The sequence below is a fragment of the Arachis duranensis genome, chromosome 7 (assembly GCF_000817695.3).
Source record: "Arachis duranensis cultivar V14167 chromosome 7, aradu.V14167.gnm2.J7QH, whole genome shotgun sequence".
NCBI classification, from domain to species: Eukaryota; Viridiplantae; Streptophyta; class Magnoliopsida; order Fabales; family Fabaceae; genus Arachis; species Arachis duranensis.
In genome coordinates, this window is record NC_029778.3 from 71,285,182 (window position 1) to 71,348,976 (window position 63,795).

The 63,795-nt window shown below is 31.9% G+C and overlaps 4 protein-coding genes and 1 long non-coding RNA gene across 8 annotated transcripts; 2 read left to right on the plus strand and 3 right to left on the minus strand.

Moving 5' to 3' along the window:
* Nucleotides 1-21,345: 21,345 nt before the first annotated feature.
* Nucleotides 21,346-23,947, minus strand: LOC107459419 (uncharacterized). The gene is made up of 10 exons (XM_052251628.1): nt 23,771-23,947; nt 23,559-23,675; nt 23,396-23,462; nt 23,167-23,266; nt 22,975-23,048; nt 22,592-22,659; nt 22,341-22,501; nt 22,131-22,245; nt 21,621-21,716; nt 21,346-21,513 (listed from the first exon to the last, which is right to left on the minus strand). The coding sequence occupies exons 1-10, from the start codon at nt 23,945-23,947 to the stop codon at nt 21,346-21,348; spliced, it is 1,143 nt and encodes a 380-aa protein (XP_052107588.1).
* Nucleotides 23,948-33,538: 9,591 nt separating this feature from the next.
* Nucleotides 33,539-36,142, plus strand: LOC107459671 (uncharacterized). 2 transcript variants are annotated; one of them, XR_008001544.1, is made up of 4 exons: nt 33,539-33,687; nt 33,803-33,857; nt 33,935-34,092; nt 36,032-36,142. It is a non-coding gene; the product is annotated as an uncharacterized LOC107459671 (long non-coding RNA). The 2 variants fall into 2 exon arrangements; XR_001586337.3 differs by having other exon boundaries at nt 33,935-36,142.
* Nucleotides 36,143-37,512: 1,370 nt separating this feature from the next.
* On the minus strand, nt 37,513-40,533 carry LOC107459942 (uncharacterized). 2 transcript variants are annotated; one of them, XR_008001475.1, is made up of 7 exons: nt 40,279-40,533; nt 40,038-40,192; nt 39,119-39,239; nt 38,787-38,906; nt 38,264-38,298; nt 38,073-38,143; nt 37,959-37,979 (listed from the first exon to the last, which is right to left on the minus strand). XR_008001475.1 is itself a non-coding variant. In XM_021128328.2 (6 exons), exons 1-6 carry the CDS (start codon nt 40,474-40,476, stop codon nt 37,733-37,735), a joined length of 912 nt encoding a protein of 303 aa, XP_020983987.1. In that variant the 5' UTR covers nt 40,477-40,533; the 3' UTR covers nt 37,513-37,732. The 2 variants fall into 2 exon arrangements, 1 of the variants encoding a protein (XP_020983987.1); XM_021128328.2 differs by lacking the exon at nt 38,264-38,298 and having other exon boundaries at nt 37,513-37,979.
* Nucleotides 40,534-48,943: 8,410 nt separating this feature from the next.
* Nucleotides 48,944-50,697, plus strand: LOC107459596 (nicotianamine synthase-like). The gene is made up of 2 exons (XM_016077829.3): nt 48,944-49,425; nt 50,093-50,697. The coding sequence occupies exons 1-2, from the start codon at nt 49,027-49,029 to the stop codon at nt 50,546-50,548; spliced, it is 855 nt and encodes a 284-aa protein (XP_015933315.1). The 5' UTR covers nt 48,944-49,026; the 3' UTR covers nt 50,549-50,697.
* A 2,575-nt stretch (nt 50,698-53,272) lies between these two features.
* Nucleotides 53,273-60,594, minus strand: LOC107459697 (ubiquitin carboxyl-terminal hydrolase 25; the record flags this gene model as incomplete). Of its 2 annotated transcripts, XM_052252309.1 has the most annotated exon segments (10): nt 53,273-53,733; nt 53,933-54,067; nt 54,714-54,842; nt 55,577-55,760; nt 55,908-56,352; nt 56,459-56,545; nt 59,358-59,450; nt 59,597-59,672; nt 59,767-60,256; nt 60,356-60,594. In XM_052252309.1, coding segments are annotated over 9 exon segments (1,785 nt in total). In that variant the 3' UTR covers nt 53,273-53,733; nt 53,933-53,961.
* Nucleotides 60,595-63,795: the final 3,201 nt, after the last annotated feature.

A 63,795-nucleotide genomic window follows, 5' to 3' on the forward strand; every position in this document is an offset into this window, starting at 1 on the left:
ACATTACTCAAAGAATCTGAAGCTGAATTTTGTTCATCATATATTCTCTCTTTTCTCTTGAAAAATGAGTGAATTGTTTTCATCTTTGACATTTTTAACTTAACTTGAACTATCTAACAAAAAAAAAACAAAAATAATTGCATATATATTATTTTCTTAAAAAAAATATTAAACCTATTGAGTAATAACAAATAATTTTAGAAACACAAATATATAATAACCAAAAATAAAGTTATTGATTTACCTGATTATTTTTTGTTCCAAGTCTCACAAAAAAATAATTCTATTGAGTTTTGTCCTCACTTCAATCTTTGAACACTGTCCATTATAAAAAAAAATAAATTAATTATTTTAAATAAATAATGTAAATAATACTTGACATTGTCATTAACTTAAAAAAAATTGAAATATACCTCTTTGAATCTTTGTTGTGCATTCAATGGTTAATATTTTGTTGTTCACTTCTCTTCAATGGTTTTTCTTCATATGTCTTGTTTTGGTATGGAAAGAAAATTAAAATGAGAAGAGTAGAAGACCAAAAGTTTGGGAATCACTAAAAGAGAGAGAAAAGTGACGCTATGCCTATGATAGTTTGAAATAAATATTTGAAAAATGTACTAGGGTTACTTTAATTAATAGTATGGGCTTGGGCTAGTATAATAGAACCATTTTTATTAATTATTAGAATGAGCTATTTGTTAACAAGAACAACAATAATTCAAATATCCAATACATAGTGCAGTTTTTAGTTATTTTAATTTATAAAATTTTGTAACTTATATTTTTTTTAATATTATATATAAAAAAATTTAATATTATTAATTATTACTATTTACTATTTTTTTTAAAAAAATTTGGGGGGGACCATGGCCACCTTAGGTCCCCCCGTGGATCTGCCACTGGCAGAGATGTCATGTTTTCATGGTTCTTTTTTCTTCCAAAATATAGTATATTGTTATCATCTAATAATATTATATCATTGTTATATCATTTTATAACAGATTGTATTTTTACGACAAATGTAAGAATCTGATTTTTTCTAATATATTTTTTTTGGATTTTTTGCTATTAAAATTTACAAAATTTGAGAATTATAGTTTATCTCGATCTGTTTAACTTTAAAATAATATTTTAGATAGAAATACTACACATCTAAGTATTTTTTTTTATCTAAGTTCATTTAAATAGGTCCAACACCAACAAAAATTACTATCATTGCTTCTTCTTCTCCTTCTTCTCAGGCTTGTTTCTTCATCTTTTTCTTCTTCTTCTTCTCAGCATGGAGCTTCTTCTTCTTCTTCGCCTTTCTCCTCCTCCTCCTTCTTTTTTACGTTCCTTTTTCTTCACATGTTTTCTCTTTATCGTCATTCTTTTGTTGTTGTTATTGCTGTATTTTTTTTTCTTTTTTTCCTTCTCTCTCTGGTGAAGAAGCAGTAGAAGGTGAGGAGGAAGAGTTTTGAATTGTGCAGAACAGAAATGAAACGAAATTATATTCAGAAATAAACTGAAATTATATTTAAAATGAACCAAAAATTAAATTCAGAATGTAAACTCGTTTGAAAACAAGCATAGACTAAATGCACCTTATTTAAATTCAGAATAAATCAAAATTACTTAATGATTGCGACACACAAACTCAATTCGAAAACAAACACACAAATAAAATTGAATCATGAACAAAAACACATCTAAATCCATCAAGTGATTTTGTAGTATTATGTGTTTCTTTTTCTTTATTTGATTAGATGAACAAGACAAGAAAAGAAGAACATGATGAGAAGATTTGAGAAATTTTTTCTTCTTACATCTTCTTTTTTGTTTGATTTTTTCTCTTTTTTTGGTTTTATTCTTCTCAAAATAGTAAAACAAGAAGAATCATAACAAAATAATTCACTAAGAAATGAACCGAAATTATATTCAGAAATGAGTTGAAATTAAATTTAGAATGAACTGAAATTACTTAACAATTTCAGTTCATTCTAAATATAATTTCAATTCATTTCTAAATATAATTTCGGTTCATTTCTGTTCTGCAGAATTCAGAACTCTTCCTCCTCACCTTCTACTGCTTCTTCACCAAGGAGAGAAGGAAGAAAAGAAAAAAATACAGCAGCAACAACAACAAAAGAATGACGATAAAGAGAAAACACGTGAAGAAGAAGGCGAAGAAGAAGAAAAAGGCACTCCGTGTGCATACGTGAATTTGAAATAAGAAGAAACGCATGCCTCTATATTACTTGGATAAACTCGGATGCTAAAATTTCTTGAATGTGGAGAATAATTCTATTTTAGAGATATTTTAAAGTTGAGATAATATAAGATACCCCATTATTCATACCAATATGATTATCTGCTTCATCTGATACAGTAAAAATAAGTGATAAAAAAATTATCACTTTTAATAATTATTCTTTAAGAATTCATCGTAACAATATTTTTTCACTCGTATATTCATCCTCTTTTCTACATTAATTATCCACCACATGTTAATTCATTATATGATGAATTAATTTGGAGGTAATAAGAATGATTAAGTCATCAAAGTGACATCAAACAACATCCAATTTCACCAAAATTTCATACAAATTCGATCACATGTCTCTAATTTATCCATCACATGTTGAAATATTATTCTTGGCCAGCAAGTAAGAAAAAGGAACTTTTCTCTCCCTTTCTTCTTTCTAACCACATCTAACTTAACTTCACCACATGGTTAATTCATCAAAGTTGGATAATATTATAAGAAAGAAATGGTAAAAAAAATAATTTGCCTTTCATTTTTATCTCTTCAAAAAAACCCACGTTACTTTCTCTCCCTCTCTTACAAATTTTTTTTCTTCATAAGTAACACATTAATTGCTATATTAGTATCATAAGAAAGAAAAGCTCTAACATTAAAAAGAAAAGAGAGAAAGAAAGAGAGAGAATTGAAGAGTTTATTTATGCTGATTTTTAAAACTATAGGAGGCATATCAAGTAATAACACGGAAGTGGTTTATCGTTTTTATGAGGATTAATGAATTAAGCAATCAATGGTCAATTGATTATTCTAGTCAAATAAGTACAAGCTTAGGGTTCAATAGCAAATAGCATAAAAACAGAGAATTAAACAAGAGTAAACTAAAATCGGTTTAGAAAGTAATATGACTAAAAATATTTTTTTACTTTTCACCTTGATCAAGCAATGATGTATCTATGGAAAATCATAAGTAATTAAACTCCAATTCCTTGATAATTTAATTTCTCTAATCTTATTCAATTATCAATTCCTTGATTAATTAATGTGAAGTTTAAAGAACTAAAATATTGTTAAGATGATGACTAAATATTATTCGATTAAAAACCAATTGTTTGTGTGATTTATTTTGTTTAGTGGGTAAAAAATAATCACACCAGTCCCAAGAAGCATGAACATAAGCCCAAGAATGGTTCAGCTTAAACAAAGTCATAACATCTCTCTTAATCCAAAGTTTGAGTGGCTGAACTATAAGAAAGAAGGAAAGGAAGCAAACTAGCCCATATCCAAACACAAGTCCAAACGGTGGTCCACATCCAAATCCATTCATTCACTTAGATGGTAACTAAGTGATTCAAGTTCCATTTCATTTGAACAAATCACTTCACACCACCGAAACTAAATTCGCCATTCTCTCTTTTCTTTCTCTTCCAACCCCACGTGGTTTCTCAGAAGAAAAGAAAGAAAAAGAAAAAGCTCTATGTTAGGGTAAAATCAAGAAATCAAAAGTGGGTTACCAATTTAATCAAAGAAAAAGAAAGTCAAAGAGACTATGGCTAAAAACAAACATTACTTCCGAAGCATCATCAGAGATGTATTTCCGGATTTGTGCTTCATTGAAGCTCAACGAAGAAATCATCTCTTTGCATGTATAGAAGTAGAAAGTTAAAAATGTTGAAGATGCAGAAGCTCTGCTGTGAGTTAATGTTCAAAAATTTGACTTGATGCCAAAGCAAGAATGCATGGTCCAGATTGAAGAAGCAAGATGAAAAAGGTTTAAAGAGAAGACAGAAGGTATGGTTGCATGTATGAATTAGTCACTGCCTCTACCCTTTCTCTCCTCTGTCATGCCACTGCTACTTTTGATTTTTTGGGAGAAAAAAGACCAACAACTACTGAAGCAAGTTTCAAGTCCTGGAAGCTTCACTCCTCTGTTAAAGAGGTGAATGACCAAAGATTGGAGCAAGGAGTGAGAGCACAATGTTTAGATTTCCATAGCTCACTAAGTTGTTCATTCTTCTCCTTCATGGTTCTTGTTAAATATTCTATTATTTCAATCTAGTCTTTCTGTGTTTCAATGGTAAAAAGTTAAAATGGTGAGATTTATAAGTAAAAGTCATTGACTAAAAAAAGACAGAGAGTTAGACTTGGAGAAAAGAGTCATAAGTTTATTCCAAAATTTCTTTGTATGTTTTTCTATTTTGTTGTCATGATCCTGAGGGGATTCCCTTGAAAGTTGAGTTATCACTTTGCTGTTGAAACCTAGGGAGAATTAGTGAATGTATCTTTGTTGAAAGTTGGGGATTCCCTTGAAAGTTGGGTTAGGAACCAGATTTATCCCAAATAGGATGATTAATTAGAATCCTAAGGAGAATTAGTGAATATATCTTTGTTGAAAGATAATAAAATTCAGTCATTGTTGTGATGAAGACTGGATGTAAGTTATATTGCACTGAGTAGCTGAACCAGGATGCATTTGTGTGTCATTTCTCTTTTTCTTCTCTGTTTCTAGTTCTACACTATATGAGACAAAACTAAAGTATCTCCTGATTTTACTATCCAGCATTACTTCACTGTAATACACCTTGCTCGTAAAACTATTTTGGTTTCTACCGTGTCAAAAGGCAAAACCAAAGTTTCTTCTGTTTTCTACTCAAAGTGTCTCAATAGAATTCTAGTTTGAAAGCAAAATAAAAGGAGGCCAAGTTTCAACCCTCCCTTCTCTTAACCACTGATATCCATCAATTGGTATCAGAGCTTGGTCTCAAAGAGATCAAGCTTCACAACTTGGAAGAAAGATTCTGATGGCAAACAACATGGAATCCAACTCAGTGGCATATACACTGACTGAAGAGTAATAAACCAATAAACCTCCATTCTTCAACGGAAAAAACTACAACTATTAGAAAGAAATAATGAAGATCTTTGTGCAGTCGGTGTATTACAACCTCTGGAAGATAATCATGAATGGTCCTCAAATCCCTACTAGAACTTGCACTGATGGTGGTGTTACTCCCAAATCCAAATCAGTGTGAAATGAAGATGACAAGAAAAATGTGGAACTTAATGCCAAGGCAGTCAACATGCTAAATTGCGCAATCAGCTTTGAGGAATACTGGAAGGTTACAAGATGCAAAACAGCAAAGAAAATCTGAGATAAGCTCCAAATTACTCATGAGGGCACCATACAAATAAAAGAAACAAGGATTGACATGTTGAGCAAAGAATATTAGATGTTTCCTATCAAGGAATGAGAATCGATTAATGACATGTTTGAGAGGTTCTCTATCATCATTAATAGCCTAGATGCTATGGGGGTTATTCATTCCGAGCAATTGTTGGTGAGAAAAGTCTTGAGAAGCCTGACTAAAGAGTGGAAAACTAAGGCTACTATTATCCCTTAAAGTAGTAACCTGAGTCAAATGACCTATGATGAGATGAGAAGAAAGATACTAGCATATGAAACCTTTAAAGGAATGGCTCTTCAATCTTGTACTGAATCATTAGATGATGAATCCAGTCACGGTTTGTCAGATGACGAGATTATGTTTTTTGCTAGAAAACTTAGAAGGATGATGCGACTAAAAGGAAGAAGCAAAAGAGGCAGCTCAAAGGATATAAAGAAGCACATCAGTAACGTCATTTGCCACAACTGCAGAAAAGTTGGACATTACAAATATGACTGTCCCAAGCTGAAGAGAGAAGACAAGTCTCAGTAGGACATGAAGAAGGGGCTTATGGCTTCATGCGAAGATTTCAAGAATGACAGTGAAGAAGATGAAGAGTCTAACAACAATTCTCAAGCATGCTTAATGGCCGACCACAGTCACAATAATGAGGTAATCTTTCTTGAACCCTCTAATGAAGAACTCCATCTTATGATTGATGATCTTATTGAGAAAATAATAAATTTTCTAAATTAATGTCATGAACTTGAATATGAAAATGATATCTTAAAGGACGAAAACGATTTTCTCAAAGAAAAAAAAGAGAAGCCGAAACCACTATTGATCTTGTTGAAGAAAACAAGCGGCTTAAATTTTAAATCAAAAGTCTTGATGGAAAGCATTCTGTTGTTGCCTATTTGAATTGCATTGAAGAGAATGAAAGAGTGCATAAAGTGATTAAGAGTCTAAATCTTGACTTAACAAAATTTGATCAAACTTCTGAAAATTTAGACAAATTGTTGGCTAGTCAAAGACCTCTTTTTGAAAAGGTTGGGTTGGGATATGATGAAAAATCTAAATCTATTTTTGAAAAATCATGCTTTGAAAATAAATCCTCAACCTCCAAAGACAAAAGATTTCAGAATCCAAATCATTTTAAAAATTCAGCCAGCAATAAATTCTGTCATACATGCAATCGGGTTGGTCATTTGCCTATTCAATGTTTCATTTTTGAAAGAAAAATTGGAGATAAAATTTACAGAATAATTAGCAATTACAATACTCTTGAGCAACCAAGAATGTTTAACATTAAAGGATCTAAAATGATTTGGATACCTCAAGTCACTTAAAGTATTGTGAAATTTTGCCTAGCATTTAAGAAGAAGAATGACATGTGGTACTTGGATAGTGGATGCTCTAGGCACATGACCAAAAAGTCCACATTCTTCATCAAGCTTGACAAATATAATGGAGGCTTTGTGACTTTTGTGACAATGGAAAAGGAAAGATTGTGGCTGTAGGTAAGGTTGGTAAGAGTTTCTTCACATTCATAAATGATGTATTCTTAGTTGATGGATTGAAACATAATCTTCTAAATATTAGCCAATTATGTGATTTAGGCTATTTAGTCATTTTCAAAAGGTTGAAATGCTTAGTTATGTGAGAAAATTCTGGTGAAACTGTTTGTATCTAAAAGATGCAATAATGTGTATGAACTTACCTTGGAAGAACTAAAAGAACAAAATGTAGCTTGTTTTACTTTCATTGAATTTGAAAAGTAGTTGTGGCATAAGAAATTGGAACATGCTAGCATGTTTTTAATATCTAAGCTTGTGAAAAAGAATTTGGTTAGAGGTCTTCCAAACATAAAATTTGACAAAGATATCACTTGTGATGCTTGTCAATTGGGTAAATAAATTAAAAATTCTTTTAAATCTAAGGATGACATCTCTACCAAAAGATCATTAGAAATGCTACATATTGATCTTTTTTATCCCACTATGACTCAAAGCCTAGGAGGCAAACATTATGTTTTGGTAGTAATTGATGATTATACTAGATATGAATGGATTCTTTTCTTAACTCATAAGAATGATGCTTTCTTTGCTTTTCAACCCTTTTCAAAAAGATTCAAAATGAAAAATATTTGAAAATAGTTTCCATAAGAAGCGATCATGGAAAAGAGTTTGAAAACCAAGATTTTGAATCATTTTGTGATGATTCTAGAATTACTCATAATTTTTCATTTCTTAGAACACCTCAACAAAATTGGGTTATTGAAAGGAGAAATAGAAGCATTCAAGAAATGACTAGGACAATGCTTTGTGAAAATGATATTCCAAAATTTTTGTGAGTTGAAGTAGTGAACACTGCATGTTATATTTTGAACCGCACCATCATTCGAAAAGTTTGGAAGAAAACCCCATATGAGCTTTGGAAAGGAACACCACCAAACCTTAAGTATTTTTATGTTTTTGATGCAAATGCTTTGTTTTAAATACTAAAGACAATCTTGAAAAGTTTGATCCAAAATCTTATGAAGGTGTTTTTGTTGTTTATTCAACCACTAGTAAAGCATATAAAATTTACCTCAACAAACACAGAATAATTGAGGAGTCCATACATGTCACTTTTTGTGATTCTAACACCATTTCAAGTTTTATTGAAGAAAATGATGTAGGGATTGAAACTGAATTAAGCTCTAAAAAAACTAAAGTGAAGAAAATCAAAACCCTCTTTGGAAAATGCTATTCTTGGTTCTGCAGAACAAAATGCAGGAGACAATTCTGTTTTGTCTCCTACTGAAGCAGAGAATTCTGGAAATCAGAACAATTCTTAACTCAATCATACTCAACTTGAGATCAATTCACCAAAACCTAGATAATAGAAGTTCTTGAAGAACTATCCATGTAGTTCATTATTGGAAATCTATCTTATGGAGTTACCACTAGATCCTCAAGTAGAAGAAGGGTTGAACTCAATAATCTTACTTTTATATCTCAAGTGGAACCAAGTAATGTGAAGGAAGTACTTGATGATCCTTCTTGGATCTAGGCAACGAAGGATGAATTGGTTCAATTTGAAAAGAATGAGGTTTGGTCTTTGGTTCCTAATCCAAATGGTAAGAAGGTAACATGTACTAAATAGATCTTTAGAAATAAATTGGGTGAGGATGGTAGTGTTATTAGAAATTAAGCTAGATTAGTAGCTCAAGAGTATGATCAAGAGGTGGGCATTGACTTTGATTAGTCATTTGCTCCAGTTGCAAGAATGGAAGCAATAAGATTATTGCTTGCATATGCAGCCCACAAAGGGTTTAAGATTTTTAAAATAGATGTAAGTGTGTCTTTTTGAATGATTTTATTGATAGAGAAGTATATGTAGCTCAACTCCCTCGTTTTGAAATTAAATATTTCCCAAACCATGTCTTTAAACTCTCTAAAGCCCTTTACGGTTTGAGACAAGCTCCAAAAGCTTGGTATGAAAGACTTAGTTCTTGTCTATTGAAAAATGGCTTTCAAAGGGATACTACGAACACAATTCTTTTTATTAAAGAACCTAATGATCATTTCATACTTGTTAAAGTTTATGTGGATGATACTGTGTTTGGATCGACTAATGAAGCTTTGTGTGATGAATTTGGAAAATTAATGACTAGCGAGTTTGATACAAGTATGATGGGAGAATTCACCTTCTTCCTAGGACTCCAAATCAAACAAACTCCAAGTGAAATTTTTGTGCACCAAGGTAAATATGCCAAGGAGTTAGTGATGGTAGGATTTATGTTGGCTTAGAATTTCACAAATTAATTCCGTTACTAGTATAGTCCAAACCGACAAATAACTCTCACAATCAAAGTTTAATTTTCTTTGTCACAATGCAAACCAATAAAAACTGAGAGTATTTAAACCTCGGGTTGTCTCTCAAAGGAATTGCAGTGAGGTATGCGTGTTATCAGTTATGAGATTCACATGGTGGTTTCCGGATAAGAAAACAATAATCTAAATGACAATAAAATAAAGATAACAACTAAAGATAACAAATACTAAAGAGACATTCATGACAAAGATTGAGAATCAAGGTCTTCTATCCTAGTCATTAATTATAACACAATAATTACCAAGAGTTAATCCTATTACGTTATCCCCATATTGAGAGAAAGTCAAATAGGCCTAGTTAATCACAATCCATAAGTAGCACCAATGGAAACAAGATTAACTAACAACTCTAGATCACCAATATAAGTTGGGTATTAGTGACTCAAGATTACCAAGCTTCTCTTTCCAAGCCAAGAATGCTCAAAATCTGCTCTAAAACTAACTCAATCATTTTATCAAACACTTAGAGTGCATAAATATAAAGTATCATAATTTGCAAGAATTAGTAAAATCTATAGCTACCAAATACAAAAAAATTAATAACAAAAACTCAATTAAGCATAAAAAACACAAAACATCAAATTGTATTAAAGAAAATTGAAATTAACAAGAGGGTTCATAAAATAAAAATGGCAAAAATGAGAAATTAACAAGAGAAACTAAGAGAATTAAGACAATAGAGCATAGAAATATAAATGAAACTGCATTAAAATAAGAATTAAAGAGTAAAATTAAAAAGAAATTAAACTAACAACCCTAAATTCTAGAGGGAAGAGGGAGCTTCTCTATCTAGAAAATAACCTAAAACATAAAACTAAACTATCCTAATTGCTCCTCCCTTGTTCCATCCTGAGTTTGGCTTGAAATAGTTTCAAAAATGAGTTGGATAGAACCCAAAATGCTTTAGAAATCGCTGCTCACGTGTTTCTTTAATGAACCACGTTTTTGGTATCTCACGTACGCGAGTATTTGGCTGCGTACGCGAGTAGCTTACTTCAATGTCCATCATAGACAATTGCATATCGTTTTGAAACCCCATATGTTAGCTTTCTAATGGCAATAGAACCGCCTCATTCGAAACTCTGTAACTCAAGTTATGATCATTTTAGTACGAAGAGTTCAGGGCTGACAGCTCTACACATCCCTCATTTCTTCATGGATTCTTCACTTTTACATGCTATCCTCTTCACTTTCTATACCATTCTCACCCTATATAGCTTGAAACACGTAAACATACATATCACGACACCAATGGAAGGAAACAGTGAAATAAATCAATCAATTTAAAGCCTTAAATAGCATATTTTTATCTTTCAAGCACAAATAAGAGGACATCATGAAAACATGCAAAATTCAGTGAATAAATATGAGATAAGTTGATAAAACTACTCAAATCAACACAAGATAAACCACAAAATTAGGATTTATCAGTTAGTTAAAAAATTGAATTTAGAAAATTCCAAACCAATGAGTACACCTATGCATCCAAATTCCAAACTTGAAAAGGATGAAATTGGAAAAGATATGGATGAAACAAAGTATAGAGGTATGATAGGATCACTAATATATCTAACATCCTCTAGACCAAATATTGTTCATAGTGTGGGTATGTGTTCTAGATTTCAGTCTCATCCAAAAGAATTTCATCTTTCTACTGTGAAAAGGATCATTAGATATATTCATGGCACCGCTAATTTTGGCCTTTGGAACCCCAAATCTGATGAGTTTTATGTAGATTATTGTGATGTAGATTTCGCCAGAGACCGTGTTGATAGAAGAAGCACTTCAAGGATTTGTTGCTTTCTTGAACAGTTATTGAATGTGTGGGCAAGCGAGAAGCAAGCTACTGTTGCTCTATCCACTGCAGAGGCTGAATATATAACAGCTTCCTCTTATTGTTCTCAATTAATTTGGCTCAAAACACAACTTAGAAATTACAAATTATAAGTCAAAAGTATCCTTTTATTTTGTGATAACTTGAGCGTAATTAATATTTCTAAAAAACTTGTTTTACACTCAAGAACTAAGCACATTGAAGTGAGATTTTACTCCATTAGAGAACATGTGAAAAAGGGTACAATTGACATACAATTTGTGAAATCTGAGGATCAACTTGTTGATATTTTTACAAAACCTATATGTGAAGATAGATTTTGTAAATTGAGAACTACTCTAGGGATTGTTGGTGCTGGGTATCCTCTGTTTTGATTGAAATTAATTCACTCCGAAAGGGGGTTTAAATCTGTTGAATGCTTGTGTGAGCATCGAAAGGAGAATTATGAGCATTAGAATTGAGGCTCTATCCTTCATAATTCTCTTGACCAACACTATTCGAGAGGAATTAAAGTCTTGAGAATTAGTGTGGTTTATGGATGAGAGACATATACTTAACATCTTCTCATGACAATTGGATCAAGAAATTAGCAAGATTGATTGTGATTAGAGAGATTGGATTGCCAAGAAATTGGGATCCAATCAATTTCAATCTGCCATAGATCTACTCATGTGATTGAGAAAGGAGTTGAGACCCATTTAATTCATTGTGGATTATGATATCTCGAATCTCTAATGAACTTTTCTTCTGTTAATTGTCCTTGAGTTCACTTTGAGTATTTTAGTTTACTGCTTCTTTAATTTTCCTGCACCCAAAGCCCTTTACATTTGATACAATTTACTTTTCATGCAATTTAAGTTTCTTGTCATTTAAGTTTTCGTCAATTTATTTTCAGCAATTTACAATCTCTGCAATTTACATTTTGTTAATCAAATTTCACTTAATTCATCAATATTCGCTTGACTAGATTAATCACCTCACTAAGGTTGCTTGATCCATCAATTCTCGTGGGATTAATCTCACTCCTGTGAATTTTACTACTTGATGCAACCCGGTATACTTGTCGGTTAGTTTGTGCGGAATCGATTTTCCCTCATCAATTGTGTTGTCAAATTGCTTCTGCATTTGGGAAGATAATTAATAACATATGTGAAAAAGTTTAATTAACATATATAGTTTTATATTTAGATTCAAAATCAAATATCTAGTTTTATTGAAACCATTTGTGTTACACAAGAAAAATCGGTTGTGTTACAATTTAATTAGTTAAATCAATAATAGAGAGTAGTCATGCAATATATCTATGTATGTATTTATTTTTATTATATAAAAGTCGATACAAAATTAATATCAGATGAGTTTATGTCAAATAGTTATTTTTTATCGTACCATGTAAAATATTCTAAATAGAAAGTGGTGCACAAAATTGCAATCACACTTGCAATTCCGCACAACTAACCAGTAAGTGCATTGGGTCGTCCAAGTAATACCTTACGTGAGTAAGGGTCGATCCCACGGGGATTGTCGGCTTGAAGCAAGCTATGGTTACCTTGTAACTCTTAGTCAGGAGATTAATAATAAAAGGGGTTTTTGTTTGCAATATAATAGAAGAGCATGAAATAAAAGGTACTTGTGGTTCAACAATGGAGAATAGGTTGGAGTTTTGGAGATGCTCTGTCATCTGAATCTCTGCTTTCCTACTATCTTCTTCTTCACGCACGCAAGGCTCCTTCCATGGCAAGCTGTGTGTAGGGTGTCACCGTTGTCAATGACTACTTCCCATCCTCTCAGTGAAAATGGTCCATGTGCACTGTCACCGCACGGCTAATCATCTGTCGGTTCTTGATCATGTTGGAATAGAACCCAGTGATCCTTTTGCGTCTGTCACTACGCCCAACACTCGTGAGTTTGAAGCTCGTCACAATCATCCCTTCTCAGATCCTATTCGGAATACCACAGACAAGGTTTAGACTTTCCAGATCTCAGGAATGGCCACCAATAATCCTAGCTTATACCACGAAGACTCTGGATGCACGAATTCGAACACTCTGTTGTCAGGAGAGGTACTCAAATTTGTGAACCAGGAACCCAAGAGATACACATTCAATATGAGATAGAACGGAGGTGGTTGTCAGGCACGTGTTCATAAGTTGAGAATGGTGATGAGTGTCACGGATCATCACATTCATCATGTTTAAGTGCGAATGAATATCTTAGAATAGAAACAAGCGTGATTGAATAGAAAACAGTGGTAATTGCATTAATCCATCGAGACACAGCAGAGCTCCTCATACCCAACAATGGAATTTAGAGACTCATGCCGTAGAGATACAATGTAAAACGTGAAAATATCATGAGGTACAAAATAAATCTCTAAAAGTAGTTTTTATACTCAACTAGTAACCTAGATTTATAGAAAATGAGTAAACTAAGATAGGTAGTGCAGAAATCCACTTCTGGAGCCCACTTGGTGTGTGCTTGGGCTGAGCATTGGAGCTTTCACGTGCATAGGCTATTCCTGGAGTTAAACGCCAGCTTTTATGCCAGTTTGGGCGTTTAACTCTAACTTTTATGCCAGTTCTGGCGTTTTGACGCCAGAAAAGGGCAGAGAGCTGGCATTTTGACGCCATTTTACGTCATCAAAACTCGAGCAAAGTATAAACTATTATATATTGCTGGAAAGCCCTGGATGTCTACTTTCCAACGCAATTGAGAGCACGCAATTTGGAGTTCTATAGCTCCAGAAAATTCACTTCGAGTGCAGGGATGTCAGAATCCAACACCATCTGCAGTCCTTTATCAGCATCTGAATCAGATTTTTGCTCAGATCCCTCAATTTCAGCCAGAAAATACCTAAAATCACAGAAAAACACATAAACTCATAGTAAAGTCTATAAATGTAAATTTTACTTAAAAACTACTAAAAATATACTAAAACCTAACTAAATCATACTAAAAACTATATAAAAATAATGCCAAAAAACGTATAAATTATCCGCTCATCAGAATGCAAGTACTAAAAAACCTCTCTTGTCATTAAATTGTGTCATCTATTTTAAATTAATGAAATTTACTCAAAAAAGGTTTTTTATATTATAAATTTTTATTTTTTATGACAACAAATATATCTATCAATATCCTTAAATAATTGAATTCTAAATTTGTCATAACTATTTCTTTTTTAAAATTTAAAAATATAATAAATACATTGTATGGATAAAAAAATTAGTACTTTTTTACCATATGAAAAAGAGTATTATGTTTAGTAGATATTAGTATATAAAAAGGAGTACTATATTAAAATATATTAGTGTTAAACATACTAAGATAATTTGATTTACGGTATACAAAAATTAAAACTTTAAAGATATTTAATATTTAGAATTATTTACTCCTAATAATTATTGCAACTTATTCAAATCTTAATACTTAATTGACAATTATCATTTTATTTCAGTATTATCAACTTTTTTTATGTCAATTATTAAAATTATTTTAAATTTATATATTTCTAAATTTTTAGTATAAACTATAATTACAAATTTTTATCTAAATATACGCTTCTTTATGTAATAAGAACAGTGAAAAAACTTTTTTTTTTAAATAGAATTTGAATCTTTATTCATTGATTTTTTATAAGAGGTTATAATTTATATTATTTAATTCAAAAAATATTAAAAGTACTTGTCATATAAATTAGTTGGTAAAATCAATTCATTTGATTGATAAAAGTCTAAAATTTTTATATTATTACTCATTATGATTGAATAAAAAAATAATAATAATACATGAGGTGACATGTATTTTTTTAAGCGGTGTATTTTTGTTGATATAGAGTTTTATTATTGTTAATTTTAATTAATAATTCGAAGACTCAGATTCAAGAATAATAAAATTTGTAGAGAAATCTAACATTTAGATTTAATATACATATATATAATACTAAAATTTAAATACGTTGTTTTGTTTCAAAATCTAGCAACACACATACATGTGATATTTCAATGCTGAAATCGAAGTGGTTACATATCTAGCAAGCATCTCAATCCTAATGTCTCCAACTTCTTCCAAGCCACAAAAGAGCATTATCCTAGATACAATGGTTCTTCTACCATAAAACAAAGTCAAAGTCACTAAATCTTAAGATTGACTTGAAACATAAGATATTTAGATTAATTCTCTACAGTTTAGCTACCTGCATATTATAAGATCTCACGTTCTATATTACACAGGAAATAGAGTTTCATAGTTTGCAAATATAGATCTTATCTTCATGATATCTTCATATTCTACCCATTGTAATGTGATTGTATCAGTGTTTGCTAGATTATATCGCTTGATATAAAATTGAGTAAACTATATGTTATCAACATCTAGTAACTCTATTCGTCTTTCCATAACTTTAATCAGATGGTGATCAATAATGATACTCGACAAATAGCACGGTCCCGTCCCATTGATTGTGAACAATTTACTCCAGTTGAGATTTCCATTTAAATCATCAAGCTACCAAACAGTAGAGTTATTATGTATTCTAATCGTGATTGTTTGCGGTAGTACACAGACGACCATCTTGGATTAAGAGTGTTTAGCAGTGGGAGACAGGCTCTAGCGGCAAAGAAATTTTTTTAAACATGAAAGTTAAGAGTGAAAAGGATACAATATATAGATCATCCTCGTTATCTTCATCAAGATGCCAGGTTACCCAATAGACAACACCGTTGACTGAAGCACAACTGGGATGCAATCTATGCACATAAGCTGGACATAGAATTTATATATCCCAATATCAAGCTCGTGTACAATGTTAGTGTGCATACAAGGTTATCTTCCTCTTCAATGAAGATATGGATGATACCATACTTAAAACAGTCAGGATAGTAAACAAAAGAGTATATACATAAGCATAGTAAGCATAATGATGCTTCATTAGGTCTTTTATCATTCTAGATTTTTTGCTAACAGAATTCTAAATTAGCAAATAACTAACCTGACCCATTGAAGAATAACGAATGCAAAAAGTTTCATTTTTCACACCAACTATGTGAAACTACCCCTCATATGTGAGAGTGAAAAGCAAGTGATGTCCAGAGATCTCACATGTAATGGCATTCATTTTAAGAGCCCAATCAACTGAGATTGTAGCAAAAGTTGACCGTGAAAAGTGAACATAAATTGAGCAACCATTATTTTTTCACCTCTCTGAAAGTTCGGTCAGGAAATTGTATGAGTTCAGCTTGTCCCTCTAGCGGCAACATGTTTGGCGTGCACTTAAAAAGGTGAAAGGCTGAGAAACCTTGAAGATAGCTAGGATAATTTCTGTCAGGTAATTCTAGAAGCTTTAGTGTTGTTGGCAGAACATCACTCATGGTGCTAATTAGGGGAGCGAAGTTGATGCAAAGTTTGAACACATAAATGGAAAGAAAAAAATAAGAGGAAATTGACATCATACCTATTATTAGAATGCCATCTTTTAAATTTTTGCTATATAATGAAGGAAGGTATGAAAAAAATAATTTCAGAGAGTGAGATATGAAAAACTTATTTTTAATATAATAATGAATATCATCAATAACAAATCTTTCTTTTATTTTTTGAGTAATATTTAATTGTATATCTTCAATGAAAGAGAAAGCCATCAAATTCCAAATCTATCAGGAAGTGTTAATGCAACTTGTTGATTGTAGCGTAAATAAATTATACTAAGTAATGAGATTTGGATTAATGATTGTAGATCCTCTATCTTAGTACTTTCTATAGCAAGTCAAGTATTTGATTTGTCTATTTATTAGTATGCATTCACTTGACTGATTGATTGATTCAGCAACAAAGTATATAAAAATATTCAATAGAGGATAGACTAAGATAAGTAAGTAATTAGATAAAGGAAAAAAAGAACTACAATTAGTTTCAGAGGAAGAATCTAGTTGCATATTACAAATTAATAGTGATGATGACCTACATAAAAAAATCAAAATAGGATAGAGTAACATAAATAAGTAGTTGGATGGAGGAAAAAAAAATTTCATACAATTAACTTGTTTAATAAAAGGTGAAACATCTGTTATAAGCAAGAAAATAATTCAAAATGTTAGTTTCTCAATCAAGATTGAGCTTATTGAGCATTTTTTTTACATTAGCAATTCGACATATCTAAACTTTCAATGAAGACCACAAAAAAGTACTGAAATCTCTTTTATCTCACATTAACCACTGTTAACTTTTATTTTAATTATTTTATGTGGTAAATTTGTTAATTTTTATAATGGAAGAATATCAGTGTATTACACATTTAAAATTAGGTAACAGTGAACTTTTTTTATACAAAATAAAAGAAGTCCAAGTTGAAAAATAATTCATATGCAATAAACTTGAATATTTTTTGTTTCAAGATCCTAATTAAACTGTTTGTAAGAAACAGTATTTCATTTACAATATGGATATGTAGCCAGTGATAACTCTGATGTGATATTTTTATTATTATATATTATATTATATTACATATATTATTATATATGGCAATCTTTATTAAAATATGAAATTTAAAAGTATGATTGTGCTGTGAAATTGTTTCTGCATTTGGAGAGATAATAAATAGCAGATGTGAAAAAGTTTAGTTAACATCTGTAGTTTCATATTTAGTTTTAAAATCAAATATTTAGTTTTATTGAAATCAGTTATGTTACACAATAAAAACCAGTTGTGTTACAATTTAATTAGTTAAATCAATAATAGAGAGTAGTTTTATTAAATATATGCTTCTTTATGTAATAAGAACTACGAAACTACATTTTATTTTTTTTAGGATAGGATTTGAATCTTTATTCATTGATTTTTTTTCTAAGACCTTATAATTTATTTTATTTAATTTAAAATATGTTAAGAGTACTTGTCGTACAGTGTAGTTAGTAAAATCAATTCATTTGAATAATAAGAGTCTGAAATTTTTATATTATTATTCATTATGATTGAATAAAAAAAAACTACATGGGATTACATGTATCTAAATTTAATTATGAAAGCAATTCTAATATTAATGTATAGGATTAAAAGATAACAGTGCACATAAATGTGCACCATTTGCCTTGGGAACCAACAAAATTAAAAACACAAAAGTGAAAAAGGAAAAACAAAAAGCAAATCTACATTACATTGCTCACATAAGAAACAAGAGAAAAAAACTACAACATTAGATAACGTTAACTGGAAGAACTGCATCATGATTTATATGAACAGATTTAATTACTACATCAATTGGAAAATCTACGACATTAATAATCCTGCGTTCATGAGTTTTTGGATTTACAGCTCCCATTTCAATATATGTTGTCCTAACATGATTTGGCTCCATAAGTGGTGGAGTTATCTCTTTTAGTACGATAAGTTCTTTGCCAGCAAAAAAATGAGGCCATACTGAAAATTCATGTCCATAACCTGACATTACTTAGTTCCACAACTATGTTCCATGTGAATTCTTAATCATCCATATGTTCCACTTATATGAACCCATTTCAGTATGCATGCCTACGTAGCAAGTTGATCATTTATCAGTAACAACTTTTGACGGATAGATTTGGCTTGTGCGGGTATGACAATATATTCAAATTCTCTGGTTAGAATGGAATAAGTTACAATACACAGGGGCTTAGTTTCTGCATGATTATTCCAGCTCAATAAATAGATAGAGCCATCCGATGCAACATATGGGATCAATTCCCTGCACATATGGGGGGCAACACAAATTGGTATCCCACCGGCCACTTGCTGAGGAATACGAAGTCAACCTACAACGTGCATTTAAGAGTTTATTCTTGTATATGTTTATCCAAACATAATTTACAGAATGTCGGACATAAACAAATGCATAGGTAAAACTACATAAATTACAACGATGTTGGATAACGTCAGGGATGCTACATACATGTCCAGAGTTTGGATTTTAAACAAAAAGATTAGTTGGACTATCCTTCGTTGAATAATGAATTGCCATATTCCCATTCTCACAGTCAATTATTTTAAATTGGCCTTGGTTGTTTCTTACAAATGGAACATTAATAGCTTCTATGATTTCAGTTTGTACATTTATTTTGAAAAGCCAAGTTGCACCTAATCTTCGCCCTCTAGAAGAGACTAAAACATAAATGGAACCACACCTTCTTTTGGCATGTTCCAAATGTGCTAGGATAAAATTTGTGGTAAACAAGTTGTTCTTTCAAAAGGTAGAAAGGTTACTGCCACGACCAATGCTTCTAGAATCGGCTCTGGCAAAAATTTTGAAAATAACATCATTTAGCAAAAGTGATAAGCTTTGTGTTTGTAGAGAAGTAGTAGACATTTTTAACTTTTATACCAAATTTAAGAGGCTGAAAGAGAAGAATTAGTTAAATAACCTTTTATAACGGCTGAAGACACTTCGTTTGATACATGTAATAAATAAATATAAGTACTTTTATTAAGCAAATTCACATTTTAATATAATTACCAATTATTTATTTGGCTGTACAGAGTTTTAGTAGCCTATTGATTAGTTTCTGAACACTAGACCAAAAGTTCCTTCCTTTATGTAAAGCTTCACCTTATTAGATGACAACGATGATAAAGATGAAAAATAGTGATGTAATACGGCAACTATTAAAAGCTAGTTCAGTTCACAAATTTTAAACAGAAACAAGATTGTAGTTGGTGCAGTAAACCAAATTAGAAAGCACAGTTGTCATGGAGAAAGCTCATTGGTTATATAATAAGTGGAAGGTTCTTTATTTAGTTTAGTTAGTCACAAATTACTTTTTGATAGTAAGTTAATAGCCTAGTAAGGTGTGCTTAATTGACAACAACCATTAGAAATTTTTTGATGTAGCTAATAATCCATGACAAAACTGGTCATTATAATTAAGGGAGTTAATAAATTATCGATTATAAAGCCAAGGTCAAATAGTGATTTTTCTAGGAAACCTATATTTGGAAACATCAACTTAATTATTACAGTTTACTTTATAGACTATCTCTTTATAACTTCAGTGTGATTGTAAACTGTCAAATCTCATTTACTTTATCCAATTAAATATAATTGAAGATAGGAAGATCATATTGGTAGTTGAATAATTCATGAGTAAATATGTTAGGAGTAAAAGAAGTTGAACAAAAAAGTAGTAAGTTGATCTTGTATTTTTTATACAATATAATTTATTGTAAAACTATCTATATCTATGCCTGATAATTCAAGTTATTTTGAAATTTGGTTCCTCGAAAAGCAAAATAAAACAAAAAAAAACTATACACGTACTGTAAGTTACACTTTTAATTATCTAACCATGCCAACCAATTTGTACAAAATATAATGCAAACTTTATTCACATAGCTTAATATTATATATTAATTATTTTTAAATTGGTAGAGCATTGAGATAGAAATTGTACACTAAAATGGCATGGCTTCATCGAAAGAATACACAAAGAGTGCACAAACCAACCCAAAGAGCAAAAATATTCATAAAGGTACATACAAATTTAACCAAATAAGTAACCAACATGATACAATAACATTAAAAGAATGAACAAAATAAATAATTAGTAACTTGATTTACCCAGCAAGTGGCTCTTGTTCACAACAACCATTGCCTCAATTTTCTCATATGAGATAAACTAAAAAGCATTAAACAGAAAACTGTCACTGGGAAGCAAACTGATAGAGGTCTTGGTATAAAAGCTCAGTTTATACTTGTGGCTAGTTGTTCGCACAGATTGTCATACCGCTTGAAAAATAAAATTTCTTATAATAATAAAGTTCATGCTCACGAATCAAGATCCTAAAAATTTTAGACTTCAAATTGTACAATGAAATGACACGACTTCATTATTAACCCAGATTCTTGTTATTTATGAGTTGTTATCGCCCAATATCAGCTTAAATGAAATAAATCAGCTTAAATAATCAAAATCTAAGGAATAAGTATTTATATGTTTCCAAAGGTAAGTTACAAAAAATGTGATCAACCTAAGGACTAACCATTCTCTAATAAACTATCTATTTATAAACTTTGTTTACAGAAGATGCATCAAACTATAATTGACATACATATATAGAGTTCTACAATAAACTTTCAAATAGGTTCTCATGCAGAAAACAACTAAAGATGACATTAAAGCAAAAAGTACATAAAAAAGAGCATTTTCAACTAAGCTAGAAATTCCTTCTTCGGATTTCCCATTAACCGAAGCCTATGTTTACTAACTACTCAAGCTTCTTTTTCCCAGCACAACCTTTCGATGGCTTGGTTGTAGAGCCCTGAACATCTGAACTATACACCCCACCAATAGTGGCACCTGTATTTGAATCAGCTAGAACACCCTTGTCAGGAGTCTCAAGACCGCACTCAAAAATACTCTCCGAACCTAAATACTGCGTGCGTAGCAACACATCTCAAAAAAAACAGATCTTAAGAGAAAGAGATTGATAAAATTTGCACACAGCAGGTACTCTATACATGTTTCATATGATATACAAACCTTGGATAAAGATACAACTGTAGTAGAATGTACATCAAACTCAGCTTCCTTAGTAAAGAATGCAGGCAATATACTGAAAACACTTTGGTCAACTCCCTAAGAGGTAGTTATTGAGAAAAACAGTGTGATCACTACAATAACAAAGCAAATACTGAACAACATAAATTAAAAGAGATAAAATGCACCACCATATCTATAGAGCAAGATAGGGACTCGTAAAGGGCTATGAGTGTGTCATCATCGCTGATTTCAACTACATTATACACTTGATCGATTGAGGCGAGATTTTTTTAGTAATGGACAATTTAAACAGAAATTTCTTGTTTACAATGTTATCCAAAACTTTGGGATAGCATGCCACATTTTCTCCTCAATAAATATTAGGAAAAAAGAATCAGTTCATTATTCATTGCTCTCTAATGATTCAGTACATAAATCATTTTCCACACAAATATTAAACAACTTACACTGAGGTACTAAATCATTTTCTACACAAATATTAAAAATTACATTGAGATCTTTGACTTTGCTTGCAAACTTTCCAACAACCAGTTTGGCCTCTTGGTTCCAAATGATTAGGCCAATACAGACAGTACCATCATCAGCAATAACATGAATACCATACCTGTTAAAAATGTATTATGGAATACATTAAAAAAGTGAGTAATACCCCAAAACAACTTAAATGTATTAAGCCCTTTTAAGTTGGAAGGTCTCTACCTCAGAAGAGCATTGAAACCAACCTTACCACAATGCCCACACAGATAATAACCTTTATTCTCCTTCACCTTTCTGGGACAACTCTTGCATGAATCATAATACCAATCATTGCCACCAACTTCAATAGAAACCACAGTGGCTAGTATCCAACATGAAGTTTCCTGCACAAAAAAAAAAACACAATAACGCTAGTAGTAGACCCACATGAACAAAGTACGCCATGGTTGAAAAACAACAATAGAGAAGCTTACATTAGTTTTGTCAAAAACTTCCTCAACAGTAGTGATTTGTAAGGAACCGCCATGCAATTCATCACTAACTGAATTTACGGGATGGCTTTGTATATAATTAATACACTGAGCCTTTAGATCACATCTCTTTATTAACCTAAAGGACATTAGATAAAATAGACAAACAATCTTACAAAGACATTATAGTGAAATTAATGAAATAAGGGAGCTAGAAAAGTGAGGACAGACTACAGATCTTCAACACACCTATTCTTTGAATGCAAGAACATTGGGGATCTTAGGGTTAAAAAACAGAAAAGAGGCATAAAGGCTATTTTGATCATTGACCTCATTGAGATAGAAATTAGGCTTAAAGATTTGTGCCACCAAGATAATAGGCTTACCATCATCTTTATCAAATAAGTCAAGGGCTTTGTCAACCAAGTCACCAACGAGGGTGCATTTTATGATGTTTTCCCTAATTTTTTAAGTGGAATAAAATATATGAACAAATAATGTAAATAAAGCCCACCCAAACAATAAATCAATAGTAAATCACAACCAAAAAAAGAATTGAAAATAAACAGGAAATGGACTCTAGATCTTCCAAGTGTAGTTTAATGCATTTACTCTCCTCTCCTAATTTTGTAACCAATGGTGTAACGTCCTCTCTTCCTACAACATGACCCATACAGTCTACAAAAGAGTACACAAAGCAACCCAAAAAGCAAAGAGATTCATAAAGATACATGCAAATTTAACCAAATAAGTAACCAACATGATACACTAACGTTAAAAGAATGAACAAAATAAATAATCAGTAACCTGATTTACCCAGCAAATGGTTCTTGTTCACACCAACCATTGCCTCAATCTTCTCATAGGAGATAAACTGAAAAGAATTAAACAGGAAACTATCGCTAGGAAGTAAACTAACAGAGGTCTTGGTATAAAAGCTCAATTTATACTTGTGGCTAGTTGTTCGCACAGATTGTCCGATTGCTTGAACAATAAAATTTTTCATTGCATAAAGTTCATGCTCACGAATCAAGGTCCTAAATACCACCATATTTGACTTCGGGATGGAATAGTGTATACGATCACCCTACGCCAAAAAAAAAAGCAAATAGAATAAACCATAATGGATAAAAAAAATCCAAAGTGAATCTAATTAGAAAAGTTTAAGGTTTAGTAACTGACTATTTCATCTTGAAGCACCAACTCCATGCTGTAAATCTCTCTTGGGTTCCACTTGATAGGAAACCCGTACAGGCGCATAATCTCGACTTTCAGAGTCCAAGCCAGCTTCATTGGGTTGATATCTGCAATAGCATCCACTTTTTTATTCAAAGCACCAACAGGATTCATGAGAACCATAGCAAAACACAGCAAGGCACAGCTCTATCAAGTACACAAAAGATGTTTTTTTATAAAAGCTATGGAATTTGAATCGGACATATATTCACAAATCCAATTTGAATAGAATAAATAGGCGATACAAAGAACACTGTTCGGAATCCAAACCCTAAACACCACTCTCTGAAAAAGCAAGAAAAGAGCGCCAAATTTGAAAGTTAAAACCAATTTAAAAGATTTAATCATATTATACCTTGGATTTTCATCTCTGGATCAGTGGCTCACCGTCATCTGCCAATCAGAAGGTAGCATTTCTCTTATCACTCAATCAAGAAGTCACATTATGCTAATGCACCTCGTCTCGGGATTGCCGTAGCCTAACACCATAGAGAAAAGTCGCATTATGCTAATGCACCTCGTCGACATCTTGTCTCCCCATTTTTCCCAATTCCAGCGCCTGGTGTAGTGTTTCAACTAAAGGTTAAAAAGAAATAACGTAAATCGATAAATCTTTTTCTTCCCCAATTTAGTTTTAGAATTTTAGAAATAGATGTCATAGAGAAGTTAAAAATAGGTGTCGACGGGCTGGGTAGTAGTCCACTGTTGGGGACTTCCCAACTTTATAATAATAAAAGATAGATTTTGAGTTAAACCAACATACCATGATACATGCTTATATATTTTAATTTAGTCAATTTGATTTGTCATTCCAACCTCTCCACTCTATTTTTCTTCAAAGAATCTAACGAGAATGCAGCATATGGTGTCTAAAAGAAGTGTCCATGATAGATGAAAAAGAGGAATGAAAGGCAGCGTTTCTACCAATTTGATAGTGTTGCTTATATTGCTGGATGTATAAATGAATAGGTTAGTGTTTAAAATTCTTATTGATTTTCAATCAGAATAAAAGTTCATTCTTAATGTATTAATTTTAGAATGATTGTGATAGTATTGATGTAGTTATAGGTAAGGATAGATAGAGTAGGATTTTTGGTATATGTTAGACAAAGCTATTGAGAAGGCTAGATAAGGCTATGACTTGCTATTGGTCAGGACAGATTTCTTATAGATAAGGTTGAATTTGTCTTATATTAGTTTAGAGTTGTTAGAGATGTTTTATACTTTGAATTAGAATTCATAACTAAATTAGTATTTGTCACCAATTAAATTAGTTTTTAAATTTAATGGTTGAATTAAATTAGTTAAATTATTTTTTATGATGCGAATGAATTGTAATTGGAGTAGTTATGTATAGCATACTGATTGTGGAAATATTGTAGTGTGATGTAGTTTACTTATTGTATTAAGACCATCAGAATGCAGTAGGATATGCTTCTTCACAAATGCATCATTCTCTATTTGAAGGCTACTGGACTGTACCACCTAGCTAGGGTCAACAACAATTGGTTTAAGCTCAATGTGTCCCTGATTAGTGTATTCATTAAGCAGTAGCGTCCTAAGACCCATATCTTCCATATATCGTTCGGTAAGTGCAGTATTACACTGCAAGATGTGGCATACCAACTTGGCTTTTTGATTGATGGTGAATATGTTAGTTGGTGCCTCACAGATTTTCAACAACACATTCATGGTGGGAGACCAGGATGGGTTTAGTTCCAAGAGCTTTTTGGTGAACTTCTTCTTGTAGAGTACATCGACAAGTTTGCTATTGCTTATATATGATTTCAAGAGAGGTTTATGGTGCTCTTCCGGATGTGAGTGAAGATACTATTAAGGTGTATGCTCGAGTATACATCATGATGTTATTTTACTCTCAACTGTTCAAGGATAAGTATGGCGCACGAGTGCACATTAGGTGATTGCCTTATATAGCAAGGCTCAAAGAGTTTAGAAGATACATCATGATGTTGTTCAGCTATTTTGGGACAAGTCTAGAGCACGAGTACACATTAGATGGTTGCCTTATGACCCAAGTGAGAAATTGTCTGTCGTCGTCATCTCAACCACCGTGTTCTCATAATTAGACTTGTCATATAAAGTCACAGTGAAGCACCTATAAGCCTTTTTGTTTGCCTCTATTGCTTTGATCAGATGTTGACAAAACTGGTGACCCATCCCAACTGTGACTTAACATTTCTTCCCTAGCGCACAAATATTTCAGCATCTCTTGACCAACGAGGTGATTCAAAGCTTCTTTGTGCCTTTCAAAATCGAGTAAAGACACTTTGAGATGTTTGTGGTCATGTGTCCAAATCTCCTTCCACTATTATGATGTTGGGTCCACTTCTTATATTCCATTCTGTTGGCTTAATTGCACATCACCGAGTTCTAAATTTGAAAAATATCAAACTGATAGTCACTCTATCTCAGTCTTTGCATATGCAGCATAAACTATGAATCTCATGGCATCTTTGATTTGAAACTTAAAGCAAAGTTTACTACAAAAGGTATGATATACACTAGGTAGGAGCCAACCATCATCAGGAGCCTTTAAAGTAACTTTGATCACATTGTGTCTATCAGATATCACAAGTATTTCCTGTTGTGGTGTCACGTGCTACCACAGACTAGACATGAAAAAGGACCAAGATTCTACATTTTCTCCCTCAACAAGTACAAAAGCAATTGGGATGATGTTAGAGTTCCCATCTTGTGCAATCGCCATCAGCAATGTCCCGTTGTACTTATACCTTCTAACCTAAGTACATTTCCTCTGCAAAGTACCATTCTTCTGCTAGTGGATAATCTGAATCAACCAATTGCAATTTTTCCAAACTCTTTACATTTTTCTATGGTACTTAATGTAATATGACTCTAACACACGATACTCAACCATATGAAGAATGTTATAATTTTTTACACTTAGCACAGGTTCCTCTTTGCTAGAGAATAATTAATCAAGTTAAAACTCATTTGGATTTGACAACATCTTGCGAATCCACATATCCTAAACAAAACTCCATTTCCAGATATTCTTGATACGTCATTGCCTCCAAGTTTAACGTTGAAAAGTGAGGTGGGTATTACTGTGTTCTGAAACTTGACGATTTACTATAAATTCATACTAAATCAGTTTACGTTAAATTAATTTCTATAAGAAAAATTATGAAATAAAAGTCAAAATAGGACAATTGGATAATATTGAATGTGAAATAATTTAATATGGTGATTTACCCTATAATTTATCAATATGCTCACCAATATTTTTTAAAGAGAGAAAGATAGAGAATTAACTTTTATTTAGTCAATATTACTCAATTTTTTAATTCTAAAATTCTCTTTGTTTTTATAATTTAAGGTATAAAATTAGTTTATAATTTAGGATTTAAAATTTAAAATAAATAAAATAATTTTAAAAATATTAACTGATGTTGACGGAAAAAAGTTAGTTTCTTAACATTATTCTTTTTAAAAAAAATTGGTCAAAAATACATATTTTTTGTAGATTTTAAAAGATGAAGTTTGAATTTTTTGTGTAATTATTCATATGCAAATTTTAGAAAGCATTATATTGATGTGAAGACAAAGAAAAAATTAACTAAAGCCAAATCTTTCAAAATTTTCGCATAAAAATATGGTCCAAAAACCATCACAAAAACTTCTAGGTCCAATTGCTAAATTTATTATGATAAATAAATAATAATATTTTAACTTCTGTTTGGTGACTTATCATTTGAACATAATTAATTCATATTTATTGTACTGTATATATTTACAAAATATTTGCTTAATATATCCGCGCAACGTGTGAATTTTTTTCTAGTTTTTAATAATTTGAAACACAAATATTGGGTAATGCTACTGCGATGAAAGCATATTTTTTCGGCATGTGAAAAACTAATGTATTTTTGTTACATGGGTGATGCGTATGAGTACTGTGGCCACACGCGCAGACAATTTCTGTCATAAGTCAGAGGCTACATGTACGATATCGGAGAGTGATTGAGTAAAATAGATTAATGTTGCCATAATGTTTATGATTATGTTTATTGAACTTTTGATGGGCTAGCCAAATTATTTTTATGTGTGGGCTAAATTTGAATGTTAATTTATGGATAAAAACTTATTCGACTTATATTGTCATGACAATACAAAAACTGATTGTTTAAAAGATAACTATTTGTAACATATGAATAATGTGTAATGATACAAAGAGTTTTTATATTACAAACAAATAGCATAGGATTAATTTGTTATTGAATAATTTATTATTTATAAAGCAACGATATATTTTTTTTCAAAGAAAGTCATGATAAAGAATTTAAATAGGTATTTAAAATAAATTTTTAAATGTATTTTATTTTAGTCAGAATTTTGAGTTTGGATTTAGCCTAAATATTTTGTTGGTCCATGAAATAATTAAAAGTAGGTTTGGTCTAATAAAAAATAATAATAACAATAACAGATAAAATCGAAGGTTTAAGAGATTTTCCATACATATAAGTCTTTTTGGCATACAAGTCTATACAAATTAATTTAAATCCAACAAAAACAACCCTCAATTTAGATAGCGTGTAACACGCGCTTCCTCAACTTTGAATACCGCAAAATGAGAAACGGTTCTTCTTCAATGTTTGTATTCTACGTTCTTCCTACTCCTCCTTCTCCTTCTTCTTTGTATTTTTCCTTCTTTTTCTTCGCATTCCTTCTTCTTCTTCTTCATGTTTCATCCTCATCGTGTTCTTTTTATTTTTATTACTATTGCAGCATATTTTTCCTCCTCCTCTTTCTATTGATTTTGCAATATTATGTATTTTTTTCTTCTTTGTTTGATTTTTTCTCCCAAAAAGAATTATAAGAAAACGAAATAGGAATATGAGAAAGAAGAAGCAGTAGAAGATGAGGAGGAGGAAGAGAAAGAGTTTTGAATTATACAGAACTTATCAGAATAAAAATACACCCAAAATTCTTAAAATACACCCAAATATCTTCGTGTTACACCTAAATATCTTCGTGTTTCACCCAAATTTGCTGCAAATATAGAAAAATATTTCCTCTAATGTTGCATTTTTTTCTTCTTCTTCTTTTTTTTATTTCTTTCTTTCTTTTAGTTAAATGAACGTAAGTTCATGCTCTTCCAAATAATTTTGCAGCATTATGTGTTTCTTCTTCTTCTTTATTTGATTTTTTTGTTTTTATTCTTGTTAAAAGAGTAAAACAAAAAAAAAACTTGAGAAGGGAAAAAAAGATGAATAAAAAAAAAGAAGAAGAAGACGGTGATGATGATGAAAAAAAGAAGAAGCAGCAAAAGATAATGAAGAGGAAGAGGAAGAGTTTTGAATTATGCAGAACTTATCAAAATAAAAATACACCCAAAATTCTTAAAATACACCCAAATATCTTCGTGTTACATCCAAATTTGCTACAAACACAGAAAATATTTCCTCTAATACTACATTTTTTCATCTGAATTGAACCACACCTCAGCCACTTGATTGGATTCAAAATAATAATCAATTTCGTTCTAGTTCAATTGACAATCTGAATGTGAATTATTCATTATCTTCAACAACAAGATAACTGATGATGGAGGAAAAAGAGAAAAAGAAAGGAGAAGAAGAAATTCTGACAATCAGATTTTCTATCGGTAAAGAATTTTACAAATATAATCGCGTTGTAAGTATAGCTTCTAAATCAACAGAGAATCCTTTCGTACAAAAGTTTTGGTTGTCACAAGTAACAAACCTAGTAAAATTTATAAACCGAAGTATTTAAATCTCGGGTCGTCTTCTCAAGGAATTGCAGGGAGGTGTGTTTTATTATTGGTCATGTAAAAAGATATATTTTTGGATTTTTGAAAGAAGAAACAAGTAATGTAAAATAACAAGTCATTAAAATAATAACTAATAAAGCTCTTGGCAAGGTATGAGAATTGGAAGTCCTATCCTAGTTATCCTTATCAGGTGTGATGAGAAGTGGACTCTGTTCCCACTTTGGTTAGCCCTTACTAAATAAAGGGAAGTCAAGCGGACAAATTAATTTGATCCTCAAGTCCTAGTCAACTCCTATGGAAAGACTAGAGTTATTAGAGTACAAATTAATCAGCAAAGAATTCTAATTTCAATCAACAGCTGAGTTTGATAACTCAAGTGTTACTAATTACTCAACCAAAACCAAAAGGAAAGAAAATATACTCGAATGAAAATAATTTGGATAAAGCGAAAGTATCAATAACATAAATTAAAGAAAGCAATCATAAGTCTGAAATACCTCAAACTACGTTTAAACATAAATTCAAATCTAACATGGAAAGGTTCATAAGATAAATTGAAAAGATAAATATCAATTAAAGTAATAAAATAAAAGTAAAAAATAAATTAAAGGAACATTGAACCTGTGATGAAGAAGAAATTATCCTAAATTCTAAAACTAAGAGAAATCCTAATTCCTAAAACGTAAGAGAGAGGAGAGAACCTCTCTCTAAAAACTACATCTAAATTATAAAAAGTGAAGTATGAGTCATCCCCCTTCATTCCTCTACTTTGCAGCCTTTAATCTGTGTTTTCTGGGCTTGAAACTGAGCCGGAAATAGCCCAGAAATCACTGAGGGCGAAATCTGCCACGCTGATTTTTGTCACTGTGACGCGTCCACGTAGAGCACGCGTTCGCGTCGCCTAGCTGTATGGCCACTATAGGAAATTATATATCAAATCGAAGCCCCGGACGTTAGCTTTCCAATGCAACTAGAACCGCCTCATTTGAACCTCTGTAGCTCAAGTTATGACCGTTTGAGTACGAAGAGGTCAGGCTGGACAGCTTAGCAATTTCTTCAATTTCTTGTATTCCTTCCTCTTTTGCATGCTTCCTTTCGATCCTCTGAGTCATTCCTGCCCTGTAATCTCTTAAAACACTTAACACACATATCAAGACATTGAATGGTGATAAAGGAGAATTAATTTTGGGTAATTTAAAGGCTTGGGAAGCAAGTTTTCAATTATAGAACTAAACTAGGAAGAAATTATAAAATCATGCAAATCATATGAATAAATGGGCAAGAATTTGATAAAAACCACTCAATTAAACACAATATAAACCATAAAATAGTGGTTTATCAAATTCTAATGAAAAAAGAAGGAAGAAAAAGAGGAGGAGGAAGAGGTGGTGTTGATAACAACGATAACGAAGAACGTGCAGTAACAAGAAGAAGAAGAAGAAGAATATGCAGTAACGGTACGAAGTGCGTGAATATAAATGACTTGTAAAGACTTGTATGGAAAAAACGCGTGTATGTGAAGAATAATTGTTTTAATAATTGCCCAATTTTTTCTCTTCCCCAAATTTTCGTCTAATTTAAATTTAAATTTAAATCTCACTTTTTTTCGTATATCTTTTTCTTTGGGTTTTGAATTTACGTGTAAATATATTGAACCTTTTGAAAATATAATTTTAATTTTGATACATTGATAATGTAAATATTTTACACTATAGTATAATTATGTTTATTTTTTGGATGACTATTCACATAATCAATATAAAATATAGTTATTTTTACTAATATGATCTTACGTAATTAAATGAATGTATAAAATTATTTTACACTGATAGTGTATCAAATTATAAAAATATTCGTAAAAAAATTTTGATTAATTAAATATCATATTTTAAAACTTATTTCTCCATGATTTATGAATTAAACATTGTAAAAATTCCTTTACCTAGTCACTAAAATTAATTTTATATACCTGTTTAAATTCCTTATAATGATGACTTACTTTAAAAATATATTTTTTGGTACCGTAAATAATAAATAAAAAATAATAAAATAAAATAAAATACATTTAAAAATTTATTTTAAATACCTATTTAAATTCCTTATCATGACTTTCTTTGAAAAAAATATATATCCTTGCTTTATAAATAATAAATTATTCGACAACAAATTAATCTTACGTTTCTTTGTTTATAATATTAAAACTTATATCATTATACATTATTCATATGTTATAAATACAAGTTTGTTTTTCAAGGAATCAATTTTTGTATTGTCATGAAATGTCAATTAAATAAGTTTTCTTTCTATAAACTCACATTGAAAATGTAGTCCACACTTACAAAATAATTTGGCTAGCTAATTGAAAAGCCCAATAAACATAATCACAAGCATTAAGACGATATTGATATTTTCTATCTAATCACTTTTCTACACCCAACATATAGTTTCTGATTGTGTGACAGAATTACAGAAATTATCTACGCGTGTGGCCACATTCATTACCCATCTAACGACACCACATCAATTCCTCACATGCTAAAAAAAATTGCTTTCATCACCGTAGCATTACCCTTGATTGTTTGCACTATATTTGTTTCTTCCTAGACTTTGTTGGTTTGGCATATCTTATCAGTTATCTCTAATTTATGATGTTGGATTTGCTGGAAGAAATTGCACGCGACCTTTTGCAGAGTACATATTTCTTTTTGTAATTATTTTTCTCAAGTTGGGACAAAAAACATTACATGAATACTTCCAGTTCAGCCAAAGAAAATAAAGCTCCCTATCAATTAGACTCCACAAACACAAATTCTACCTCATTTATTTCTAAAATGAAATCTATTATTCTAATAACCTAGTGGATTCGAAGAGACCTTAAGATGCTCGCAAGCATAATTCAGACCATGGTGTATCCATTACCAAGTTGCTATTCCTGGTGTTGAGGATCATATGGCCTCTTAAACAAACTGCAACAGTTCGATCCACAAAAATAGACACACACACTGATCACTGATCCTTAATTCCTCATTAAAATTTGCAAACAAGGTAAAAATATGGAAACAGTATTAACTCAGCTATTTAGATTCAAGATGCACATTCAACGGGTAATAACAGAAATTTAGCAGCTAATTGGTTTGGCCGTTTCTATTTTCATTGATTGAAAATGAAAATAAAATATAAAAATATATTTGGTTAAGTATTTTAATATTATTTTAAGTGAAAATATAAAAAAAAAGTTCAAAATTAAAAATGATATTTTTGTTTTTATCTTTCTCAGTTAAAAATTATAAAAATATTTTTAATAAAAACGCAGTGTTTTCAATTGAGGTTTCAGAATTTACCGTGTTCGATCCTTTACCTCTTCCTTTGTATCTCACCCGTGAGAACACAACTCTCACTCACTTATCATGAAAAACAAAAAGCCTCCAACTCTTTTTTTTTTTTCATTCTCTTCCCTTGTTTCTTCCGGTAGTTCTTCTAACTTTGGTAACTCTCTTGCATTTTCTTCTATTAACTTTTTCATTCTCTCTTTTCCATTTAAAAATGAAAGATCTCTTTTAATTTTTTTTGTTGTTGTTTGGTTAAAAATTTCTTCTATTTTTCTAAATTAGATTTTAGTATGGTATCAAATTTGAGTTCTAAAACAAGTGCATCCATTTCCTCTTTCAATTTCTACTCGCATTGCTACTTCTGTAAACCCCACTAAAATCAGTAAATGATTAGTTAATAAATTGAATTTTAATTAGAAAAATTAAAAATACAAAACTAATATCAAAATATGATAGAACTCTTCGAAACGAGAATTTTAACACCAATTTCAAAAAATTTGGCCCAAAATTAGACCAAAAGAATCGAACCGATTGAACCGAACCCAACCGTCGCAGCATATAAATGAGCTAGAGCTCATTTTCTTTCTTAGAATACAACAGAAGCAGCGTAGACACAGAGAGAAGAAGAGAAGGGTACGAAACCCTTGTTTCAATTTCCGATCGCCGTAACTTCTCCGTTCGAGCTCCAATCGCCGCATCGTTCGTGGCCAGATGTCCAACGCATCAAGCTCTACATTTCTGTCGGATCAATTTCATTGGTAAGCTCCATTTTTATTTTAGAATCTCCACCCCCTTTCTTATGGTGAAATTGAATCCTTTCTTAAGGTGAAATTGAACCCTTGTGATGAAATCTTGTCCAATTTGGTGTTCTAGGTTCGATTTAGCTTGTGGAGCTTATTGGGTTTGAGTTGCTACGCGTATGAGTGTGGTAAGAATCACTTAAATTCTAATCCAATTTTGATTTTATTAGGTAAAATCTGAATTTGGAATATATATGTGTATTAGGTGTGAATTAAGTTTATATACATGCATTGGAATTGAGAAGTGAGCATTTGGAGGCTTCGTGGTGATTGAAGCTAAGCTTGTCTCTGGTTACTCTAAACTTGAGCGGCTGTGTTGTAGCTTGTGAGGCTGCTTTGGATTAAATAAAGTGATCGGTCAAGGTATGGTTTAGGTTTTGCGCGTTTAACATATAATGTTTTGTAAAAACTTAGGCTAGAGAACCATAGGATAAATTGAAAAGGGTTTTATGCATTAAATGGTTAGTTTTGTGATGTTGATGGTAAATTGATGATTAGGCTTGTGTAGAAATTAATGGTCATGAGATGAATGGAATTAATCAGAATGTGTTATTGGAATTAATAATGGTGAATTGACGATGTTGTTGGTATATGTCAATGAGATTTTGTGGTTATGACTTGTTGATTGGTTAATGATGATTTATGGGTTGTTATTAATGAATTTGAAGAAGTAAATTAATGAAATTTTAAAGTTGTAGCTTGTAGTTGGAATGGAGAATGTTAGAATTAATGTGTGAATTTTATGGAATGGTGTGTATTAATGTGCTAGTGGTTGGTGTTAGTGAAAAGGAACTTGATATGTGGAAAATTTGCAGGTTTTGTGGGTAAGGAATGAGAATTTGGTAAAAATTGGGATTCGGAATATTTTGGTAAAAAGTGAATTTTTGTGAGCTTTGGTAGTCCATAATTTTCTCTACAATTTTTTGATAAGGATGACGTTTGTTTCAAATTAAAGAAGGTTTTAAAAGCTTGAGATTGATATAAAGTTTGCGGAAAACCGAATTTTGTAGAGAAAGTTATGGACGCCGAAAATTCGGTGCGTAAAACTGAATTTTAAAATGTTGCAGCAGAACCAGATTTTCTGACGTGTGTCCACGCACACAGCTATGCGCACGCACCCAACAGAAGCAAAAAATTTATCTGTGCGTACGCACGGCTTTGTGCGCACGCACACCTGGTGTTTTTCATAAAGTGTGCGTACGCACGCCCTTGTGCACACGCACACACCAGGATAGGCCTTCTGTTGGTGGCGCTAGCACGGGTGAGGCGCATGCACACCGAGTGATGTGTGCGTACGCACGCATTTGTGCGCATGCACACGTTCTACTTTCCTTCTGAGTTGTGTGCACGCACACCTGTGTGCATACGCACACACTCTATTTTTCGCACCTCTATTTTTCTGTTCCAAATATGATTTCTAACTTCCAAACCCTTATTTTTGCCTTGTTAACCCTAGATTTTACTAGTAAGCTAAGTAATTAACGGAAGGTAGGAATTTGAGGTAACTTGGGAATGAAGTAAGAGGTAAAATGATGAGTTATATGAAGGAGACGAGAATGTTAAATGAAGTATAATGTCATGGCTTTGATGAATGATTAAATAATGATTATAAATATGAAATGGCTTATGAGTGATATGTGAGATACGAGTTCCAGGTTGAATCTCTATAATTTATTGACCCTACGTCGTAAGGGTGACCGGGCACATATAAATTTCCGGTTATGGATAGCCCCCATTGAGTGATTTATGAATAAATGTTTGAATGATGAATGAATATGAAATCTATGCATAGACTTATGGGGATGCGCGACAGGGGACAGTCTAAGGTTTTCGGACTTGTCGGGTTGGCTGGATAATCGACAGATGAGCCTCATCAGTCATAGGACAGGCATACATCATATACATTTGTTTGTTTTGTTTTCTATGCATTATTTGGGATTGCCTAACTGAATATATATATCCTACTACCTGATATACTTGCTACTTGTACTATTTGTTTCTTACTTGTGCGTGAACTTGTTTCGCTGCTTGTCTCTGCTGAATAATTATGGATGACGCAAGAAGGGAGGAAGGGTGAACTGGTCAGGCGTTAGATGTTAGATTTTAAAGCAAATAAGTATAGGGTACTTAGATTACCTACCCCTTTTTATGGCTTCTACTTAGAGTTTAAGTTTTATAACTGTATGTTGGAGTTCTAGAATTGCCTCTGGCATTCCCAGGACCTTATTATTATTATACGCGTGGCACCTTTACCATGCTGAGAACCTCCGGTTCTCACCCCATACTGTGTTGTTGTTTTCAGATGCAGGTCGAGAGGCTCCTCGCTAGGCGTCTAAATTTCTAAAGCGGAGTAGTTCCTAGGATATTTTGGTTTATTAGCTTATGTATATTTGTACTTAATTACTTAGCTTTCTCTCCAGATACTTATATATATATATATATATATATTCTCCAGTCAGCATTGGCTTCGCAGGCTGAGTCAGGAGGTAGTTCCATTGTATTCTTGGCTCTCTTTTACTCTTTTGCTTATTCACAACTCTAGCCCTTATGTTTCTTAGCACGCAAGTAATTCCGTTTTCTGAGTGTTGCGCTTTCTATTTTGCGCTTTTGTTTTACCCATTTTTCAAGACTTTTAGTATACTATAACCTTTGTTATATATTATTATATCTATTTTATTTTAGAGATCGTAGCGTCTCGCCACCTCTATTTTACATCCTAGGTATAAAATTTTGAATAGTAGGGTGTTACAAATTCGTCCTTATCCATCTTCTCTTTCAATCTCTACTCAGCATTGCCAATTCGCCCTCTACTAATTGTCTATTCTACTACTGTCTATTCGCCATTAGCTTTCTTCCATTCTCTTTCACTAGCTTTTCATTCATTCAAAAGTAAAAGAGCTTTTTTAAATTTTATTTTGCTGTGCTTAAAAATTTTTATTATTATTTTTGTAAATTAGATTTAAATATTAAATAGTATGAAATTTGAGTTTAATTTTGTTTTGTTATATTCAACTATTTTTTGTTATATTCAGCTATTTTTTTAATATCAAGATCCTTCGATGTATTTTTCAATTTGATGAAAATATGATCATTTTTCTATTTGTGTATTTTTTACTTTTTTTTTCCTAGTGCATTTTTTTGTCTTTTTTCTTTAATTCAAAGTCTCTACCAATGATAAAAGAAACAAATATCTAAAAGAGTTAATTCAATAATAATTGACAAAATGCATAAAGATTCATTATTATTTGTATTCAATATAAAGACTCATTTATATTCTTATTCAATATAATTCCCTCTTATTTAAATTTCAACATTATTCTCATCTTTAAAGCCAAATTCAACTATACTCTCAATTTATATAATTTATTTGTTTGTACTTGAATTTTGTATTTATCTTTTAATATTAATACAATTTTTTATATTTAAAAATATTAATTTTAAATATTTCTCATTTTAAAATATCCCCTTTACATTATATTTTTTAAACATCGTGACCGTCTCTTTAACAAAATAAGAAAAAATATTTTTTATGAAAATAATTTATTTAAAATAACTAAAATTATAATTGAATAAAAATATAATTTTAAATTCTAAAATATTAAAAATACATTTTGAAAATAGACTAACCAAACATATTTTCATTATTTTCAACATTTGGAAATGAATTCTCTTTTTATAAACCAATCGCATTTTCTAAAACGTGAAAAGATGAAAATGAAAATCATTTTCAAAAAATGAAAATCATTTTCAGAAAATGAAAACCAAAAACAAAAATAAAAAATATTTTCATAAACCAATCATTCCCTTAGTTTCACTGTCTCAAAATCTAGTTCTACACACCAACATGGCTACAAACTAATCATCTAGAGTATGTACAACAAAATCATTAAAATCATCCTGCTTAACAATCATTTCACTTTTCAGATTTAATTTTGAAAAGTTATGGAACATTTTTTTCTTCCTTTTTTAGATTATCAGGAACATTTTCTTGGTAAATAGTCAATTAATCATTAGTTGAGTCGTCACTTTCCTCTGGTTTGACGAAAAATTCAATATGAGCTACTCGACTTGGTTGCTGATAGCCTATAGAATCAACATAGGAATGTGAGGCTAATGGTTTGGCAATTGAAACCAAATGCTGAACTTTCAACATTCCACCCCTCCCTATGCTTAACTTGCTTCCTCTATTTTCTTTAATCACACTGCTAGGCATATTAGAAGTTGTTGCTTTCAAGAACTTATATTTATACCTGGTAAATTTATGCAAAGAAAAGACAAATGAATTTACAGAAATGGTATTTGTCATGTAAGAAATATCAGAAAAGGGAAAAAAAAGTTATTACTTCACTGAAACTCGATGATCACACTGAAATGCCACTAATAGATCAGAATTTGCATAATACAGGAAGTCTATCTGGAGAGGGAAAAAAACAAAAAGATGAAATATGATGAATATGATAGTACTGGATCAAAATTAAGGAAAGCAAACAAAATCCAAGAATTGAGAAAATGTATGCTAGACTAGGATATTATCTTGTTCATTGTTTCCTCCCCTTTGATCCAAATAACCTAAAGGAAGCAGACAGAGTTTTCGTGATGGACAGTTGTTCATTCAAATCATCAAATGCTTATCACTAGACAAAAAAACTATAGCTAAGATGCAATTTTATTTCTTTTAAGTATATGAGAACCACGTCTTGTTAATTATAGGCATTATGGAGTAGAACATGAAGCCTCAGTTACTATTGGCTAACACTACAAAATGTATAACCTCTCTGTTTTAGTACCAAATTGATCTATTAGAGTCTGTTTGGAGCTGAAAATATAAAGAAATGAATTCATTTCTAATTCAAATCTCATATTAACCCTAAATCCTAAACCTGTAAAACTAAATTCGTCTATTGAACTATCAATTTATCAAATGTGACTAACCAAACTCTTATTGCATTGTCACTCTTAATGATGGGCATTAAGGCATGTTACTATCAAAATATAATTAGTCTAAACTGCAACTAGCATGTAACCATTTATGAATTCAAACTTGAAGCAAAATGGACCTGCAAGTCTCCATGTCCTTCGGCTCTTAATGTAACAGAAGGAGGATCTGGCTCTAAAATAACATGGATGCTTGACCCGGGCCATTCAAGATCTTCAATAGCTTCCTTTAGAGCTGCAGACTAGGCATAGATCAATTACCATTAACATACAAACAGAAATGTTTGCCGTCTTGTTCTATAGTAATTACAAGCAAATGTTTCATCCATGGATTACAGATTAAAAAATGGTAGAAAAATCAACCTACTCATTGTACCAAAAGGTTCATTGATATCTCGAATTTGTTTGATTGATGGGATTAGTTAGATACCAAGTCATTGAAGGGATAGTTTACCTTAACGGTAAAGGTTAAGGGATTTGTCCCAGCTGGTTCAAAATTGTAGTCCCATGCAATTGTTTCGGGAATTCTTGTTCTGATCTCTGCACAAATGCTTGCATCCATCGAATCTACAGATCTAAAGCAAGACAGAAAAGACACTTTTACAAGGTTGTTGGTGGAGACTAAACATCGTAACTCCAAAGAGAATTAATTGATTTAATTCATTATATATATTATGCATTTCAACCATCTTTGTGGCTACTCAGCAGAATAACAGATTAAACAAGAAGTTCTTGACAAACAATTTGTTTAAAAAAAGGAAACAAAGTTTGACAGAAAGAAGTTCTACTGAATTGCCGTCCGTAATTAATTTTGGTTCTATCAATCACCTTTGTTTCCAGCAATACAAGATACTTAGTTTCAGAACTTGTGGGTTTCGAGTTAAAATTGTGGGGAGCTAGCTCGTGGAATATAATTGCAACTTGCAAGCCGTGAGTGTATGTATGTCATATATTGTTTTTCCCCTGTAGAAGATGGTTTTCACCTGGAAGGGAATGTTTTCTTTTTTTTTATTATTTTCTACAATCCAATTACTTTGCAAGACAGACTGAATTTGTACTAACCACTAGCTATTAACAGTAAATGGATCTCGGAATGAGCATCGAGTTATCTATTAAGATCCATTCTAATCAAATGAGTGCCAACTGCCAACAAGTATCTATAGAGTATCAACAGGTTTTAAATTGTTGTCGCAATTGTGTTGTGATGCTAGAATATGGGGGGAAAATCAATTACAGTTGCGGCACTTATGAATCCTTAAATACAAACTCCAATCCTTTAATTTTTTTTCCGAATTTCTGTAGCATAGTAAAGTAGCTAAGGCATTTAAGATGAAAAATAAAAAAAGCAAATGCAAAGAGGAAGAGGTACACACTTGAGGAGAAGCTGCATATCAGGACCTGGATATTGAATCTGAATGGGGGTGGAGTGAGCAGGAACCGAGAAAGCATTCAAGCATTCCACAAAAATCCCCAAACTAAGTCCAAAACGAGGTCGTACTTGAGCGTTATAATCATAGCGAACGAACAGCTGAATAATGAAACAAGTAAATTAAAGCGGGAAAATTCAATTTAAGCCCTAAAGTAGAAGGCGTAAATTGGATGAAATAAAGGTACCTCGCGTTTGAGATAAAGCTTGGCTTGGAGGCAACCGCTTTCTTGAACGACGAGGACAATGCCGTGTTCGGATAACTCCAAGACGGCGTCCTGGTGGCGCTTCCATCGAACGGCGGAGAGGGCGTCAACAAGGCCTTGAACGTGTTCAAGCTGGCACACAAGCTCTGGCCTCTCCTCCTCTGTACCCGACGCGCTCATTCTCACCTCTCGCTTTGATTTTCCAGTTCACATAGTAAAACGCTTCAGTGTTCACTGGGTTTTGGAAAAGTCTAGGGTCAGCAGTTTTATTGAATTTTGGCCAGCATGTAACCAGTAGAGAAGGTGAGCCATTGGATGAAATCTCATACCAATCTCACACCATCAAATCATCATTGATGGTTAGTTGATGGCTAACAATCACAAAAATTGCTGGCCCCCTAGTATTGTTCCTGGGTTTTTCCGTTTTATCCAAATTGATCCAAATACTCCCAAAGAATCGGATAAAGGGTGAGATTTTGGGTTTGCTTGGGAGTCATCTTTTTTATTTTTAAATGATATTTTTTTAAAAAAAATGTATAAAAGTAAAAGTAATTTTATGATTGAATATTATGTAAAAAAAAAATTTTATTTATGAATTATATTTGAATAAAATAAGATAAAAGTATTTTTTATTCATTTATTATGTAAAAAATATTCTATTTTTAAAGAAAAAAGATTTTTTTTAAAATAGATGTAAATTATAGTTTTTTTTAAAGAAATATTTTTTTATTTTTTTAGTACTTTTAATTTTACTATTAGAAATTTGTTAAATACATCAAAAATTAAAAAAAAATTAATTGAAAAAAAATTTCTTTTTGTTGATTTAATAGCGCCCAAACAAGCACTTTGGTATCAAAAAGGCTTTAATACTAATTTAAAGGTGGCAATATGTACTTATATTCGGTCAGATAGAGTTGCCAACTCAATTCACAACGGATAGGATAAAATGCGGATAGGATTTTTGCGTGAGTTGGGTAGAGTGAGGGTTAAGGCTCAACTTTACTTGATCAATCCGCACCCTATATATGTATATGTTATATAATATATACTTATATAAAAATATGTTTCAAATAGATGTTGAATCAAAGATTTTTTACTAAATACAAAAAATCCTTAGCCATTAAAAAAAATTATTAATCGATAATTTAATTTTTTTTTTTACATACAAATTAGTTTTATTTTAAAATATCATTAAGTTATATAATAATGTTACGTTTTTTGGTAACTAGCGAATAGAATTAAGAATAGGTAGAATTAGGATTGGGGTATTCTCAACCCGCAAGTAAAGTAAGGTTAAGTTTATATACAACTCTCAACCCGCAGATAGAATTACAGTTTGATCCAAACCCTACCCTACTCATTGCCTCTCCTAAATACTATTTTTAAAATTTGAATTAAGATAATAAAATTCATAGATAAATAAACTTTTATTTTTTCTATAAGCTAAATGTATAATTTGAAAAAAAAAAAGTGATTTTCGGTATTTCTCAATATATAAGGTGATTTGGAAATTCAAAAAGCATTGGAGGCAATTTACATTTTTTTTATAATTAATTAATGACTAAAAATAATAAATTATGATAATCTTCTAATATTTTTTTTTAAATATCAACTTATTAAAAAATTTATTTTTAAAATAAAAAATTTAAAAATGAAATACACTAGAAACGAATTGCTAATTTTAGGAAAAAATTCGGTCAGACAAATTCTTAACACACCAATTTATTCATCACTCTTTTAACAATTTATTCGTCAATAAGTTGTATTACATCATTCTCAATTTACTACATTAAATTGTATTACATCATTCTACGTATTTATATGTTAATACAAATGATTTTCGATCAATAACAAATAGGTGTCGAGATGGGATCTTGGACCACATAATTGTTAAGGGTATAAAAAGAATTGACCGGAGGCAAGTTTTCGAAAACTAGATCGGTCAATAAATCGATAAAATTATTGGTTTATTAATTTATTGGTTTGATCAAAATTCAATTGAAAATTTAATTGGTTTAATTAAATATTAAATAAAATTATTAAAAAAATTTAAATATATAAATTTAATAATTTTAACTTAATAAAATTTAAAATTTCATAATTTTACATAATAAATTATTTATAACTTAATATTAGAAGTTTACAAATAATTTTAAATATTAAAGTTCATAACTAAAAACAATCAAAATGCACATAATGACAAATACATAATGTTCTAATATCAAAAGAAACATAAAAAATAAGTTTTCAACTAATCAAAGGTACAAGTCATCAAAAATCATAATCGTCATTAAGTGTTCTAATATCTCCATCATAAACAGGTAATTCAAAGCCACCATCTTCAGAAATACTACCAAAAAAAGCTGTATTTAAGGAATCAATCATAACATCAGGTATATCCACGTCAACTTTCATATCTCCTCCAGCTAATAAAATAATAAAAAACCAAGAAGAAACCAAAATTAACACTTAACAACATATATCATTAGTGAATGAAACAAATTTTGCTATTTCACTCACCTTTAGGATACGAGGGCATAGCATTATCAGTATATAAAAAACTTTCAATGCCTTCATTGTCTCCATTAGTAAACTCAGGATTATCTTTATCCGTCATTACCCAAAAATCTACTGTGTCAATACTTTGAATGTCAATTGGATCATAATTCTTCTTCTTCCGATACAACATAGATTGAATGCGTAGATTATAAATCACATAACCAATGTCACTTAGCTTTTAATGCTCTAATAGGTTCCTCCTCTTTGAATGGATTTGTTTAAAAAGGCTCCAGTTCCTCTCACATCAAGCTGAAGAAGATGTTTGATAAAGAAGACGAATTGCCATTTTTTACAAATTAGGAGCACTCCCACCGTATAACCTCCAGCATTAACCTACATCGATATAAAAGTCAAATATCGTTTATCACTCAAAGCACTTTTCCTCATAAAACTTTCTTTTTGACCTCGATATAATTGTATCTCTTGTATTGCGACAACTGATTCATTGCAAAATGTGTTAATATCAAGTGGATCAAGTAAAGACCTCAAACTATTTGCCTTTTCAACAAAACCCTCACTATCGAAGAAAGATGGATTCAAAAAGTAAGCTGTTGCATGGAGATTATGCTTCAAATGCTTATTCCACCGCATTTTCAAGATACTTGTATAAGGCGTGTATGCAATTTTTCTATTTCTAAACATTGTCCTAATAGCATTTCATACAAGTATTTCAGGGAGGGTTTCTTATCAGCATTAACAATCCTCAACAACTTAACAAGAGGACCAATAATTTTCACAATAATAACTCGATCTTGCCAAAATTTACTATCTAAGATAATTGAGCTAACTATCTTCCAATTGGCACTCTTGGCTAATTTATGAGAAGTGAAATATTTGTCCACCATCAATACTTGCAAATCTTCCTTATGATCATATCTACTTTTTAAAGTAATGAAAACAGTGGCAAAACGTGTAACTTTTGGTCGAGCAATTTCTTTCCAACTTTGTCTTTTTTTAAGCCAAGACAAGAAAATCATATGATTGTAAATAAACACAGTCACTTTTGAAGCATGAGAGACAAGATCATCTATGTGAGAAATACTTGCTATGTCTTTCAAAATAAGATTGATGCAATAAGTGGCACAAAGAGACCAAAAAATGTTTGGATACTTTTCATGAATAAGTTTTTCAGTAGATATATAATTCGCAGCATTATGAGTAACCACATGCATAATGTTACTAGACCTAACCCACTCAATAACCTCAGCAAACAATTTAAACAATGTATCGACAGTTTTTATCATATCAGAAACATCAACAGACTTAACAAATGACATACGAGCAGGACAATAAACCAAAAAATTAATTAACGTACATTGCCTTTGATCAGTCCAACCATTTGTCATCAATGTACAATCAGATGGCCAACAAATGAATTCTCATTTCATCATGTGACGGTCCATTGAAATCATGTCCAATTGCAACAATACCGTCCAAGGTAGGTTGAAAGTAAAGTGATTGAATTACATTTAATGGATTACGTGCATCAACAATCCATTTTGCAAGCCCCAACTTAGCCTTGTGCACAATTTGTTTACTGGTTAAGACACTTTTTAAAGTCGATTGAGACCCTAGCATAGTCCTTTCCTTAAGAAGAACTAGTTTGGATTCTTGGACAACATTGTCTTTTGACTGTTGATTACTTTGTGATTATTCCATCTTTAACATACAGCAAAATAGAAAACATGAACAAAAGTAACTCAGCAAAAAATATTTAACAGAATCATTTAGTAACTCACAACTCAGACATTCAGTAAACCACTAAACCCGGTATTATTAACAAAACTACAAAAGTATTATCAAAATCTGAAAATCAGAAACTCAATATTATTAACAACAGTACAAATTAGAAAATAAGAAAAAATAATTTCAAGCAACAGTGCTTACCCGCAGCAAGGAAAGAAGAGGAGTGACGGCAACGATAGAGGATTTGGAACTATCAGCAAAGACAGAGAGAAAAATCTCGAATAGAGGAGACAATGACGGCGAAAGAGCTTCCACACGATGGCAAAGAGATTCATATGATAGCGACACAGCTTCTTAGGGCAGCGATAGAGCTTCCACATGCGAGAGGCGACACAGCTTCCTACGATGGTGACAGAGCTTCCACATGTGACGGATGTCCCCAATGGAAAAGAGTTCGGCGATGACAACGAAAACGGACGGTCGTTGCGGGGCTAGGGTTCTTTCAATTTTGAATTTTGAATTTTTAGAGAGAAAGAGAGGAGTGGGACTAGGGCTACATTTGAGGATAACCGCTTTTTTTAAGGGTGAAACGGCGCCATTCTAGGGGGTATACCATACCGAAAACCCTCAAAAAAATTTACAAGATTCGACGGTTCACTAGTTAACCGTCGGTTCAACCAATTCTTTGATCGGTTTTTTGCTAAGCGATTTATGAAGTCAACCAAACCAGTCAGGTGACCGATTTTTTATTAATCTGGTTGAACCAGTTGATTCAGTTTGATTTTCAAAACTATTCCTAAGATAGAGCAGTTGCAATTTTGGTTTATTAGCTAGTGTGTATAACTAAATCTATTAAGCTTACTTTTCTGTTTTGCATAAATTTTAGTTAATTAGCTAGTTAGTTTAACTTGGATATAAATAGCTTTCTAATATCTGATGTATATTCAATTTTTGAATCAATGCAAGGTTCAAAATTCTTTTTAATTCTCTTTGTTCTCATTCTTATACATAATATGGTATTTAGAGCCTTTCATAGCTAAATAGCATTTTTCATCTGTTCTTCGATCTTCAACCTTCGTTTATTTTTCTTCCTTTTCTGCTTCTGTATTTTTCCAATCATTCTTGTTTTTCTTCATTAATCATGTCATTGCTCTTATCTGGGGCACCCTCAACCACTTGACCAGCGCATGTCTCTTTGGCCAAAAAGCTTGATGAAGACAATTTCAAAATGTGAAAGCACTTTACATGGCTCACTCTTCAAAGTTTGGGCATGGAAAATCATTTAGATGGTTGCAATGCTCCAATTTGATTTAAACATACTCTCAACAACAAAATTAACATATGACTTAGCCACAAAAACTGACACTACAGTGATCATAACACCTTAAGAACTCAAAGAAACTGAAGCATTCAAGGAATGGCGCTAAAATGATCTAGTCTTAACTACATGGTTGGTTGCATCAATTTCAACTCCATTAAAAAATAAGGTGATACACTGCTCAAAATTCTGCGATGCATAAAATATCATTGACAATTACTTCTTAGTAACTTCAAAAACTAGAGTTTAAAGCTTGAAATCTCAATTGAAGTCAGTCAAGAAAATTGGTTCAATTAAAGATTACCTTGCCAAAATTAGAAAATTGGTTGAAATCCTTCTTGCCATTAGTTGTCAAATGTAACACCTTATCACTCTAAGCCTTATCTCTAGTTGTAAAGAAAAGGACGATAATGCGTCACGACAGTTCTAAAGCTCCATACAATAGTATATAATCAAGAAATATTAATACTAGAAGCCCGATGAAAGAAAAGAAGACAAAAGATGTATAAAATAGAGATACAAAATGCGAAGTGTTCACACACGATAACTAAAGCATGTTGGCACGAAAAGAACAAAACATAATATATAAAACCTTGTAAACAGCTCCAGGATACATAAGGTAGTAGATAGAGTAAGCAAGTTATATATATACAATATCCAAGAAGGGAACTAGCCACAACCCGTGGAGTTTAGGCTGACTAGTTTAATAAAAAATACAAAAGAATTTTAAGTTAAAACAACCACCTCCTATATCTCTCAAAGTTTTCCAAAGTAGGGGCCTTTAAGGCAATGTAATCTATGGCACTAGAATTAACAATCCAAGTGTTTAAAAATGAATTTCAATTTAAAAAATTATTAACAATAGAAAAAGTATTGAAAGAACAAAGATAATGAGTTGTTGGACTTGGCAAAAGTCTAAGTTAATTTGAAGGATAGATTTCTTTATTGAAAGAGTGGTTGTTTCTGACTTTGCAATCTAGAGAATGAACTTCAGCCATAGAAGTGCCATGAGAGAAGAGTGTTGGACTGACGAGAGGCCCAAAAGAGGCTTCTGATGAAATTGTTAGTGTACCCTTTTTCTTTTACTAAAAATAGAATAGGAAGGCAAGGGGACAGCGGCGGCATTAATGGAAGAATGATTATTCATTGTGGGAGGGGCTTAAAGAGATTTTAGGATATGAATTGGTTAGTTTATCCATGGATGTCAGTAAAGGTCAAAGTTGAGCTCTAATACCATAATAAACTTAAAGAGTATACAAAGAGTACATAAAGAGAAAGAAAGTTGTGTTATGTATTTTAAGGAGAGACTTCTTTATTTTATGGGTTAAGGTGAAAGAGTAGTTTAATAATAATAAATTTAAAAATGTTATATGTACACCAAAAATTAATTATTAAATCAATCGTCATGTATTTATATCTAAATATATGTATTGTGTAACTCCTTTTTAACCTGTATTTGGAGTAAATTTTCGAACTAATAAATAAATAGAGTATATTTTGTTCACCCCTACCGAAGACGGTTTCAACCTTCAAACTTTAGTGAGCTTCAATGATCATTGTTTCTTTGACATTTTTAATTTATTTATTTGGATTATTTCCTTGACTCAATGCATGGTTTATTTGTTTAACGATTTGAGGATCTTGTAATATTGACTTGCATTAGCAAGGTTCATGCCGGTGTGAGACTTGAGGCCCAAAATCTTTCTCACTTCTCATGTTAGTGTGAACATGTTTCATACACAGTATATGCTTCAACCTTCCCCGGTTCTTCATGCACATATAGCGTATGAAAAGAATCAAAGTCTAATTTCAGATGCAACCCATGATTTATTTCCATCAGTTAAATACTAATAGGACTTGCAAGTTCCACACGCTTGATGGCCCACAAAACAAAACATGACAATTATATTTGTAACATTTTTCACTGTACACTATACATATGCATATTTTATACCGTTAAGGTACTTAAAAAAAATTATTAGCGCAAACTCTTGCCTAGCTATATCATGCAAGTGCAAGCATAAGACAAAATAAGTAATAAGATCATGGGCAGATAATCTTAAAGGCATGAAGCACGACCTTTTAGTTGACCGAGAAGATTTTGGAATAATTTTAAAGTTATTAAATATATTTTTTTTATAAAGTAAATTTTATTTTCGATCTTTAACTATTTGTTAGAAGAACAAAATGCTCTTTGATAATTTTAAATTTTCTAATCGATTTTTAATTATTCGAATAATTGATTTAAGCAACCCCCAATTATTAATTTAAATTGTCTTGACATATCAATAGATCGTTATTTATAATTAAGAATTGTTTAGATCAATTACTTAAGTGATTGACTGATTAAAAGTTTTTGAATTGTGAATAGACACTTTGTCTTTCGAACAAATAATTAAAAATAAATATGCTTTTTATTAATAATATAAAAATATTTTTTTATTGATGTCAAACTCAATCTAACAGCTAATCATGAGTTTAGAATTAGAAAGCAAACCAAAATCTAAAAATAATAAAGTAAAAGTGTCTATAACATTTTATAAAAAATTGTGTTAAAAAAATTATTGACCAATAATTAATATAAAAAATTTTTTGTATTTATTATGAATTTAATTTTAAATGACAATGTATGTAAAATGTTTACATAGTCATCTAATTATATTCATTCTTTTAAATGATCATTTATAAAATTAATGTAAAAAATAATTATTTTAATTAATATAGTGTTAAGTAATTATATACATGTGTAAAATTATTTTATATTATCAGTATATAAAAATTAAATTATTATTAGATATTTATTATTTAACAAAAGTATTTGATAACAAAAAATATTTAACTAAAATTAGTCAAAATTTATTTTATTTAGTATTTATTAATTACTGTTTATAGCTGTTTTTTTTCTCTCTCTACTATTACTGATTATTTAATTACCCCTAAAGTAAAATGAGATTTTCATGACTAGTCACTACAAACATTTCTCAATCAATAATTGCATATTGCAATTCACCAATCCAAGCTCATGCAATCCAACTATAAATAGCTAAATACATGTGAGCTTTCTCCACAAAACAAGCACAAAAATCGTGTGCATTTTGCTCTAATTTTCCTTTTCTCTCAAACTTTCTTACACCCCAAAATAAAATCCTTTCATTTATAATAATCAAATGGCTTCATTCCAAAGCTTCAACTTTGATACCCAAATTCCATCAGAGGTCCTTATAACTCAAATCATGCAACTTCATGCAAGCATCTCCAAGCTAGAATCCCTTAGACCTTCAAAACAAGTCAATAGCCTCTTCACTAACCTAGTGAAACTATGCATCCTCCCTTCATCCATTGAAATTGAGTCTTTACCCCAAGATGTGAAGATAGCTCGCGAGAGCCTCATCGACCTTTGCGGCCGCGCCGAAGGGCTCATGGAGCTTGAGTTCTCAACTTTCATAAGCCACACACCAAACCCTATGAAAAACCTCATACTCTTCCCTTACTATGGCAACTATGTGAAGCTAGCAAACATGGAGAACAAGATCCTCAAGGATAACGGTGTGGCACATCCAAAGAAGGTAACCTTTTATATATGATGAATAAATATTTTAGTTTATTCATGTATGTATATATGTTTCAAATACTACTACTTTAGACTAACAGCATTATTTAAACATTTTTTGTAGACACCTTAAGTATTCACATAACTTAACCATTTATTCTTATAAAAAATTTTTAATAAAACAAAATAAATAAATTTTTAATGAAAAAATGCATAAACACCTAAAAATAATCTTTAAAAGATTTGTACAAAAATTTTTTTGCATTAAGAATAAAAATTTAATTTTGATGCGATGTCTGTATAAAATAATTTTATATATAATCTAATTACATAACATCACATCATAAAAAAATAATTTTTTATATATTAATTACGTGAATAATTATTAAAAAAATAAATGTATTTTATACAATTATATATTTACATTATGAGTACATCAAAACTAAATTTTATAAAAAAAATTATATCTAGCATAATTAGAAGAATTTAGTTTTAATTTATTGTTAGTATAAAATATTTTACACATGTATCTAACTACGTATAGTCATATCAGGACAAATAACTAACTTTCATATTCATTGTGTTTTATACTATCAATGTATCAAAATTAAACTCTAATTATTGAAAGTTTTAGTTTGTATAGCATTATATTCAATATTTGTATTTGTTTTTCCGCAACATAGGTGGCCTTTGTTGGATCAGGACCAATGCCACTCACTTCCATTATAATGGCCACACACCACATGGAATCAACGCACTTCGACAACTTCGACATCGACGAGAAGGCGAACGAGGTGGCTAGGACGATTGTGGCCTCAGATTCAGGTCTTGAGAAGAGGATGAAGTTTGAAACTCATGACATCATGGATGTGAAAGAGAGGCTGAGCGAATATGATTGCTTATTCTTGGCAGCACTTGTTGGAATGTCAAGAGAAGCAAAACTGAAGATTTTGGGACATATTAGGAAGTACATGAAGGAAGGTGGTTTTTTGCTTGTGAGGAGTGCAAAGGGTGCTAGGGCTTTCTTGTACCCTATCGTTGAAGAACATGACATGGTGGATTTTGAGGTTCTTACCGTATTTCACCCCACAAATGATGTTATCAACTCGGTTGTTCTTCTTCGCAAGCCTAAAGCTTAAGCATCATAGCCTTTGGCGAATGTCTTAAATAATGCACTGAATTACCCTTAGTATAACATGTAATCCAGTAATTTGATGTTATTTAGAACAATGTCATTTAAATAATCTGAAGTACCTTTACATATATAATACACTATTTTAATTCGGTACATCTAACATTGTTTGAATTTAAGGTGAATGTTTTGTTGTTCCTATGTATATTTCCCTTATGTACTTATATTTGTTTTGTAGTTCCTGTATGGTGGAGTCTACGTTAGTTACTATTAATTTATTATAGTGGCTACAATGATTATAGAAATTTGGCACTTAAAAAGTGTTACAAAAATTAAAGTCATTTTTTATATATTTTTATTTTATTTTAATTTTTTAAAACAAAAAAGTGTTTTTAAATATTAAAAAAATATTAGAATAAAATAATATTTTTTTGTCTTTAATGTTTGTGTTTTTCTTTTTTAAATACTCCTAATATTTAGTTTAATTCAATTTTGTCTTTAACGTTTTCGATTTTTTCAATTTGATCCCTATTGTTTCTTATTTGTATCAAAACTATTCATAAAAGTTTTTTATTTTGTCTCTAACATTTTAAATAGAATTAACGTTCAATGATAATTTTGACATAAATCGAAAATATTAGAGACAAAATTAAATGCAACAATTAAACGTTAGAAACAAAATATATGCTTTATCCAAAATATTACTTTAAGGGTTAGTAAATATGTACCCTAAGGACACATGATATGCTTACCATTAGTAAAAAGTTTTAAATATTTTTATTTAATAAATACAAAACAAATACATTAAAAACTTAAATTTTTTGATATTTTCAATAAAAAAATGTTTGATTTATAAATTTATCATGTGCTTTTAAAGTACAAGATAGATAAACCCTTACTTTAATTTTAACAAAAAAATTTGAAGTATTGCCAAAGTTATATAGCTATTATGGCCACCATGCGTCTATATATACTATATACATTAGCATGGTGTTGTTCGGGACTCCTAGTACTTAATTACTTCAGTCTTCTTGTTTAACAGGATTATGTAAGATGTTTGTATGAATAACAGTTGCAAACATCAATATATGTGTGATTTTTCTCGTTCCCAAATAAAGTGTATAGAATTAGACTAAAGGCCTTTGCTGGAAAACATTTTTCCTCCTCAATTTCTGTTTTTATCTTTTAACATTGGAAACTTGTGTTGGGAATAATAAATAAAGGCTCATGGCTTATTTGCTTTAATTTTGAGGGACACGGGTTAATAAAAACTTTCATCCAAGTATGATTCTCACTACTCGAAATGGAAAGTTCATTAAGAAGTGCGACTCTTTTGTAAAATGTGAGCCGCGACCAAATATAAACAGAGCTAGGAAAAAGACATTCTTGGTACATTATTTTTCTCTCTGTAAATTTTGCTACATCTTTAAAAATATTAATAGATAAGATAAGCAGAATAAAAACGTGAGTAACTATTGCTATGATGAGTGATGCTTCATGTGAGTAGCTTCTTGGAACATCTTCGGGTGCACATGCAATGGATGCTGCATTTTCACTCTGTTAAAAGGTTTCACATTAAACGACTGCACTAGTTAACAAAATCACAATAATGATCATTTTCTTCTTTTTAATGTAAAAATACTCTAGCATTATTTTAACCATGAGATAATCATATCTGATCTTCTCTCTTTTGTCTATTATTGTGTACTATGCTGTGAATACGGTCCAAAGCTTCAGAATGTGTAGTATCATCACTTACTCCATTTAACGGCAGATTTGTGTTTTGAGGCTTGGCTATGATGCCCAATTGCAAAATCATCTAGGTGGGGTGACCGCCGGCAAGCGTAGCTGACTAGCTTCTTTGTGATCATTTGATGCATCTGAGATTGCAGAAACAGGCAAATCTATGATGGAAAAAGAACTCTATGCAAGGCCTGTGAAACATTGTGTGGTAAGAGATTTGGCACCAACAATTTTCTCGATATACCAAAGGGAAAATTACTGGCGTCAGTGTTTTGATTAGTGTGTGACTTGAAAATAATATTCGATTTGGTCCCTAAAATTTTAATTACCCTTATTTAAAACGTTAATGGAACAGCCACATGCCACACTAAATTTTATAAAACAACGTCGCTTTAGTTAACATCCAAATAGTCCAAAATCAACATAAATAGTGTTTCTTGAAAAATTCTCTCAAAACATGTGATACAATATTTTTGGACTATTTAAAAACCAAAATCAAAACAGCATCCTTTTACATATTCCAATGTGAATCTATCTCAACTCTGCTCTCCATTATTATGTGTGCCATAAATTATTTCAGATACTAATGTGAGTCACATTTACGAAATTTAGATACTACAAGCGATTAAAACTTCATGGATTAAATTTTGGGACTAAATTGGATATTATCTTATCTGACTTGGGACATACATTAACCCCAAAATCAAATGGGTGAACACTAAACAAATGTCAAGCCCTTACAACCTTGTTACTCGGGACAAATTATGATAGATATGAACAAAGATGACCTTAAACCCTAAACGCAAGAAACAGCCCGTGGCAACCATACCAAATTTAAGAGAAAAATAAATGCCTACCACAATATCAATCGATCGGTATTTATCAATTATTGTAGGAATAAGAAAACATCGTCTTACTGGAAATCAAACTACTGCATCAACAAAATAAATATTCAGTGTTTCAAGTTTTAGGAGTACCAAACCATATATTATCGTCTAACAAAATTTGTAACTTCTGCCTACACTTTAGAATTTCTCATCTTATAATGTAGTGTACAGTCACAATGATCATAACTTTTCAACAAGCCATACCCTACCTCATCTGGATTCAAAATTTGTTGAGCAATTCTATAGAAAATTATGATTTTTGCTCCAAAAACAAGATTAAACCAAATATTGTACAAATGAATAGAATTCCCGAAAGCCTCTACACCCGATTCACAGAGCTGCATATCCTCCACTGAGAAAGAAAACTCATGGCTGAGACGTGAAACAGTAGGGAAGCATTGAATGAAACAATCTCCACGTACTCTTGCCTGTCTCCAGAACCAGCTCAAAAGTCAATATGTAACAGCACCAAACATAGCATCCAGTGTGGTACGACAACCATCACCACCTTAATTAGTAATACAGTCTATACACACCAAGCCTCGCTGGCATTATCAACATGCTGTAACATTTTGCAGATTAAAATAAATTAGAAGACTTCTTGTACTCAAATGAGTCAAATCACTGAAGACTAAAGGGCTGAGGCTGCATTTAGTTCATCTCTGCTGTCTCAATGGTCTGAATTGTATCTTGAGACAGTTACCAAATGGAGCTTTATAGAACTGAAAATATGAAGAATGGAACTATATAGCAATCCATACCATTTCTGATCAGGACCCTTCAAATTGTACTATTTATCTTGGCTAAACGACCGGAGACGTTCAATCAGATCCTTCCTCAGTGACTCAGGAATCTTAGATAAGAAAGCTCCCTTCGCATCTCTTATTAATGACCTCCTGTATCGCACATGCAGTGCATATCACGTCAGCATTGAAATTTATAACAATTAAAATTCCAATCACAATCACCGTATTCAAGTGCATACTTGTCAATTATAACAGTAAAAAGAAACAATTACTAATATCAAAATCATGATGACAATGCTGATGATAAGAATAATCCTAACAATAGAACTCAGATTTCAACAAACAGGTTATTTCTTCTCTCCAACTTTGAGAATTGAAACTGTATCCAATTGCTTCGTTGGCTTGTGGCCTATTTGTAAAAGCTGGGTTGTCAAGGCATATCATGAACAAGCAAACCTACATATCAACAAATGGCATGCCTCCCCACTAGCCAACAGCTAAACTATCATGTAGGAATCATTTTTTTTTCATTTTGTTTTCATAGAAGAAACATGACATGCATACTAGAACTGTGCGTGCAAAGTGCAAACAGTCTGCAGTCCTCCTCACTTACTATGCATTTTTAAGGCTACTTCTCTAGCATCTATAGTCATAGTTTGAAATCAATCTCTCATAATAGTTATCATGGAAATGGAATATAAAATTATTCAATGAATAGTGCTAAAGCCATGTCTACGCAACTGTGCATAACAACCGCAGTCAGGGAATAAGTAATGCAGAATATGGTCAAACATACCTTATCTCGTCTGCACCTGTTATATGACCAGCTTCTTGTGCTCGTAACCTCTTTCTAGATCGCATGAAGTTAAAAACGTTTTCTGTCCAGCCACATGACCTCAAAACAGACTTGGCTTCTTTTGCAAGACTGGATGATGTTTCGACAGTAATAGTATCAGAATAAAATAGACAATGAATGGTTTAGAAAAGGAAACAGCCTCTTAACAAGACAAATGAAATATTTGATTTATAATATAAAGGTCTCCAACTGGTCAAAGGATATACATTAATGAATGTTAACAAATTTGCAAATAATTGCAAAAGATAACAAAAATGGTAAGCTTGAACATTGAGTACAAAATGAATCAACAAGAGAAGGATATTGTAAAAAAAATTAATGATAAAGACATCGTCAACACCATTTTAACACATGATAATGGGGAAGGTAGAGGTAGGGGAAGGGAGAAAAGGGAGACATAAACTTATGGAAGGAAGATAGCTATATGGACCATTCTAACAATGTTAATTCACCATGTTTCCATCAACTGGTAATGGCTTGACAAAAGACAGATCAGATTTAGTACTCCCCCTCCATATTGCCTAAACATTAAAAGAACTACAAATATTAAAGCCTCACTCGAAAGATTTACTGGAACAATGTCAAACCCTGACTAACCTCAATAGTCTAAGCCTAGCTACCAAACTTTAAATCTTTACCATGAAAATCGATTTCAAAGAGTATAAGACAGATATTTCATGTACATCAGCATGTGAGCAAACACAGCATGACTAGGCCTCATTCAAAAAACAAATCATTAATTTTAATATTATTGTAGAATTATTAAAAATAAATAAATAAGATCAAGTTATGCTATATCATACATGTCTTTCAGCTCTTCAACTTCTGTTCGAGATTGACCATCATGTGCAAGCAAAATGCTTGAAGTATCCTGTACTTTCCTCTTCCCCAATATTTTAGGTTCACCGTGGCCATTGCTTTCTTGCTTAAAGTTTTCTGGCCCCTTACCTGTTGTTACCGTGCTTCTATTATTGTCTACCGTTGGATCTGATTTGGCAAAATGCATATCAACTGAATGAATATCAGTGGAACCATTTGTTAATGCTGAATCCTTTCTTTTAAATCTATCACCTACGTCAACTTTATTTTTCACAGAGCCATTCCTGGCTGGCAGTGACGGAGGATCTTTCTTACCATTCTCCAAAGAAACTGTGTCCTTCACATGCCCATTAATTACCACAAGCTGATTCTTAGAAATGTCCACTTTCCCATTGACAGTTGCATGAGCAGGACTTCTCTTGGAAGCAGAATTTCCATTAATGTCAAACTTCACTCTTGAGCTAGAAGGCCCTTTACTAATTTTAGATACCCTTGGCATATCCTTCCAAGTAGATTGCTCAGAATTTGATTTTGAATGCACTGCTTTCAATGGTGCCTCAACCTTTGCACTTTCAGATGCCTGACTCCCATTCGAGTGATGAGGCTTTACGCCATTGGAAACAAGAGAATCATTAACTAACGCTGGCCTTTGAGTAGTTCGAGAGAAAAAAAGAATATAAACCTTCTCTGACAAAACTTCTTGCAAACTTGCAACTGTTACACAAGAATCATCACAACAATACCATCGACCCATTGCATCCTGTGAGCATATTAAAAAAATCAGAGGCTGGCCACAATTGAATGTTATCTGAGAATTACTGAAGTGGCTGCATAATTTGCACACAGATTATCAGCAATCTACAAACCTTTATGTAGGCATAATAGTGACCAGACTCCGGGGAGTAGCCTGAATGCACAATAGTACCAAAAAGCTTATATTCTGGTAGTGGATCCTGCATCAATATAACTATTAGGAAGGGAAGAACCTATATATAAAGCTAGAACAAAAAAGAACAGAATTTAAATAAATAAAAGAGTACAATATTGGCGATATAGCAACAGTCATCACCCTATGTTAGGAAAAGTACGGAAGCTTTCTTTTTACTGCAAATGGTTCTCAGATATGTAATATTACAGCATAGTTTATGTTAAATTAATTTAGAACTCAGCCTAGCCACATTTTATAATCAAGCCTCAGCACAATCTGCACAAGCAATGTATGAGTTTGGAATAAGATTTTCACGTTTCAAACCTCTATTCTTAAAACCTTCCATGCTTTCCATGAATTACAAACTGCTGAATATTTTGAACTAAGGTATTGTTGGAGATTTTATTGATGATGGAAGGGACTAGCTAACAATGAAATAGAAATGAAAGGCAAAGCGTCAACCTCATGTTTGAAGGGGTTAATGAGAGGAAGTGAATAAATTATACCCCACAATTTTGAGGGACAAAAAATGGGGAGTTAGATTGGCAAGTAGCAAGGGAGAGAAGCAGCAAACTTCCCTCCATTACTCTTCAATCAAACACATTCTAAAGCTTTTTCTTTCTTGGTGAATGGACACGAAAGGAAAAGTAGTAACATGCTCTATAGAGGAGTATGTGTATCACGCTGTAAAGCATGTCTAAGATCACTCCACAGTTCAATCCATTCCATGTACTCACAAATTTCCCACAGCATGTTTAGCCATTAGGTTGGCTAGAGTGTTTGCTGTTCATCGTACCAACTTGATTTCAATGTCCCAATTCCTTTGCAGCACTTTATGAATATTGTTTATTAAATCCCTGTTATTTGCGTTGATAAATGCCCCACCTATGCCAAGTGAAATGTGTCTGGGCTACCAGTTTCACATATCACAATTTTGAAGCCACATTCCCAGGCAAGAATAAGGCCTCTCCATAAAGCGAAGAATTCATAGCGCAATATGTTTGAAAAGTGAAGAGATCCAGAACATCCCTTCAACCAAGTTTCACATTCATATCTCAGAAGTTGGAGAGCTTCACAATTTATTTTAACTGAATTAAGAGGTGGAGGCTCCTAGTTGGAGATCAAGCTAGAGGTCAATATCCTTTTTTCTTCTAAAAACATTTTCATTCCATTGCAGATTTTCGAGCTAGATAGAACATCTTCTTTAGAGACCAAGTCTCCAACGGTTTGAAAATATCATAATTTTTATCATGCCATACCCAGCATAATCCATAGAAAAAAGGGAGAATCCTTTACTAAGTCGATGAGACCCACACAGGTAAATACTTTCAAGTTCCAAATGATTGTCTATTATCACCAAACAAATAGAAAAACAGGTAAATAAGCAACACATGTATCAAGCCACAAGAAAGCATAATAGCAGATTAATGGTATGAGAACTCTGCTGACAATAATAAACTAACAAACTGAGATACACTAATTCCAAAACTCTGGCCCATCTTACGTATACACTCTTCTTTCAAATCAACACACCTTCACAACAATCCAAATCATAGTCCCCTCAAGAGGAGTATGCTTCCATATATCTAAAACTAATTACATTAATGGAATTATAAAGCATACGATACAAGACCAATAGCATCAAGAGTAGACACAAAATGTCCAAGAAATCTTTGCAGTTCATATATTCTACGAGTTTTTTCAAATTGGCATTGCACTGCAATTACTGCTATTGCATAAAACTGAAGATGCAATGCAACAGATACACATTCAAAATAGCAATGCTGTGGCCAGATTCCAGTTGCAAGAGCTCAGTAAAACAATCCAACCAATCAAGAAATTCAGACTAATCTCTTTCAATTATAAATTTTGAAGTTGAAACCACATTTTACCCAAAGTATTTCCATTTCACACAAACGTACATCAACCAGTATCCTTACCCTGTATGTGAATTTTGAAAAAATAACAGTAAATCAATCATGTGTTCTTAGCGTATGGTTAATGTCATGAGACATGAGACAGAGACATCTTTGACAAAAACACATTTGGATAACGGGATTGAGAGAAATGGTTAAAATTTTCAGCATCTCAAGATATTTGTTTATGATAATTTTCGTACTTCCAAAATAAAGGGCCATAAAAGACATGTCTTGGATGATTTTTTAAGCCAATTTCTATACCTCCAAAAAGAAGGAAAGCGAGGGACGCGTCTTTGCCATTTCATTGTCTCCATCTTTTATGTCTCAAGATAGGAACCAAACGCTACTTTAGTGAAACCACATCTAGCATAAACAAACAAAGGGAACAATTAGAAGGCTTAGACCAAACTTTTCCACCCTCAAATCTTTCAGCCATTTTGGGAAGGTATGACAACAAAGTTTGGGAGATTACAGGATCATAAACACAGACTTAGAGGAAACTAGTCACAGATATCGTTGTAGTATGGCCTTAACTTAAATACAAAGTATCATGTCAATGCACCCAGCTACATCAATGTGCGAAATCTCATATCAATCTATTATGTGCTTACATGTATGATCTAACATTGATTACACCTCATAATATCTATCATAGCTCGTCCCTATCTTTTATTTCAGTTCTCCAGCAATATCTAGAGAAAGCGTTTAGAAATTTGAGTAACGGTTAAAAGAATCAACATTCAGAATACACGATTTTGAATATTTGAATAAAGAAAGTCAAATTATGATCAAAATATGAACAGTTAACTTATTCACAACTAAAAAATAATCTACAGTATCAATGTCAACCTTTCAGTAAGAATACATCTAAACCGCCTAGCAAGAACTACTTCAATTCAAAACAAATATCATACACACCTGACTCGCTTTGCACATGAAGCTAGAAAGTAACAAAACCTCTTCAAATGCAACAGCCTTATCAATCTTGCCCCCCAATATGCCCTCAAATCTCTGCATCAATCCAAAATCCAGCAACACACCATTCAGAAAAGGGGAAAAAGTCGCTCCCAAGTCCAAAGTAATCCAAGGACAAAAAAGGTAACAAAATTTATAATTTAAAAATAAATAATAAATAAAAAGCAACCTAATTGACCAACCTTGAGCTGTATAACAAGAATATTAGGCGCTTGGAGTATACTCATCTGCTTCTTTGCCGGCACTAATTTCTTACAACTAAACAACAAAAGAGAATGCATGCCATGAACGAAACCACAATAGAAACTCAAAGTACACACCAATAAAAAACAGTCCACTTAAACTCTCATACCTATCACATTTGTACTTATTGTTCCCATCTAAAACCTCAGGCCGGAAGAACTTTTGCATTGAATCTCTAAGCGAGTTACTATGGAAAACATCAAGGCTAATATCCATTATCTCATCGACCTTATTCGACTCATAACCACAGCACAGGCACTTCACCTGGCTCTGCAGCGCACCGCCGAAAATCTCCTTCACCACCGTTGAGCTCCCACCTCCGGCTCCGTTCTCAGCACCACCATCTCCGCCGCGGCGGAGCTTCTTGAGGCGGAGGCAGGTGTTGTGGCAGGCGTCGATTACGTATCGCAGGAACTCGTGCGCGTCCTCCTGTCGGCCGCACCGGAAGTGCTCGGCGAAGATCCGGAGGCAGCTCTGAATCTTCAACGGCGCGTCGTGCGTGAGATCCACGCGCAGGGACTTCGCAATCTGCTTCTCGAGAATACAGAACGGACAATTCGATGAATTCGAATTAGAGGAGGAAGAAGAAGAAGAATCACCTGAAATTGCAGAGAAAGAGAGAAAAATCGTCAGAATTAGGGTTTCAGATATATAAAGAGAGGGGTAACAATAGAAATTAGGGTTTAGAGTGAGGGTACAGAGGGAAGAGTGTTGGAAGCGGAGGCAGAAATTAGCGAGAGGGGGAGTGTAGGTGAGGCACTGGAGAACGCTGTTGAGGTAGCAAGAATTGCCGAGGTTGCGAAGACCTAATGGAGGACCGCTCTTGCGCTTTTGGCTCAGGAGGTTCGGCTGCCACGTCATCTGCAGGGCCATCAACAACTGCTTCTGCGGCGGCGACCGGCACTTCTCGCCGCCGGTGCATTGGACGGCGCCGCCACTTCTTCTAAAGAAGAAGAAAAATACTTGTGTAAAGGAAAATGAAACAAATAACTATGGATAAACAACCATAAACGTAGGATTTTTTAATAAATAAATAAATTTATTTTATTTGCCAGTATATAAGGGGGTGCCTTTTTTAAAAATAAATTAAAAATGAAAAATATTTATGTGTTGTTCAATATCATTCTTTATAGTCACCCAAAAAATATCATTCCTTGTGCAGCATGTCAACATTAAGAGTATGTTTTCTATAGTTGGATCTTTTTCTTTTATCTACGCGGTGTAAGTTAGCCCAATTGGACTCAGATCCAATAAAATTCTACTGCCTTAGAAAAAAACAATATAAATTGTTTAGATTATAAATAGGTTTAATTATTTTAAAAGGAAACTTAAAACAAAAGCAATAACTATTTAATTATATTAGAGAAGAATATTTCTAGCGAAAAATAAAAATTTAATTAGTGTTGATTTAAATATAAAATAAATATAAATTATTAGTCATTTGATATTTATAAATAATAAGTTACATAAAACAAATGAAAAATATTTCATTGATCTTTTTTTAGCATTAATGTAAAATAAAAATGAAAAAAAATATGTGGTATATGCGTAAAAATAAGGATTAAGTACTTTTTTCGTTCCTAAAGTTTAGGGTCAAAATCAAAATCGTCCCGACTTTTTTTATATTAAAATCCTTCTCAACGTCACAAAACATTATAAAATCATCATTTTCATCTTAAAAAGATAAATTTATCCTTACAAAAAATAAATTTTAAAATTAAAAAATAATAGTTACTATTTTTTCTTGAAAAAAAAAAGAAAATAGTTCCCGATTCTCAACATCATTATCCTTCCCCTCCAGCCACTTCATCTTCATTCCTTCATCTGCATCATCATCTACCACTGTTCAATCTCATCCATTCACCAGTGACCTACTGAACCTCACCCACCCACCACCATATGCATCCAGTCACCCACACCTCTACTTTCATCCCAATATCACTGTCTCACCATCAGACGCAATCTATATCCTTCTCACAATCCACCAACACTACCAACAACAACAATAGAAGAAAAGACAGAAAAGAATAATAAGAATTTTCTTCCCTATCCACTACCATATCTCTTCTGCTAACAACAACAACATTAACAATAATTAATTTATTCATGTAGTTCCTTTCAATTAATGGTTTTAAAAAAAGGGATGATGGAGGGTGTAGTTGGGCGTGAGAAAGAGACGAGCTACTTTCACGTGGTTGTTGATGTCGTCTTCTGCAGTAAGGAGACGTCATCAATTGCTTTGTTGGGAGGAACGGACAGCATGGGGTCGGAGTCCAGAGCTTTAGTTGCGCGGGGTAACGATGGCACTGAAAACTCTGTTCGGAGGGCCGTGGTCATCGTCGCCAGCGAAGAGGTCTGGAGAACATGCGGCACTTGGTTAATGGCGCTCGAGACTCCTTTTGTAGTGGTTGTAGTCATCGTCGCCAGCGAGTTGACAGGCGGCGATTTACTGCGGATGGAAGCTCGTCGACACCTGCGTCAGTGTATTTTTAAGGATAGATGAGAGAGATGAGAGGATGTTGATGAGGGAGAGTTAGGACTGAAGATGATGGTGGGATTTGGAATGGAGAATGGAGTTTAATTTTTTTTATTTTATAATTTTTAATTTTATAATTTATTTTTTGTATTTTTAATTTTAAAATTTATTTTTTGTAAGGGTAAATTTATCTTTTTAGAGTGAAAGGGATAATTTTATAATATTTTGTGACATTGAGGATGATTTTAATACAAAAAAAGGTCGGAAACGATTTTGATTTTTACCCCAAACTTTAGGGACGAAAAAAGTACTTAAACCTAAAAATAATTTACGGAAATTTCTAATTATGAACCGTGTCTAACACGAAAAAATTTATAAAAGTAAAAAATATTTTTATATGTTTGGATATTTTAAGAAAAAACACACAAAATAATGATTATTTCAAAAATTTATAAAAAATTATTATTAAAATCAAAATTTAACTTGAAAATAGTGAGTAATCATCATTTTAAACTTTTTTAAAGTAAAATAATTATACATTAATTTTAATACATAATTTAAAATAAAATTAAAATATTTACGTTAGAATCCTATTTTTTCAAGACTTCCCTATGCACAACATTGATGGTTGAATTTGCAAACATTTTTACATGATTCATAAGTAATACTTTTAAACCTCGCTTACTCTTAACTCTTGAAAGTGGCACATATAGTTGGCCATATATAAAAATTGGTTTGGGCAAGTACAATCCAACATGAGATAAAGTTTATCCCTGAGACTTATTAATTGTCATGGCAAACGATACTATTATAGAGAACTGTCTTCGTTAAAATCTAATAGGACAGTTTCATTTGTTGGTACTATATTCATTCTTGGAATCAAACCAATATGATCAACGTTGTTACCTATTAAGACTTCACATTCTATGACATGATTTTCAAGCTTTCTAACTTGTAGCCTTGTACCATTACAAAGACCGTTGGATTGGTCAATATTACTCGGTAGCATCACCGTAACAACCAACCTTAAGTATTAATTTATGTGGAAGCAAACCAGAGCAATTTATACTATTCAATAATTCAGAATCATAGAAATCTAGTTGACTCTCCATATTCTCTTCATCCATACAAATTGAATCCGAACTAAGATATAATTTTTCCCCTCCAGGAATAATAGCCATCAGATGGTTGTTGACCTCTTCAATGATGTCTAGCGTGGGAGTAGTATAATTTTTGTTTTGAAAAAATCCTTTGAATACATGTTTTCCAATATATTTGGATAAGAACAATGAACCAATTCATCAAATGTCTGGTCCGAATAAGGAATAACAATATCTTCTGGAAGATATATCTCAAATTCACCATTTATATTGTCACCTATTAGATCATTTCTAACTTTCAATTACCACTCACTAAATTGTTCTGTCTCATCTTGATTTGAAGTTGTCTCTACAGAGAGTCTCATGCTTTTTGTTAGTTTGAGCACTTGACAAAATTTCTAAAGGTAAGATATAACAACCTGACTTTTTGAAAATTAAATAATGAATGATTTATAATTTATTATATTTATTGAAAATTTTATTTAAAAAAATTATTTTTTCAAAAATAATTAAATTAAATTTTATGATACTTTTGAATTTAAAATCTATAAGACTTTTTAAA

Bases quoted from the DNA above. Each gene is read 5' to 3' on its own strand.
- LOC107459419 (XM_052251628.1), bottom strand. From the start codon at position 23,947: ATGGTTCTCATGAATCCTGTTGGTGCTTTGAATAAAAAAGTGGATGCT. The intron at 23,676-23,770 runs GTCAGTTACTAA...TTTTTGGCGTAG, and splicing joins TGGTGCTTCAAGATGAAATA to GGTGATCGTATACACTATTC. The intron at 23,463-23,558 runs GTGCGAACAACT...AATTCTTTTCAG, and splicing joins TTCAAGCAATCGGACAATCT to TTTATCTCCTATGAGAAGAT.
- LOC107459942 (XM_021128328.2), bottom strand. From the start codon at position 40,476: ATGAGCGCGTCGGGTACAGAGGAGGAGAGGCCAGAGCTTGTGTGCCAG. The intron at 39,240-40,037 runs GTGTGTACCTCT...GTCTTGCTTTAG, and splicing joins GATATGCAGCTTCTCCTCAA to ATCTGTAGATTCGATGGATG. The intron at 38,144-38,786 runs GTCCATTTTGCT...TTCCCTCTCCAG, and splicing joins AAGGACATGGAGACTTGCAG to ATAGACTTCCTGTATTATGC.
- LOC107459596 (XM_016077829.3), top strand. From the start codon at position 49,027: ATGGCTTCATTCCAAAGCTTCAACTTTGATACCCAAATTCCATCAGAG. The intron at 49,426-50,092 runs GTAACCTTTTAT...TCCGCAACATAG, and splicing joins GTGTGGCACATCCAAAGAAG to GTGGCCTTTGTTGGATCAGG.